Genomic DNA, 72,089 nt, shown 5'->3' with positions numbered 1-72,089 from the left:
GCCTTGATCGACTCCTACTCGAAGGCCCGTGATCCTTGATCGCTTCCGGTGGGCAACAACTATAAGCTCGTTAAAAGATTACAATTATGAGTACAAATAAAAGCTATAAATATTATACCGACAACAAGAAATGCTAATTCTGAAGCTTCGGGTCGTCGGGCAATTGTAGCAGCACTTCGGAGCGTCTTTTGGAGCAGCACGTTGATGAAAGATCACTTGGAATTCGTTGGTTTGAAGTGCTGGTCGAACCCCCCTTATAAAGGGTGTTCAAGGCGCCTTGAAGGCTGTTCAAGGCGCCTCCATGCTGCCTGATCTTCCGCGTGGATCAAAACTGACCTGGTCGAATTTCATCCATTCAAGGCGCCTTATATCCCTCTCAAGGCGCCTTCCAAGGCGCCTTCTGCCTTCTCCAAGGCGCCTCCAATGGTGCTTCGCAGCCAGCTCAGCCTTTGCACCCGAGGCGCCTCCAAGCTCCATGGAGGCGCCTCGGACACTGTTCATCCGAGGCTTTAGGTTGCTCCTTTGCTCCTGCAAGATGCGTTAGTCCCAAACACTATCCTGCAACACAAAGTTAGCACAATAAACATTATAAAAGAAGTATAGACAGTCTCCGGACTGTCCGAGTCTGACTTCGGATTTTCGACCGGAAACCCTAGGTCGACCCGACGCCTACTGTTCCCTCTACGGGGAACGTGTCCTCACCTACTCCACTCAGGAGATTTACCTGTTGCCAGTCGATCCTCCAGATCGACTGGACTTTTGCTCAGCACTCGATGCTTCCGGACTTTCTGATGGACATCCGCTTCCCGGTTAGTCCAGACTTTCACCTGGTTCGCGACATCTGGACTTTCCACCTAGGGTTTCCACCCCCTAGGACTTTTGCCTGAAGCCATCGACCTACCAAGACTTTCCGCATAGGGTTACCACCTCCTATGACCTAGGGTTACCACCCCCTAGGGTTTTCCCTTTGCCTAACCGCAGCTAGGACTTTTCTCCACCTAGGGTTACCACCCCCTAGGACATAGGGTTACCAACCCCTAGGGTTTTCACCTGCCTAACCGCAGTTAGGACTTTCCTGAAACACTCATTCAACATGTTAGATGACAGAGAATCTTAACTTTGAATCCCTTTGCCATTATCAAAACTTAGGTTCGATCGTCGGATGCTTCCTGCACCAACATTGGCAAGGGCAAAAATAATAGTGGAATAGGCAAGGAGATAAGGTTGCATTCAATAGTTGAAAGATAATCATCGCACCACTTAAGATGTTGAGAAATTGGGGAATAAGTTTGTGTAATGGAATATTGAAATATCGGCTAACATCAATAAAAAAGGATACAAGGGAAGACGAAAGTCTGATAGAACTTATTCCTTAAAGATGACAATGCTCTCTAGTGGAGGATGGTGAGGGCGGTCTTCTGGTGTGGGAATGACCCTATAGGAAGGGATACCATAGTTGAGATTGAGGTTATAAGCATTGTCGAGGGAGAAGTTGGAGGAACATTTCGCATACCACTCATCACTCTCCGCCATTCTTGAAAAAGAGAAAGACTGCTAGGATCAACAATGAGAAGGGAGCGGAAAGTAGGAGAGAAAACGATGAAGACGAAGATGAAAAGACTTAGGGTTTTTTTGTAGAATGTTTATAAGGATTCTTTGAAAAGATTTTCTAAATAAGACTGTCATATTATAATAATAAAAAAGGTGGGATTGGTCGTGAGTCGTCGATAAAGTGGTGGGCAAATAAAAAGTCATACACCTATGGCGATGCATCCACATGTGTCACCAATAAAAAGTTATCTACAGTAACTGATTTGATGGGCTCATAATTCAAAGCGATAGTGTTTTTATCGAGGCAAGTTATCGAACCAAATAAGGTGTTTTGTGTATTTCCTCAAGGTGAAAATATAACTACTCTTTACTAGTCTTAAGCTCGAGTGAGTTTTCAGAACTCGTCCAGGAAATACTAGGTAAACATGTTAATTTATAGAGAACGTGTTTAATTTCGATCAATCCCATATCCATTTACTTAAGTAAAGAATGAGCATTATAGTTAGTTCTTTTTTTTTAAGGCGTACGATCGAACGGGAGTAAGTTTAAACGAATCCCAAGTTCATTCGATCGTATGAATGGATGTCTTGAGCCAGATGTATCACACAGGTGATAGTTCATTTTGCCCAAGCAAGCAATCCGGAAAGACATCGTCTCATCACACCTTCTTTTTTTTTTTTGCCCGAGCGGGCGATGGAGGTTGCTGGTGAAGTTTTATAAAAATAAACAAATAAATAGTAACAACAAAATAAAAATATGGTCAATGAGTCTAATCAAATACTGGAACAGGAAATAAGAGTCTAGTAGATGTTATCAATCAACTTGAACGTGAAAAAGCAAGGTAGATTAAGAAAAGTGAGGGAGTAAGTCAGAAGAGGCAGCATGTAGTATCTTCTTGTGATCCAAAAAGCTGGTTGGAGGATTGGCGATTAGATATCCACCCTCTTTTAGTTGTGTCATTGCTCGGTTGGCTCCAAGAAAAAATGACTTAGAAAGGGAGTCAGCAATGGACGCATTGAACTCACGGGTGTTGAAAAGGGCGGTCTTCCTTGCTTCAAAACGCTCGTCCTCTCCAGCCCGATAAGTTGTCAACGTCGCTCGGGTGGTTGTTGCTTCCATTTGAGCGGTCAACAGATTAGCGAGTAAGGAATCTTGTATAGTCTTTTGGGTCAACAGCTCAACTTCCTTGGCAGCTAGTTCGGTTGCATGAGTAGATTTTAATTCAGACATTTAAGCGCATAGTTGTTTATTCTCAATAATCTGTTCATCCAGTTTCATTCTTATTTCTTCCCGGAGGTTCACTTCCGATTGAAATTGAACCTTGGGAGTTTCTGAGGAGGTCTTCCATTGAGTTGCTTTCTCACGCTCAACTTCAGCTAGTTCTTAAGTTTCTTTTAGTTGAGCAGATAGTTCTTTTATTCGCTAGGAATTTTGTGTAGAAATTGTTGCAGAGGCTTGTTGTTTTAGCAACTCATTTCCTTTGTCCAAGTCATGTAGCTGGGCAACAACTATGCAAATAACCCAACACTAAAAGATAAATACAGTTAGGAGCATTCGAAATAGGTTAAGAATAATTGATCAATCTATAATACCTTAGTTTTCTCATAAAAAAAATTCATCCGCTAATTCTGTGGGCATGAGTTCACTAAGTTGAGTCTTAGCCTCTTTCCAAGCCTCAGTTAATAATATTTGTAGAGTAGAAGGAAGGAGAGACGTGGAAGAAATCGAAGCTTGGGCAGAAGGTAAGGAAAAGATAATTGATTGTTGCAGAGAACATTCTGGATCAGCCAAGATAGCCCTTGGGTCAGGAGATATAGATAGAAGGGGATCTAAAGAGTAGTTCGGTAGGGAAATATCTTCTCGATTTTGTGCGGGAATGGGAGTTGAGAGAGTAGGATAAAGAGTAGATAAGGTTAGCTTAGGAGATGATTCTTGTATTCCTCTCGAGCAGGATCTACTTGAAGGGATATTGTTTGCCTTTTGGGAGAAGGTGCGAGAGTTAATTTGTGCTTCTTGCGTTGTCTCTTGGGAGAAGCTAGCTTCTCTGGAGAAGAGTGTAGGACCGTTAGATTCGATAGAGGGGGGGTGAATATCGATTCGAAAAGTCGAGTAAAAATACGCAGCGGAAAAGTAGATGAACACAGTTGTTTTTACTTCGTTCGGAGCCTGTGACGACTCCTACTCGAAGGCCCGTGGTCCTTGACCACTTTCGTTGGGCAATCACTAGCAATTCGAATATAATTACAAGATGAATACAGGAAATGCTAATGAAACAAAGTAATACCGACAAGGAAATTAACTAAAAACCGAATGAGCACTTTTGTCGGAGCTTTGTTGGCGTCGCAGCAGAGCAGCAGGACCAGCAGTAGAAGAGTTCTCAGATTGATGATTGATTGTCTGAAGCTCCTGCCTGGGGCTTCTTTTATATGTTGCTCCGGGCGCCTGGATTCCTTCCGGGTGCCTGGAATGTGACGTAGCTGCTCAAACCGTAATGCTCCACGTGGCGACGACTTGGCTGGATATAATTTGCCTTCCGGGCGCCCGGACCACCTTGTTCCAGAAAACTCCCTTTTCCTGCAAAACAAAAATAGTCCGAGGCAATATATAACCTGCAACATAGATTGTTAGCACATTTTATAATAGTATGAATTAGCACAAATAGTATGACTTAGATTCCGTCTTTCCGAGATCGGAATCTAGTCACGATCTCGACTTAGATATCCGAAATGGATCTAAGCCGGATCGACGCCTAATGTTCCCTTCCCGGGAACGCGTCCTCGCAGTCACTCCCCTCCAGTGACTTACCTCACTTACCTGCCAAACGTCCGGTCAGCCCGTCGACCCGTCTAGACTTCTCGCCAAGCGTCCGGTCAGCCCGTCGACCCGCTTGGACTTCTCGCCAAGCGTCCGGTCAGCCCGTCGACCCGCTTGGACTTCTCGCCAGCTATCCGGTCAACCCGTCGACCTAGCTGGACTTCGTGCCAGACATCCGGTCAGCCCGTCGACCTGTCTGGACTTCTCCTGCACACTCGATCAAAGTGTCAGATAACAACAAAACTAACTTAACCTATTTGTCATTCATCAAAACCTAGGTTAGACCGTTAGTGCTACCCGCACCAACAATCTCCCCCTTTTTGATGGAATGACAACCTGGTTAAGTTAGTGAAAGAATGCAAAAAACAGGTACATCGGTTTTAAAGTTAGTTTTAGTGTTTTCAATTTGGTTTATCTAACTTAACCGCTTAACCCTCCCCCTTTGGCATTCATCAAAAAAAATAAGTGTAAACAATCATAGTGTAGAGTTACTGTAAAACAGTTAATCTTTGAAAAATATCTGAGTTTGGTTCAAAATTCAAAGAAAAAAGTACAATTTTTTAAATCCAAGTAAAAAAAATCAAGTTGACTAGGGGGAGACAAGTTGAATTTTGAAAAGTATAAATTTAAAGTTAATCAAGTTTTAACTTTTCAAGTGTGTAAAAATTTTTATTTCAGGTTTTCAACTTTTCAAAAGGTAAATTTTCTTTTCAGGTTTAAGTAACATGTACTTTTCAAAAGGTAAATTTTCAACTTCAATTTTTCAAAACAAAGCAAAAATTAAACAAGTAAGATTAAATTTGCCAAAATAAATTTTTAAGGCTAATTTGATAAAAGCTAAATTTGGAAAGTTTAATTTTCAATAGTCAATTTTTTAAATCAGGTTTGAAAATTAGGTGGGATTAAACTTCCAAGTTTTTTTTTAAACACTTAGTTAAATTTAACTTTTTGTAAACTAATGTTCAAACATAAGTTAGTTTTATAAAGCATTTTTCAAACACACAAAATTTTTAATTAATTTCTCCCCCTGAACTTGATACTTAAATTTAAACAGCTGTCTAACCAATTAGGTACTAACTAACTATCAGAAGATAGTAGCTTTCACTTGGTTAGTCAGATTAAGGTGATTATAAACAGTCAATGTTTGACTTGACTGATGATCTTAATCTGATTACTGTCTGATTTGTATTTAACGTCCAGACTTATGCTGATGCACTGAAATAAGCATCTTAAGTCCAGACAGTTGGCCTATGCATCTCACCCCTTTCTATGTTTGTCAAACACAAGCAAGGTAAACCTAAGGTGTTGGTGAGATGCTCAAAAACTAGTCCTATGGGTACATGCTTTCTAAGGATTCAAAACTAGTCTAAGGCCAAAACTATTTTTGAAAATCTAAAAATGGAAAGTTTTGAAAACAAACAAGTTTAACTTATAATTTGATAAAACCATTTTTGAAAGTATTTTTGAAAAATCCTAGTCTATCAAGATAGAACATAATCAATGTAAGTCTGAAATATCACTAGATAGATCTAAAATATTTTACAGGTAGTGTAGTTACAGAAGTGAGTCATAACTAGATCTACTGAGACGATGAAGGGGGTGGTCCAGATCCCAAGGATCGGAGAAGGGCCATCAGCTCAGTGTGTCGGGTATCCCCGGCAGCTCGTAACTCGGCAACCTCTCGCCGAATGTCCCGATGAAAATCAGAGTTCTCCTGCTGGAGACTCGCCATAGCTCTCTCTAGTCCGGTCATACGGTCGGCTAGAGTGCTCGTGACGTGGTGCTCGAGCTCGGGGCGGTGGTGGAGCTGGTGCGGCTTCCTCTGGAAATAGTGCGAGCATAAACTCGTCCACCTGTGCGTCTGGATCGGGCTGGTGCTGTGCCCCCCTCCGCCAAGACATAGTCCCGTCATCTCTATCTATCTGGACACCAGCTAGGGAGAAGTTCCGAGCTGCTATGACATCGAACTCGGTCATATGGGCAATGTCTCCTCTAGTGACATCAATGTGCAACGAGGACATATAGGCTGTCAGAATGTGACAAAATGGCATATGGACTCGTCTATCAGTCACGAATCCAGCCGAGTAGATAATGGTGGAGAAGATATGTAGGCTGATGTCAATATCTAACCTATGACTCAGGGCATAGAGTAAGAACGAATGGAATGGGCGCATCACAGCGATGTCCCGAGTAGTCAGTGGTAAAATGCAAAGGACTAAAACCCTATAAAGAGCGTAGTCCTGGACCCGAAGTTCTACCGACCTAAACTGTGTCACAGTGGGATCTCGCTCTCCTCCAAAAAAATACGAATAAATCGTATCGAGAGTAATATGTGAGTAGGGATCTCCGAATGGTAGATCCCTGGGAGGATAGCACAAAAAGGAACAAGTAGATGGACGCAACCCTAAAAACTCTCGAATAGTCGTAGGGGAAAATGTGATATCAGTGTCCGCTGCCCTAGTGGTATAGGTGAGATCGTCTACTTTCACTAGGTTATTGCAAAATTTGGCACACAGACTTATGTTTATTGAACTGGTACATTCGACAAGGTTCTTTAAGTTATAGTGGTCTATAACCTCTAAAACGGAGGGACATGACCCTAGAAAGAACGATCTATCTATGCAGCTAGTCCTAATGGCCTTATAAATGGTTGACTCAAACTTAATCCTTAGTTCTTCTGTGGGAAACCTAGGGTCAGTGCTAGCATTAGAGGGTCCAGCACCAGTATTTGTTCGTTTCCTACTGTATATATATAAGAAATATTCTAAGAAAAACTTGAGAAGTCAAATTCTAAAAACTTTTAAAGAGGGGAAGAGGTTTTACCGAGGAGCCATCGACAAATATAGATCTGACGACCTCGGTTGAATAGCAGCAGCGTTCACCCCAAGAAAATTTTGATTTAAAGTACTTTCGCACTGAGGTTCGGAGTGAACCTTGGCAAAAGTGAGAATTGGTGGGGCAAAGGTTGGGGGCGCCTGCTGCCCCTTATTTATAGGGGACTCCGGGCGCCTGGATCCCTTCCGGACGCCCGGGGTTGATTTAGGGAGGGGCGCCCGGATCCCCTTCTAGGCGCCCCGGAGGGGAATACCAGGGGCGCCCGCCCCTGGTTTTTGACTTTTTTTTTTTTTTTTGGAGATTACGTTTGAAGTTAAGTTTTAAAATTTTGAAATAATTTTTAAGTTTAAAATTTTGAAATTAATTTTTAAGTTTAAAATTAAAATTTTGAAATTAATTTTTAAGTTTAAAATTAAAATTTTGAAATTAATTTTTTAAGTTTAAAATTAAAATTTTGAAAAAAATTTTGAAATTAATTTTTTTAGTTTAAAATTAAAATTGTGAAATTAATTTTTTTTAAGTTTAAAATTAAAATTTTGAAATTAATTTTTAAGTTTAAAATTAAAATTTTGAAATTAAATTTTTAATTTAATTTTTAAATTTTAAAATTAATTTTTAAGTAAAATTAAAATTGAAATTAAGTTTAAAATTGAAATTAAGTTTAAAATTAAAATTTTGAAATTAATTTTAAGTTTAAAATTAAAATTTTGAAATTAATTTTAAGTTTAAAATTAAAATTTTGAAAAAAATTAAAATTTTGAAATTAATTTTTTTTAAGTTTAAAATTAAAATTTTGAAATTAATTTTTAAGTTTAAAATTAAAATTTTGAAATTAATTTTTTTTAAGTTTAAAATTAAAATTTTGAAATTAATTTTTTAAGTTTAAAATTAAAATTTTAAAATTAAGTTTAAAATTAAAATTTTGAAATTAATTTTAAGTTTAAAATTAAAATTTTGAAATTAATTTTTTAAGTTTAAAATTAAAATTTTGAAATTAAGTTTAAAATTAAAATTTTGAAATTAATTTTTAAGTTTAAAATTAAAATTTTGAAATTAATTTTTTTAAGTTTAAAATTAAAATTTTAAACCTTATTCATCTCACCCGATCTATATTATCAATCAGGGAATCCTATGATTTTGTGAGATGAAATTAGATTTTTTTTACTTATGGAGTTTTGGTTTAACTTGTGTTAGATTCAGATTTAGCTTTGGTCTCCACAAATAGGCATTCTTCGGATAAATTTCTAAGCTTGGTGAGTCACATGGACGTCATTAGAAGTAACCAACCTTTCGAGATTTTCCGAATAGTCCTATCCACGGAGCTTAGTACTAAATCTTGGTCTAACTGATTATGATCCATTTAAGGGTAGCTTCGGTCAGTTTCACTTGGCCAAATGCACCAGATCGAAGCCATATCTTTCTAGACATGCGATGCCCAAGCTTCCCTAACGTACTATCATCCAAAAACTTCTCCAGTACCATGATTCAAGTTAAACTTGGTCTCTAATTCTAATTACCCTGCCGGGTTAGTTAGTTTTGGGTTACCCTGTCGGGTAAGTTAGTTTTGGAGGTGCCAGCTATTCTGGAGCCTCCCCCTGAATTATTGGCCTTTAATAAATTTTGATTTTAGGCTTGTGTCGATTCTTTTTATAGTTATGGTTAACTTGGTGATAATTTTGTTGATTTTTAAACTGTTTAGATTTTGAATTTGATTTAGGTTTGTATTTTGGATTTTGGTTTGGTTTATTCGATTTTATATAATGTATTTTTTCTTTAGGTATATAATATTGATTAAGTCCTACTTGCGTGGTCAGACACGCTTTTGGAACCCAAGCATGATTAGTTGATTGGTATTGAGTTATTAATGACTAAAAGTTTTATTTGAGTTTGACTTGTATCCGAGTCCGGTTTTATTATAACATGCTTTTTGATTGTTCAGGATTAAGTTAAGATTTTTTGATCTTGTTGTGAATTTTTCTAACATTTCTTTTAAATTGTTAATCTCATTTTTTAGTGATAAATTCTCCTCCTCAAGTGTTAGATCTTGAGTTGGATTTGAATTTTTGATTTGTTCTTTGAGGTTTTTATTTTCCTCAATAAGTGGCTTGTTTTCATTTTCTATTTTAATTAATTTACTATTTAAACAGGAAATAATTTTTAAAAAAAATTGTTTAAATTAAAATATACCTCATTCGGGCCTTCGGAAACGAGTACGGACTCGTGGCTTGTTTCGGGTTCAGACCCGTCTTCATCTTCCGACTCGTCTTCTGTTTCATCTTCGCGGGCCATCAGTGCGAGGTGGCTCTGATGTTTCTGCTCTTCTTCCTCCGATTCGTCCGAGGAGTCGTCCCACGTTACTTTGAGTGTCTTCTTTTTGGTTGGCTTTGGTTTGTCGAACTTCAGTTTTGGGCATTCGTTCTTGTAGTGTCCCTTTTTATTGCAGCCGTAGCAAGTCACGTTCTTTTGTTCTGAGGGAAAACTGATCTTTTGAAGGTCCTTTTTGCTGAAGCCCCTTTTTCTCCTAGTGAACATTTTTCTTACCAAGTTCACCAGGTGTTCTTCGTCTTCAGAATCTTGATCGGAATCTTCTTCAAATTCAGGCTTGCTTTTCTTTTCTTTGGTGGAACCTGCAAATAAAGCTATACCTTTCTCGGCTCCAGCATTAGTTTGTTCGTGTAATTCTAATTCACAGAAAAGCTCATCTAACTTTAACTTAGAAAGATTTTTAGAGATTTTGTAGGCATCCACTATTTATGCCCACAAACTATTACGTGGAAAAGCATTTAATGCGTACCTTATTAAGTCTCTATTTTCCATCTGGTGGCCTATCGCATGAAGCCCGTTGAGGATGTCCTTGATCCTCGCGTGGAGCTGATTCGCCGTTTCACCTTCCTGCATTTTTATATTAAAAATTTTATTTAAGAGCAAGTCTCGTTTGGTTACCTTAGTGTCGCTCGTTCCCTCGTGCAGCTCGATCAATTTGTCCCACAGCTCTTTAGCGTTTTTGTGTGGACCGACTCTGTTCAGTTCTTCTCTTGTCAATCCGCACTGTAGAGTGGTGATCGCTTTATTTTCTGTTGATGCCTTTTTCTTCAAGTCTGCTGCCCAGTCTTCAGGATCCAGTAGATTCCCGGAGCTGTCCACTGGAATTTTGTAGGGTCTCGTAATGCTCATCCACTGGTCGAAGTCTGTTTTGAGGTAGACCTCCATCCGCTTTTTCCAGTACGGAAAATCGTCCCCGTTGAAGAGTGGAGGTCGTACTGTGCTGAATCCTTCTGTCTGAGACATTTTAGTCCTGCACACAGACAAAAAGAAAAAAAATCCCAAGACTTGGTCTTGGATTAGTAGTGCGGGAAGAGAGAGATAAGTAGTAGAAAAAAATCTAGATTCGTGTTGCACCAATTTAGATTAATTAAAAAAATATATTAAAGTAATGATACACCAGTTTTAGAATTAAGCGTCGAACTGAAAACAAAAAAAGAAAAAAAACTTCACCCCTAGTCTGATTGGTGGTTGCACCAAATCAGAGCGGTACCTGCTCTGATACCACTTGTAGGACCGTTAGATTCGATAGAGGGGGGGTGAATATCGATTCGAAAAGTCGAGTAAAAATACGCAGCGGAAAAGTAAATGAACACAGTTGTTTTTACTTCGTTCGGAGCCTGTGACGACTCCTACTCGAAGGCTCGTGGTCCTTGACCACTTTCGTTGGGCAATCACTAGCAATTCGAATATAATTACAAGATGAATACAGGAAATGCTAATGAAACAAAGTAATACCGACAAGGAAATTAACTAAAAATCGAAGGAGCACTTTTGTCGGAGCTTTGTTGGCGTCGCAGCAGGACCAGCAGTAGAAGAGTTCTCAGATTGATGATTGATTGTGGGCTTCTTTTATATGTTGCTCCGGGCGCCTGGATTCCTTCCGGGTGCCTAGAATGTGACGTAGCTGCTCAAACCGTAATGCTCCACGTGGCGACGACTTGGCTGGATATAATTTGCCTTCCGGGCACCCGGATCCCTTCCGGGCGCCCGGACCTCCGGGCGCCTGGACCACCTTGTTCCAGAAAACTCCCTTTTCCTGCAAAACAAAGTTAGTCCGAGGCAATATATATAACCTGCAACATAGATTGTTAGCACATTTTATAATAGTATGAATTAGCACAAATAGTATGACTTAGATTCCGTCTTTCCGAGACCGGAATCTAGTCACGATCTCGACTTAGATATCCGAAATGGATCTAAGCCGGATCGACACCTAATGTTCCCTTCCCGGGAACGCGTCCTCGCAGTCACTCCCCTCCAGTGACTTACCTCACTTACCTGCCAGACGTCCGGTCAGCCCGTCGACCCGTCTGGACTTCTCGCCAAGCGTCCGGTCAGCCCGTCGACCGGCTTGGACTTCTCGCCAAGCGTCCGGTCAGCCCGTCGACCCGCTTAGACTTCTCGCCAGCTATCCGGTCAGCCCATCGACCTAGCTGGACTTCGTGCCAGACATCCGGTCAGCCCGTCGACCTGTCTGGACTTCTCCTGCACACTCGATCAAAGTGTCAGATAACAATAAAACTAACTTAACCTATTTGTCATTCATCAAAACCTAGGTTAGACCGTTAGTGTTACCCGCACCAACAAAGAGCTCATGGGAATTGAAGAAGGTTTCGAAGGTAATTCCCCAGGCACTTCAATTGCGCTCGCCTCGACCCCACGAGCTTCAGAAGCCTCCTTGGAAGGAGGGGGCACTAGTAAACCCCGCTCAACCAGTAATTCCTCTTCCTTAGCACATAGCTCTACCTTTTTCAGATCGATTGATTCATCGATCAAGGATAATAGAATAGAATCCATTGCATAAAACAAAAACACCTTAGTTAGAGATAGGGTGAGTATTGAAATTACCAAAACTTACTAAAAGGGCATGGTAATCTCTTTTGAATAGGGCTTCAACCAAAAAAATATAAAAAGTCCTCCTGTAACCATTTGTGAATTTTAAAACATTGATGGCTCAGTTTGGAGAGATAAGTAGTAAAGACAGGATACTTTTTCAATCTTGTAGGATCAGGAAGAGGAGGAAAGGAAGCTTGCCAAGCAGTAGGCCAAGTGATAAAATCAAGTATTTCTATGAAGAAGAAATGGGATTTCCAACCCTTATTCAAAGACGGTATGTCCTGCAGAAGGCTGCTTTCGGTCGAGACTAGAATAAGAAAACTCCAAATTCTATTTTTTTTTTTAGGATAGGCAAACAGATAAAGATTATGATGAATAGGAGGAATTCCAAACAGGCGAAACAACATGAACATCCACACATATAACGGAATGCATTCGGCGTAAATTATTGTAGTGGGATGCGAAAATACTGACTTACTTCTGATAAAAAAGGGTGGATGGGAAAACAAAAACCAACCACTAACTGATCAGAGAAGAAAGTCACATAATTATCAGGAGAAAGATGAGGGCGCTCATCCGAGGAAGGAATACAAATGCGGTAATTGTGAGGAATTTCATATCTAGAATAGAGATAAGCCCTATGAGAGGCATTGAACTTCGAAGAGGTAAGAGTATACCAGAGAGTGAAAAATTCCTGAGCCATGGTAGAATGAAAAGTAGACAGAAGATCAACGACTTACTGAGTGTAAGGTTAAGAGTAGAAGAAAGCCGAGGGGAAAAGAGATCGTTGGAAGGAGAGATTAAGAAGATGAAAGACAAAGTGCAGAGAATGCAAAGGTCTAGGGTTTTATGCGGAGGAATTTAGTTGCCACTGTTAGATTAAAATGGCTCGCATAAGGATGATCATTGATTTGCGAAGTCAAATGGGACATTATGCCATACGAGACAGCAGATGTCCGCAAGCATCGCAAAGAATGAGTATCGGGGCCACGTAGCATTCACCCATAAATGGGCATTTATGAGGGGCATGACAATTGAAATATTTTGTAGTTAAAAATGTCTTTTCGCGTGTCCTCAGTACTAGCTCTAGCAGGAAGCAAAACATTTTTTTAAAAGATTATCAAGTACCTAGAAACGCGATCAAAAACATAAACCTTGAAAATCATCAAGTATAGAAGGAGAACGAGCAAGACAAAAACTCGAGTCCAATCAGTCAACTACGACTCCTTCAACTAGACTTGAAGGGAAGGCTAGTGATACAAGTCATAATGAGCAGATTCAGAAAATGACATAGTAGTCAAAGTCAAAGTGATGTGGCAGTCAAAGACAAAATGGATGAGCATTCCATACCTAGTTCTGTTGATCGTCCAGCCTCAGAATTCTCGGATCTTGCCCATTCGACTCCACAGCAGAACGTCCAAATAAGGACAATCAGGTGTGAACTTGGTTGAATATAAAGATTTTAGGGTTTTGCTCTGAAAATGAAACGTTAGTGTGTTCGATCAGTTAATGGCCGACCGAATTAAAGTAAAGCAAGGTTGGGCAAAGGGTCAATCGGGCTTAACAACACTTAGTCTCACAAAAATATAAGATCGGTCAGATAGAGGTCGAATGAACATAAAGGTTCTCTGTGAACACTCAGTCGGACAAAGCCCGGCCGGGCCAGAGATACTTAACCTTATATAGATCTTTTAATATACGATCGATCGGATGAAGGTCGAACGAACATAAGGTTTTCTGTGAACACTTGGTCAGGCAAAGCCTGGGCGAGCCTAGAAATACTTAACCCTATACATATCTATTCATATACGATTGGTCGAATAAAGGCCAAACGAACATAAGATTCTCCATGAACACCCAGTCGGGCAAAGCTCGGGCGAACCTAGAAATACTTAACCTTATACATATCTGTTGATATACGATCGACCGGATGAAGGTCGAAAACATAAGGTTCTCTGTGAACACTCGGCCGGGTAAAGCCCGAGCGAGCCCAGAGATACTTAACTATAGATATATAGTTCTTAATATACGATCAGTCGAGTAAATCCCAGACGAATTTAGAGATACGTGGTCTTATAAAACTCTTAATATAAGATCGGTTAGACGAAGACCGATCAAACACAAGGCTTCCCTTGTACGCTCGGCCGGGTAAAGACCGAGCAAGCTTAAAGACATTTATCCTTAGAAGACTCTGCATATCCGCTTGGTCAGGCACAGGTTGATTGAGTTTTAGTTACTTAATGTCATCTTGTCTATCAAATAAAGCTCTAATATACATAATCTACAATGTAATTTCTTGAATGAAGCTTTGGCACACTATGGATAGTATATTAGAACAGATCCCTACAGTATTTAACATATGACAGGTCAGATTGATACAGTGACAAGCAGTACGGCCAGCCTTATGGACCAGCCAAGATAGTATAACAGAATACAATGATAAGCAATACGACCGACCTTCCAGACCGGCCGAGATATATTCAGCAGACAAACAACCAACAACATTTTAATAGCCTGGCATAGTTGTCGGGGAATATTCCTTTGGAAACTCATCCGGAGTCTATCTGATTTCTCATTGATGATTCATCTATAACGACATCTCCCTCTAACGACTTTAGAAAAGGTTTAAGTTATAAACGACAAAAAAGGTACATCTATGAGTACAAAAAAGATTCCTCGAAAGCTCTTCGAAGAACTATTTAATAAACTCTGACGCATGATGTCACCTCATGGTCACGAAGATCGTGAGAGGTGGTATAAAAAAGGAGGGTTTTCTCGGTTAGTGGGGTACATAATTTTCGCATCTGAAACCTTCATTCACGCATCTACTACTATTCTTCTTCCTCCATTTGTAAGGAAACTGTACTGACTTGAGCGTCGGAGGGCCTTGCCAGGGTTCTCTTTCCTGGTCTTTGGTCATTAACGCTTCGTTAGATCGTCTGGTGATGCGCAGGATCATTGAGGAGCTTCATCCTAGATCGAAGGATCAACCATTCATCAACAAACAATCCACCTAAGCCAACGCACTATCTCCTCAGCCTTCAGATAGGATCACTCATATTGCTCGAGTTATTTGTAGCATCTTGACAATATCTAGTATGCTTATGCTATAAATAAGAAAATAAATAAATGGCATATCAAATAATAATGTTGCAATAATTAATTTAAAATAAAATTTTGATCCTAACATCCTGCAAATATATTTTTATACTCATTGAATATGTCATATCTCAAACACATATTTGCATACAATATAGACTTGAAACACTTTATGCAAATGTAATGCAATCCTACTTATTCGGACATAAACTCAAGATTTTATAAATTAAATAAAGCAAAATAAAAATGAGCTATAAGAAAACACCCACTGATATACAGTATATATGGTACTCAACCTATCAAAATAACAAATGAAAGATGTTATTCAAGTTCATTAGAAGAATATGATTGGTTGTAGGGTTTAGGGTTTAGCACATGCTACAAGTAAATTTTCTATTTCATATACTTCAATTTCACACCTATTGCTTTATTCCCTAAGGGCATCTACATTAATAAGTATTATAATATCCATCATCTCATCAAAAAATATGAGCTCCATATATTATATATACATTATATTAATATATTCATTCTCTCACATTCATTTTAATATTAATACTCATTATTTGTGAGTCCGCTATTCACTTATTTATCTTTAGTCTTATTTTTTATTAAATAAATATAATTTTAATTTTATTTACACAATTTAAATGATTATTATTTGTGGATCCCATTAACTAGCAGTTTATTTTTTTTATTTTAATCTCATTAAAAATATACCATCAATTTTATTTTATTTATTAATTTTTAATTTTTAATTTTTAATTTTAAAATTATTAATATTTTTAATAAAAGAAACATGGGAGGGCCACCCACTTTGAACACATGGTGAGAGATTTTAAAATTTTTTTATAAAAAATCCTTTGAAGGCATGCCGTCGGCGAGAGAGAAAAAAAAAATTATAAAAAAATCCTTTGAACGCATTCATTGCCACATTATGCCACGTTGGATTTAATATCATCTCACTGTGGTTTTAATACCAATTGGGTGTTATAACATCAATAACCTCCACCAATGTGGAAGCCCTAAGCAACGTTAATAGCCCTTTACAAGGATCAAATATTTTGGTAGGCTGTTGCTTATCTTACTGCTTTTGCTCCTACTTGAGTGCTTTTGATCTGCGATTTGATCAATTTATGTCCACGTCGTGCCCTTTCCTCATGGAAATATCAAGTCTTAGAGTCCAAGGTTGTATTTTGAAAAGAAGGGTGTTCTAGTTGGATGAAGGACAAATTTTGATTATCTGTTTTTTTTAATGATTGCTTATTTGATTGTGTGTTGAGTCTGTTCATCTGTCTAATGGTGGCATAAAGTAGTGTGTTGATTATCTACTGCATGACATATCATAGTTGATGAACTGACCACAGAAATATTATTGAATTCTGAGTTTTAGAGGGAAAAAAGTTAGGTTTGTGATCTACGAGTTAAACTATGGAGACTGTTTGAGTGTTATTTGATTCTAGAATTGTTACTACAAAAGCTTTCTCTTGTAGATGAACTACTTTCATTTCTCTAACAGAGAGAAGTCACCATCATGGTCAAGGAAGTCAAATCCTCTAGGTCGAATAACACTAGATCTTCGGATAGTGACAGGAGAAGATGTGAATCCGACTCCAATTCTTTGCCCGGTAGTAATTGATTTGTGTTTTATTTTTGAAATTTCACTTCTTGTTTTGTTAATGCTTGTCTGTGCAGTGGAGGTGTGAATTTTGATGGCATGAACTTCTCGTCGGTAGGTCAATTTGCCTAAACATGAAGGGAATGTTAATCAATATTCTTTGTGGATTCTCATCTTTGTTTTAATATTTTTACAGAACTTGAATATGGGTACTGCTGATGATTGATTTGATGATGAGGATTTGTTGGTTGATACCTTATAAAGATGGAGGTTAGTACTTTTGCTTGGCATGCAAAGCGCAACGTTTTAGTTATTTTCCCTGTTACTTTGTTTATTATTATGCTAACATCTTTCTTTTTGCATGAAGCTAGTGGATGATTATTCTGAGCACAGCAAGTTCTCTAATACTTATTCAGCTGTTGTGATTTGAGGACATGCTATGTCAACTTTATAGTTTTTCCTTCTGACTTTGTTTACATTCTTGTTAAATGTTACTAGAAGCTTTGTGATTTTCTTTAAACCTCTTTGCTTCATGTCTTCCTTCTCGATTTTGTCTTTTGTTGAATGAATGCTTGTAGTAAATCTTGTATCTTATTAGATTGGAGATTAACAAATTGAGTAGACATCTTATTCTAAGCAGGTCTTATTTAAATTAAATGTCAAATACTAGTATTTACATTATGTTTGGATGTTTCCATTTGTGTCTACAAGCTAATCAGAATTAGGGGCAGATAACAAAGCCTACAGATTACTGATAGTGTGTGATTGATAAACATATATGAGTCATTATTGATGTCATCTTAAATAGCAAATATTTCCTTTTATATAAACAATTTCATTTCTGTTAAGAGAAGCATAGAGTTCCATTGAAGCAACCATATCTAGTTCTCATAGAGTTCCATTGAAGCAACCATATCTAGTTCTCCTGTTCTACAGTTACCCTTTTGCTCAAGTTCAAGTTGAAGTTAAATCATTTTACTCCTCTTCAAAAGCTATCATTTTAATTTTAGTACTCTGATAAAGTTATTATTCTCTTATTCTATTAAAATTAAATTATTAATATTGTATTTTTTTATATTCAATTTGCAATATCAATCAAGAATCAATATTACAATCAATCTCAATATGATGAAATAAGAAGTAAATAGAGAGAATTCATCTACTCCTATGTGGGCGTCTAAGGGTCAGGTACGTTGTGATACAAATTTTTAAATTGTATTTAGAGATTTATGGATACATTTTTTTTTTTTTTTTTGATGAAATTGGTCAAATTTACCTTTTGTGCATACATTTTTTTTATTACATTCGGTCAATATTTGTGGTATATTCATTCGATTTTGGTGACATAAAATATTTTACTCAATTAAAATTATATAACAGTAAAATATGATCAATTATTTCTATACTACAAATAAATGGTGAAGTATACAAAAAAAATAACGACAAATTTAAATAATGATACAGTTAAAGAAAATATTTACTTCGCCATAATAGAAAATTGTGAAATCGTATAAATAATTTATTTCGTCAATCAATATAATATGTGAAGTTATATATGATCAATTATACTTTTACGGAATCACTAAAATAAAATTAAAAAAAAAACTTCAAAATCGGTCTAATTTCTAACTAGTTATGCAATTCTAGACCGGCGAAAGATTTCGTTACTTTTATAACGAAGTAATAAACTGATCCTTTTACTCAGAGACGGATCTACTACAGGGCAATCCTGGGCTATAGCCCAGCCCTGCTCCTCCGTCTCCTATGAAGAGCTCTCCTAGATTCTTGACGCGGTCCTTGATTCCATCTCGGGGCGGCAGAATGGAAGACTGTAATAGTTGAAATGAAATTCGTTTCACCAACAGCCGGTAGGATCTCTCCAACTGGATACTCATGATGGTAGTTTCCAGGTAGATAAAATCCGTCGCCGGATCAAAGTAAGACCAGGCAAAATAAGGAACCGAAAGGCAGATCCAAAGAAAGATGTCATCTTGTTGCTAGATCCGGAAGCAAAACCCATTTCTGGTCTTCTTCTCTTCTTCTCTCGCAGATATAAGGAAAATGAGATGGTAAAGTTAGATTTGGAAAAATTTAGTATTTTTCTTTTCAAAACAGGACGAAGAATCAGATCTCGAAATCTCCAAAGAAAATGGGCGAAAAATTAAGGAACGGAGTTAGCAGAAATATAACTTAGGTGTGCTTGAGTGCATGGGCTTCGATCGGAGATGTGTCTCTACCGATGGAGGTAGCTGATAGGATTAGGAACTTGAGGAGATAGAGCATAGAAGAGTATTTTGATAAATTAATAAGTGATTTGATATTTGAAAAAAAAAAAACAGAGTGCATAATTTAAATAATTAAAAATATAATTCAAATAACTTAATTCAATGAAATTAGTAATATACAATGATAACATTTGAAATTAATATACACTATCTCAAAATATTAATGGATTGTACATATTAAAATTAATTTTAATAACTTTAACAATTAATTATATAACATAATTTAATTTTTTTTAGCTAGTCTAATTAATCTTAAATGATATAATGTATTGGATTACACAAATTTTAAATTTTTTAATAGAAAAAATAACATGACAGACAATAAATATATACATAATATATTATTATAAATAGATTAAATAATTATATCAATAATCAATAGAGGAATAAAAAATAATAAATTTATTTTAAAATTTAAAATGTTAATCGAAAAGAACTTTTAAAGGATAAAATAAAATGAAATTTATTAAAGAGAAAATCCTATAAAAGAAAATTCCTTTCTATGAACAATTTTTGATAAAATAATATCAAGTATAATGGAAATTTTTTAACTTATTTTTATCATCATTATCGAGCGAGTATTTTTAATAATGAAGTATGTAAAGATGAATATTTTGTAATAAAATAAAAAATCATTTTCTTACTAATTATTTCATCTTTTATATTAAACAAGATTTAACGAAGAAGATAGATATATATTATATTATATTATTTTATAGATAAATTTTATATTTCAAAATATAGCAAGCACTTCATTTAATAATGACTTTTTTATTGTATAAATGTATTATGTTCAAGCCCCTCCTAACTCTAATTTCGGGATCCGTCCCTGCTTTTACTTCACGTCCATCTACTTCAGTAATTATCTACTCGTCACTTCGTTGAATACCATGTCTATCAACCAAATTCTACTGGTCATTCAAGCCGACGACTCAAGTCTTAGTTATAGATCCTCAAAATGAAGTTTAAAAGAGTTAGATTTTTTTAGATATTTGATTTCTGCCTATCTATTCTTTATACCCTTTTTTGGATGAATTATGCCTATTTTCACATCTAGGATTTACATATACAGCATATATCACTGTCAAGAGAGAATTTTTCTTAGTATTTAGATATTTAGATTAGATTCAAAAGAATAGGAGATAAATTTAATTGTAGATTTGCAAAACAACATTAGGTTGCATCATATATATCAAAGATTATACAATAATGATGTATTTGATAAATCAAATACATGGTCTAATAACGAATCATTTCATTTTAACATAACATTGAAATTTGTTAATAATATTAGTTGAACAAGTCATTTAAAGGAGAAAGATTTGTGTCTAAGGTTTCATTCACGTATAATACATATCAAGTAAACCTTGTCGTTGTGACAATGATTAATTCATGAGTTTACGGCAGGAAGTCACCACAAACAGAGACTCAAGCAAGTGTTGGATTAAAGCGGTCTTAAAAAGCTATAAGAACATCCACAGTGGGAGCTCTGAAAAAGCGCCCACTGTGATGTGGCAACAGGGAAAAACCTCCCTGCCATAGTGGAGGGAGGTTTTCCCTTTACACAAAGAAGCGGCTCCGTGGTTACGGAGCCACTTCTTCGTGTTTTTTATTTTTATTTTATATATTATTTTTATTTTATATATTATTTTTATTTTAATAATTATAAAAAGATAAAAATAGAACAACAGTTAATGTTTTAGTCGTTGTATGTCGTTTAATATTTTATGTATTTTTTTTAATTATTAATGTTATTTTATGTTAGTAATTTATAAATTTAAATTTTATAAAAATTTAATGATATATAATGTAAAATATGAAGGAGAAATGAGAATTATTATATAATGAAAAATGTGAGATCAATGAAGGAATTGTTGAGAGATTTTTTGATAGTAGAAAGAGATATGAGGTTTTTAATTTTTGATGTGGAGTAGACGTGACAATGAAGGAGCTCTCAATAGGCGTTAACTGCTGTGGATGCCCTAAAGACAATGTAGATAAAATATATAAATATTCCCCCCATTTAATTCATTTACTATAAATTATAAAAGATGACCTCATACGTTTATTTTGATTGATTAAAAAATCATTAAAAAAATCCAACTCTAAACCCCAGCTCAAATCGAACTGGCATGAGCATCGTTTGATTTGAGTCAAGTTGTGCTCGGCTCAACACAAGTGTAATTGAGTCAATCTTAGACCATGTCGTGCTCGACGCCACAGAACTATTTGCACCTCTTATTTATTGTATTAGGTTATGGTATCTATTAAAGCACCCACAAGTAGATCTCCGACATGAACGTTGTCACTTTCTGAGACAATTTCATTGTCCCCGAGAAGAGCCCGAGCTAGACTTGCCCATTCTTTTCGCCTAAATATAGATAAAACACAAGAATTTAAAAAAATAAATAAAAAGTAAAAAATACGAACTTACTTTTTCAATAAAGTCTTGGTTAAAATGGTTGACCTTGGACTTGAAGAAACATAGGAAAGTTTCCCATTAGATTCTCCGCGAAGATGAGACAACACAAAATGCAGCAAATATACTGGTTTATGTTAGGCCTTCTGCCTTCAACTTCCCACATGGCATAATATGACCAGCCACAGAGAAATTCAAGATCGAAGGAACTATGACATGCATACGTACACACATTTGGACCGGCCCATACACTGATTGATCATTAATTGCGGCGATAGGTTCGAAATAATCAACATTTTAGACAAACTGATCCTTATAGGAAGGTAAAATATTGAAGAGCAGAAAAGGTAAAATGTACCTTGTCAAGTAGCTTACATGTCCTATGAGGACTCTTAGGAGAAATATCAGGATGGTTCCTATAAGTTGGCATTGACTCTAGCAAACTGAGGTTCCCAACACTCTTAACATATTTATCATGATTCAAATAACCTGGTAGGTGTCGGTGATCAGCTGAATCCTCTGCGAGTATTTCGGAGGAGCATTGTTTCTCAGTGGTATGACATTTACAACCTGTGACAAATTTCAAGTGCTTAGGTTTGTGCATGCAAGTCATCGCTCACGAACTATGCCTATGGCTAGCATAAATTAAAACATGTAAAAATTTTGCATAATTCAAACCGATGGAAATCAGTTCTATCAAATTTGCTATACACATAGCTTGGCTGGTTGGTGGTTCGTCTACTAGATGCTCCAAGAGTTTTGGATGAAGTGGTTGACCTTGAGCAAAAAGCATGCACATTTGAAGAACAGAAACAACATTGACAGCTAACACCAGGTTCCAAAGAGTGGATGTCGGTCATGATCAGATGAAATGCATAACGAAAAAACTCAAAAATAAAATAAAATAAAATTTGCAACAATAGTAGTACTACCAAGGATTTCATATGTGAAGTCGGTACTTAGATGCATGCCAACTAGCAGATACGATCGCACATAATGTTCAGATTTACCACAAAAAGGAGGAAGATGGAAGATACAGAGTATAGGATGCAGGCTTTTATTCTCAGTCACTTAATGTAAAAAGGAGAAGCCGATAAAAGGTGAATAATTCAATATGTGTCTCTAGAAAAATCAAAATTATTTTACAGAAAAATTGATGCACTGCTGAAACACTGGGATAGCCATCCCAATAAGAAATTTATTGCTAGAAATTCAGAACAGTTACAGAAAGCCAGATCACGATGAAATTTTAGGCAGGGCTCATTCTAAATAAAAAAAAAAATCAAGAAGGCAAAATATATCATGGCATGCATGACCTTACGCAGGGTACTGGTCTCAATTTTTTTGAAAAAAAAAATTAAAGCAATAAGATCAAATGTCAAAAAAATTAACATCTATGAAACTGGAATAACTTGCTCAAGCAGCAGAATGAACTAGTCTTTGCTATTTGGAAAAAATTAGAGAAGTAATTGAAAGTCGCAAGGCACTGATTACTCACCTTAACATCACCATATGTGCTTGCAGCAGTAAATCTCACAGTAATGGGGAAAAATACTGATGAATCTGCGGGAGGTACAACAAATTCCATGGATCCACTGCAAAGGGAAAGATTAAAATAAATAAATAAAAGATTAGGACACAAAGGCAGAATAATTTTTCAAAAATAAAAATGCATGAAGAATGTTTGTTGTACCTGCGATTAGAAGGATCAATAAGAAGAATAGACCAATCTAATGTTGAATTTCTTGAGTCATACCTAGAGATAATTAAACAAATGAATAAAAACTGCAACAAGAGTGTGTACATGTAGAATCAAAATTTTAAAAAAAAAAGATTAAAAACAACAACAATAACAAGAAAAGTGCAATCCATTTATTTGACAAACATGTTCCACCAAAGAATCACACTTATCAAGAATAACTGCAAAATTGTGCAACCTTATTGGATCAATTTTATTCACTCAATTTCTCATATTTTAGCTTGTCTGTTCCAGTAATCTGCATGAATATTAACATTATTTTGCCTAAGGGATTCTATTTATTGAACTCTTTCATGCGTAACAAAATGACTGCACATAAAATGCAGCTTCATCACAGCCCTTATGGAAACTTAAGAGTCAGGACTCAGAATCATCAAAGTTGGGCATATATCCACTCAAAATCATTTGATTAACTCAATGCAGGTGACCACTATCATCATACGTCCAATTACACTTTGTAATAATTAAAATGTTAAACAATTTATGACATTTGCAAAAACCTCCCAATTTATTATCAAAGAGTTTTCTTTGATCCTCATGACATTGTGACATGAAGTGAGACTGGGAAGCATCAACCAGCTTTTTTTGTCATTACTAAAATAAAACCAACTGAGAAATAGTTAAACAAACGTGACAAGAAGAACATTCTTAACAAAATCCATGTCAAAGGAAACAAGAAAAAAACTTCAGCACTTACTTCCATTCACCATCTATCTGTCTTACACTTGGTGGCTCCCTAAGTGCAGGAAGTGGTATGGAGATTATGACATGTTGCAGGTCAAACATCTCAGATGCTTCATACTCTATGTTCACATAAGTTTCACCACCAGAAACAGAAGGCCAGCAATTAACTGTGGATGCATAAGTTATTTTCAAAGAATGCTGTATATTCTCATGGATTAGTACAAGGATGTAATACCAACCAGTCAAAGGAAGAGAAGCTTCATCCATGCCCTGAATTCTCCACTTCATAAGCCCAACATCATTTTGACCAGTAGGGAATGGCCTGTTGGGATCTTTCAAACCTACAATATGCTTGCTGTTGAATAACTCTTTGTTGATATTAGGATGGGTTTTGAAGTTAAGGCCAGGAACATCTTGGTTTTCAATCTGGAAAAGGAATTCAACTCTAAATAATATATGCAAGGAAAATTGATTATGTGCTCAACTTTCAGGCATAGAGATTCCAGGAGATCAATATCTACTCTCTATCTCTGTCAGTTATGCCTTAAACAAGCAACACATATCCTAACAGAGTGACAATTTATCTTTTATATGAAGCATACATTGAAGATAACCAATCAGTTTTAATGTAGCATACATTGAAGTTTTAATTTCTCAGTCATTGTTCATGTCTAGAAAAAGACATTCATAAAAGATTCTACCAAAAGAAAATTAAATATTTAGGGAAAAAATAAAGTGCAAAACATGGTAACATGACTAAATTGTTAACCGACTAAAGCTTAAAGCTTTCGTGTTTTTGACATATATGGCCATCTTGAATTGCTTTTCTACCATTCAAATGGAAGTCACTCGCCAGGACAACATCTGAACCAGAAAAAGCATTGACTAGTAAGAGGAATAAGCTAACTGCTCTTGCTCTTCATAAATATAAATAAAATACCATGACAAAGTGAAGAATACAAGCAACATAAAATCAACATTACCAAGTTGAATTCTTCCCAATTAGTTTGGGTACCTCATACAAACTTTATGTTGATGCAATTGTACCCTAAGTGGTCGAATTCGATCTTGATTTTGACATTTGAGCAGAGGTTTAACTTAGATGTTGCATTTTATTTGATATGTATGTTAAGTCCTGCAAAACTTGGTTGATATACATATAAAAATGACTTGGCATGGCCAAGGTTGACGATGGCTCGAGGTCTGTTAGAAATCGGAGAAGGATTGCATGGGGCATCCAAGAGACCACAGAATGAGAGACATTGGAGCGTAGTTGAGCCATAGGAGACAAACTATATTGGGTGAAGTGTAAAGAATGGCACATGGAGTGAGTTGAGAGGTTGATGCATCTAAGGGACAAGTAACCTAATATGAGACAGCTTTGTGGTGAAGAAGTTGCAAGTATAACTCTCAAGTGAATTGACAATTGAGAGACTCATACTTGTGAGAGTGTAGTCTTCAACTTAAGTAAACTGTTGGCTATTAGGGTAGTCATAGTCGACAAACATTTCAACTAGAAATGGTTTTCAATCAACTGGTGGTTCAACCAAAAAAAAAAACTCAAGCTGATCAGCTAGCAAACACTATATTTTTGCTTGTCATTAAGTGGACTGGACAGTGGATTGATCTGAGGAATGGTCAACTAATGGTAAATTTCAGTTGACTGATGGCATGGCAGAAAAGCTAGAGATAATTGTTGATTTAAAAAGGCATTCTGACAATTGTCCAATGACTTGAGGGCTACACTAATCGAGTCAGACCGACTGATGGTAGACTAGAATCCAACAACTAAGATAGTCATTGGTATACTGAGAGCTATTGCGGTTAGAAAATTAGTCAACTAATAGTGAATCCACTGATCAGCAACGAAATAGCAAAATAGTAAGTCAAGTTGAAGCACATTAAAGGTTATAAAGTAGGACGAAGAGAAGCATTTGAAGACTTGCAAAATACTTATTATATAAATCTACAAGGTCTTGTCTTTTGTATTTTTTTTTTATCCTAATCCTTTAAGTTTTATTGTAAAGGTTCTTATTGTAAGAGGTTTTTCCACCTCTAAAAGTTATCCACAAAGGACAAAGATAGTGGACTTTCTAGAGTGACTCGCTAACGAGTCATACACCATGGAGTAAGAATAAGGATTCCACCAAGTTACATCTTGTTAGCGATTGGTATGTGTTGAAGTCTTATGTTTTTATTTTCTCTGCTAATTGCATTTGTGTGACCTTGTTAAGTCATTAGCAAAAGCAAAAAAGTTTGTATTTGTAGGTCAATCGCTATTCACCTCCTTTAGTCGATTCCTCACAATCCCAAATGGTCGTGGAGTAGGAATGAGAGTTCTAAACCACGTTATATCTTCTTATTAATGATTGGTATGCATTAATTTCTCATGTTTTTATTGCCACTGCTAATTGAATTTGTGTAACCTTGCTAAATCATTAGCAAGCCCAGAAAAATTTGCATTAGCAAGTCAATTGCTATTCACCACACTCTACTCAATTCTCGCTGCCCTAACATTTTATCTCTCTATTGAGCTCTGTGCAAAGTTATATCATCATCATTATCGGGTTATGTTTGCCCAGACTATTTAAGCTCACCTATGTGAATCTCGTCATTAAACCTATGCATCATTGTAGTATTCAAACTAATTAAATCATTTTTACTAATTTGACAAATTTATGTTTGCGTCTTTCTACACTTTACATCTTCCATGCTAATGTATTCAACTCTTCTAACTATTATATTCATTGGTGTTGGGGCAATTTGTACTAACGGTATAACTCATGTTTTGATAAATGACAAGTGAGTTAAGTTAGGTGTCTTTGTAATCTAAGTACTTTACCAAGTGTGCAGGAGTTGACAGGTCTGAAGGACCTGACACTAGGCTGAAATCCAGTTAGGTCCGCGGGACCGTATAGCTAGTGCGAAGTCCAGATAGGTCAACGGGCCGACCTGATATCTAGCGGAAAGTCCGGTGCAGGACCTGACAACCTGCAGAAGCCCAGTTGGATCTGCGGACCTGACAACTGACATGAAGACATAGTGGGTCATGAGGCTAGTCAACCGACAACAAGTTGGTAAGTAAAGATAAGTCACTAGAGGAGAGTGGCTCGGTGAGGACGCGTCTCGGTTGAGGGACAGTAAATGTCGGTCTAGTTTAGGTCCATTTTGGATCCCTAAAATGAGACCTTTGCTAAATCATGGTCTCAGGAAGACAGGATCTAATTACTACTCAGTATTATTATGCTAACACTTGTCTTGCAAGTTATTATTTGGTTTATTGGACTAACATGCTTTGCAGGGCAAGAAGAGCACAAAAAACCTCGGGTGAACAGTACCCAAGGCGCCTTCCAAGAGATGGAAGACGCCTTCAAGCATTAGAAGGCGCCTTCGGTGCTTTGAAAGCGCCTTCCGCAGGATAAAGTTCAGATTTCGTCAAAGATAAGGACCAAGCTGGTCGGGATCAGACTTGCCACATTAGAGGCGCCTTCAAGGCCTTTGAAGGCGTCTTCCATGCTCAATAAAAGGAGTCCTCGCCCAAGCCATGAAATCAATCACTCATACGAACTTCTGCGCTTCCGATTGGACTTCCGACCGCTCCGACTTCCTACTGCTACTTCAAAGAAGTCTATCTGCCACCAAGCTGCGCTTCCGAGTCATCCGATCATTTCCGGCAAACCGACAGCAACACACGAGGGCGCTCTAAAGTATTGGTAAATTTAAATAGTGTTGCATTCTTTATATTACTGTTTTAAAAAGGGAAGTGTAGGTGACACTGTCCCTATCTTTTATACTCGATCCCCTCTTCCGATGATTCCAGAAGAGATATTTAGTAGATTAACCATCGATAGATTCGCGGGACTTAGGTCTTAGAGTAGGAGTCGCCGAAGGCTCCGAACCAAGTAAAAAACCTTGTGTTCGTGCTTCTTTCGTTTCTGTCTACTTCTATTCCGCTGCGTACTTTGTTTTAAAAATGAAAAAGACAAGTTTTTAAAAACTACGTGATTCACACCCCCCCCCCCCTCTCACGTGCGGCTCGATCCAACAATTGGTAATCATTAAAAGATGTTCCTATTGTCTCAACTTATTTTACTTTGTGATATTCAAATCAGTTAAATAGTTTTTATTAAATTAACTATTGTTTTCTTTAGTCTCTCCCTCTATTCATTACACCTTCCATTGTAATTGATTCAACTTTTTTATGGAATCTATTTAATTGGCCTTGAACATATTGATACCATCTCTGCTTATTTCCCATCATTTTCTGTTGGAGCTACATAATTGCTCTTGAATAAAAGTACTTTTTGTTTTGTCTTTTTCTAGTAATTATGTGCATTAACTCATTATCTTCATCTATGCCTCATTCAGCTTTTGTAAGCATTATTTCCAAATAGCCCAACACTCTAATCCATAAAAAATGGCAGATATATGCAATAGCTATAAAATTTTCCTTTTCACTAGGGACCACATGCTGATCATACAATTCAAAAATCTCCTATCCATTTCAATCAATTATTCCTTATCTTAGTAATACATTTTCATTAATATCTATGTTCTTGTTTCATGGTGATGGAAGAGTGAATTATCAAGCAATCACATATGGGAAAAAGGGAGTATTCAACTCACATTTATAGATTCATCACAGAAAAGATAATGCAAAAATTGATTTAGTGGGATAGGTACACCCAGAATATGGAAGATGAAGTTCAGAAGCTGAGAAATTACCAAAGTTGACTGAAATTATTCCATCATACCCACCACATAATTAAATAACAAAGGTAGAAAGAATATCTTCTAAATACCTAGAAACACATGGCACTTACTAGGCATTAATCTCAGATGGGATGTGATAAACAGTACCTGAAGTTGAACAAATCCATCTTCCTGGTTAAGGATTTGCAGGGAAAGTGTTCCCTGGACATCGAAGTTATTAAGACCGCCATCTCTCCTGATGACAACATTTAATCTCTCTTCAATGGACAATGTGACAGGATCAGTTGGTGGAAGAGATGGCTTTGATTGAGCAACAGTTGGTTGCACATCCTCAAGAAAAACTTCTCCTTCAGCTTTTAAGGACTCCAAAAACTGATTTGTCTTTTGTGTTTTCCCTAACTTCATACCAAGTCCTTTGGAGGGAGCAGTAGCAGATGCAGATGGACGGCCTGAAAGAACAGAATCTTCAGTTACAATTAAACAGAAAAATCTGTCGATGCCATTCACATTGATTAGATACCTTCTAGTTAGATTATTAGATAGACTAACAATAAGCATGACCATTGAACTGTACAGATTATAGGTTTAACTAAAGCAGATGTGTTGATTAAACTAAAGAAGACGTGTTTGATGGCACTCATAACAACTGAAAGAATTAGTCAGCTCTTGCATGTCAGAAAGCATGTTTTTATAAATAAAAGAAAAACCGGAGTCTTCAATTTCCTTCCATTGCTGTATTATTTATAGAAATGCTATAAACATTACAGTGATACCATCCCCTTCCATGGATGGGCGTGTTTACTCCACAAGGCAGAAAGAGAAAAAAGGCGGAGGGAGGGGAGTAGGAGAGGACAGGGAAAAAAGGAGGCAGAAATGTTGTTTACCTTGACATGGGAAGAGAGGAATAGAAGAGAGATGGGGCATGAAATGACCAAATAGCATGAAGGTTGGTGAAGACAACAATAGCATAGTGTACAATAGAAGAGATCAACAAGGATGAGGTTGTCCTTGATGCAGGCCATCCCATCCCTATCTTCACCTCATCAATCAATGCTTTTATACAATCATCTGCAAGTGCAACCCATGAGGATGTTAGAGAAGTTTTCGAACTCTGATGGTGGTCAGGGTACAGGTGCAATAGAGAAGCTTTACAAAGGTCCTCTGTTAGTGTGGCCTCAATAGGGTAGTACAAAAGCGTCTAAGCTATAACTAGGGTATCGTGCAAGTGAGAAAGAAGGTTAACAAATGTCCTCGATAGGTGCAGCCTTGATGTGTGCACAAAAAGTGAGTATAATCTTGTTTGTTTACCTTTTGTTTTGTCCCCTTTTGATGCTTCCATTTAACTTTTGATGAATAAAGCTTTGCTCCAAAATAGTTCCACGAGTAAATAACCAAGAGGGAAGACCATACAATTTCTTCCCTCCTCTCCATCAAAGGGAAAGTGAACGGACCCTATATTTCTCCACTTAGTTTGTTACTTCTAAAACTGAGAATATAGCAATCGATACTCAATTTATAAAGCTACATCAATCAAACCAAATTAATTTAGTAGTTAAATTTAATTACAAAGCATATCATTGATTTAATTATTTAAGTAAATGCTATAAATTCAACTATTTAATATTAATTCTAAGTTAATTGACATATAATTAAATTAAACTATAATCCTTTAATCTATATTAATTATTAGCTAGATATCAAGGATATAATGTTACTGATTAAAAAAAAAAAGAGCCCGGTGCACGAAGCTCTCACCAATACAGTCTTCCTAGGGAGGACCATATTAGGTCTATTGTACACAGTCTTATCCTGCACTGTAAGAGGCTATTTCCGTAACTCAAGCTCATTATCACAAGGTCATATAGTAGAAATTTACCATTGTGTCTATCATTTTCTTATTGAAGCAATTCTATTTCTAAAAGAAAAGTAAAGATGCTACAGTTGAATACAGCTAAGATTAACACCAAAAAGTATGGATTCTAATGACACGACATAGACTATCATGCTGATAACCTGCCTCCTTTCAAGTGTAACCAACTTTTGCAAACAACACAATTTCCAATCATGGCTGAAAAGCTACAACTGAGGTACAGGATAAGGTCACACTAGCCACAAAAATACTTTAAAATGAACGAAACTAGTAAGAAGTTTTTGAAAGAACAAACAAGGAATACAATGAAGGAAAGATAAAAGATGAGTTTAGACACAAAAGCAGTAAACAGCAGTCACCAGAAAGAAAGAGAGAGCACGTAGTAGTCAAACAAAAGCAATTGGGATAAGCCATTATAAAATTTAAGTTGATTCATCATCAGCAATTGATATAGACAGATGAACATGAATATCTCGTGCTCATATGAGAGGGTGCAGAATTTGTCATATACCTTTAGGCTTACTAGAAAAGGATTCCACATCAGTGCTCAATCCAATTCCAGACCCACTGCCAAAACCACTTCCAGAACTGGAAATGCTCATGTCACTAAAAGTACTTTCAATTTTTCTAGGGCCAGAGAAAGACATATATCCTCCTTTATCACCTCTGTTCTTTTCAATCTGTGAAACGGTAAAGTTTTCATGATATTGCACTTTGGAATAGTTCAATAAATCTGAAGAGAATGAAGGTTACAAAGAAGGTCAATTGTAATTTAAAAAAACTGCGATGTCTTAATGTGTGAAAAGAAACTAACACAGTTGGGATTTTCACAAAACTCCAATTGCATTAGATACTCATCAAAAAATCCAATATAGGTGAAAATAATCAAGCAATTTGTCTCTTAAGTGAAGGATCTGATATGATATGATATAGCATCTCAACTTTCACATCGCTAAGCTTTTAACCATTAGCAAAGGCATAAACGGCATCCTTATCCTCAAAGCTATGCCCAAAAAAGTTGTAATCAACATCTTACGAAACAATGTTTCTGATTAAGATTCAGGTACTTCATGCAAGAGAATAATATTAAGGCCTTAGACCTCAAATTTTTCGAATCTATGACGACTATGTAAGTTAGAAATTGTACCTACGTATTGAAATGGTGAACAAGACATTTACACAGCCACCTTGTCCTAAAAATTTTGTTGTGACTTGTCAGAGAACAGGAATCTTGACACTAGGCCTAAAAGTAGAGCAAAAAGGAACTATTATCATATAACTAATAGCTGAAGTTAGTAAGCATTGGCACCAGAATCCTACTTGTTTCCTCATCCAATAATTTACTTGTTATGAATAGGTTTGAAACACTCTCACCAAAGTCTCATACAATGAGTCGTGAGCTAAAGGAGGACTTTATAAGAATAAATAGTTAGCTACTATTAACTTGGAATGGAGCATTTTGTACAAATTGGTAGCCCCTAACAAATTGACCAGTAAGTTAGATAGTATTTACTTAGGATGAAGCATTTTGTGCAAATTGGAAGCCCTTAACAAATTGATTGATCAGTTCTATTATCTTCATGTGTCATGACAATTGAAATCAAAGAAGACCTAATTTTAGCCTAGTGAGGAATTGACCTATGTGATGGAGATGTCTCTAAGCTATATGTTGGACTTCAGACAATGACAGGGATGTGAGGCCTTAAGTGAGGGAGATTATAACCCTAGTTTAGTCCCCCACCATGAGTAGTGAACTAATAAAGGAGGCCTATAAGCTTGGATGAGTGAGGAATTTATTAATTTGGAATAAATATATTAGGCTAGTGATTGGATTGACAAGTTAGTTGATCAATTCGCACATCTATATAACTTGTGGGATTTGGTATTAGAGCTATCCTACCCCGAGGCGTGATGAGGTGTGGGAAAGAGATATCTATGTGATGGCAGAATCACCACTAGGCTCTGCATTTTGCCAATGGGAGATGATTCTAAGTTTTAAATTAGATTTTAGGTCTTGACAAGAGATCACATTTTAAGTGGGGAAGATTGCAGTAACCTATGTTATATTATGAGGTTTAGTTAAGGAGGGTTTGTGGTGGTGGTGTATTTAATGTTGGATGACTTTATCTACGATGAATTGGGATGTTTAAAAGGTTGGTTTAGATATTCTTGAGTTTAGATTTGGGGTGGGTTAAATTGAAGTTAGGTTGACCAATAGAAGGTTGTACTAAGTGGAGGTTGACTAAAGTTTGCATTGGGTTAGAGGCAAACTCAATTTGGACTTGAATTGTTTGATCTTTAACTAAATTAATGTTGAACCACATTGAAAAGGTTAGTGTTGGTGCAGGTTGCATTGATAATCAGGTTTTAATATATGACAAATAGATTAAAGTTAGATGTGTTGTTTGTCTAAATTTTTACCAAGTGTGTAGGATTTGATGGGTCTAGCGAACCGGAACACCAGACTAAAGTCCATCTAGGTTGATAGCTGGCACGAAGTCCAGATTGGTTGAGATATGGCAGAAAGAAGTCCAGCTAGGTTGATAGCTGGCACGAAGTCCAGATAAGTTGAGATCTGACAAGAGGAAGTCTAGATTGGTTGAAATTTGGCAGGAAGTCTTGGTGGGTCAAAGGACTTGACATCAAGGAAGTCTGCAAATGATAAGTGAGGTAAGTCACGAAAGGAGAGAGATCCAGTGAGAACGAGTCCCGATGGGACTATAGGCCCGGTCCAGCTTAGAGTCATTTGAGAAATCTAAGTTGAGACCATGACTAGATTCTGGTCTTGGGAAAATAGGATCTAAGTCACAAATTGATCATATTCTTAATGTGCTAACTTTGTTTAACAGGATAAACATATTATGGTTGCCTAAACTAACTCTTTTTTTGCAAGAAAGAGAAGGCGAGAAAGAGTGCTCCGGGCGGCTGGAGGGGATCCGGGTGCTCGGACTCCGGTCGCCCAGAGTTGATCTGAGTGCCTGGACCAGGTTCAATGGTCGGGCAAGTGCCTAGCTAGGCACCCGAAGGCACCCGAAGTTGCAACAGGCGCCCGGATCAGCAAGGTTCATCCAGAAGTTGAGTTGGAGCACGAAGACAGGCCGACCCACGTTAAAGGTTCAAGCGCCCGGAGGTGGATAAACTTCGAGGATGAAGTTTCAACGAAAGCTCACCCCATCAACACAATCCAGGCACCCGAGAGGGGATCCAAGTGTCTGGACGGGGCTATAAAAGGAGGCTTCGACCAACAGCTTCAAAACATCAATTGCTACAACTTTCGTACTTGCGTGCTGCTCCGAAAAGATCTCCGGGATATCGAAAAACTGCTCCGACAAGCTACGCTCAAGTCTACAATTTTGTATTATTGGTATAATCTAAATTCCTGCATTGTACTTACTCTTCTAACGATTTCGTGATTATAGTGATTGTTTAACGAAAACACTCAGCAAGTACGGACAGTAAGAGTCGTCGAAAGCTCCGAACCAAGTAAAACTACTTGTGTTAGCGTTTGTGTCTTATCTGTTCTTTTCCGCTGCATTTATTTTAACTCGTGATTTTGAAAAAGCGACGAACATTATTCACCCCCCCCCCCCCTCCTCTAACGTCTTTACGATCCAACAAGTGGTATTAAATTACGCTCTGAATTGGTGCAACCACCAATCGAACAAAGGGGGTTCTTTTGTTTTCTTTCTTTTTAAATCTCATTCGATTTTACGATTTTCGACCTAGTTCAAATTGGTACAATCACCTCTTTTGGACAAGCTTTCGCGTTACAAAATACTATGAATTGGTGCAACACCAATCGAGTTCCTTTTTATACTTATCATCCTCCCACACTACTTACCCCAAGACCTAGTCTTGTAATCTCTCTTGATGTAAGTGAAATGGAGCACAAAGAGACGCTTGGGCAGAACGTCAACAAGCCACCTCCATCTGAGATATACAAGAAGGACGAATTCAATCTACGGAGGATGCAAATGGAAAGCTCTATCCTGATGAATGACTTCGATGGTGCCATGGTGCTAAAGCGATCTTCCCATAACACGGAAACAAACCAAAAGGTAATAAAGTTAAATTCAGATTTATTACCTAACAAAGTTACATATAGGATAGGAAAGGTCAAAGATGCCCATAAGTTTTAGACTTGCCTGACCAAGTTTCACGAGGAGCCATTGAAACTAGAGGAACAAAACAAAAATAAATCCAACGAAGAAGCCTACAGAATTAGGAGTTGCGAGTTCGATTAGTATGTTTTATTACGAAAATGCCTCTATGAATGAAACATTAGGAATTAATTTCGGCAATAAATTAGATAATATTTCGCATGACAAATTAGAGGGGAAAATTTTGAATAATTCTGATCATTCCAAACGTAATAAAAATTCAAAAATTCAGAAAATTCGAATTTAAATAAATTAATTAATGAAGATTTTAAAAATGACAAAGTCAATATAGATAAAATTAATAAAATTCTTAGTAATGTATTTGATAATATAAATAATATCAAGCTAAGGAATTTTATCCCAGACAAAGATAATTTAACAAATTCAAAATTAAAAAATAATAATGTAAATAAAACTAATCTAATAAATTCAACTAATAATATAAACTTAAAAAACAAAGGAAATATAAGGATAAAATAAAAAACTTTGATAAAATCAAAACCAAATCTAACAAATTTGAAATTAAATATTAAAGATAACATCTTAAACAAAGATAATCCAGTAAATTCAAAATTAATAATCAATAAAAAGTTAAACATTAAAGATAAACCTTTAAAGAAAGATAATTCAAACAATTTAACTAATTTGAAATTAAATATTAATAAAAACTTAAGTATTAAATATAATCTTTTAAGCAAAGATAATTCAATAAAGTCCAAATTAAAAGAAAATTTAAATTTTAAGTACACTTCTTTAAAGAAGGACAATTTAACCAACTTAATTAATTCAAAATTAAAAACTTAAGTTGAACTTAAAATACAATTAATTAAATATTAATTAAACCTTAACTAAAACTTAAACCGAAGTTCAATAATTCAGGGGAGACACCAAATTAGTTAGCACCTCCAAAACAATAGTTTACTCAGCTGGGTAATTAAGACTAGTTTAATTAGGGACAAAGTTTAACTTAACAAATAATACTGGAGAAGTTTTGGATGATAGTAGGTTAGAGAAGCTCTGTCTATTCATGTCTAGGAAGATTTACCTTACTAATCCTACCTTGTTAGACCAAAATTTTATACTAAATTCTTTAGGCAGGACTATTTGAAAAGCACATGGTTACTCTAATGATATTCAAGTAACTCACCACAGCCTAAACATTTATCAAAGAATGCTTGATCGTTGAACCCAAAACTAAACTTGAATCTAACACAAGTTAAACCAAATCTTGAAATTCAAACTTAACTCATCTCACAAAATTATAGGATTCTTTGATTGAAAATATAAATCGGGTGAGATGAATAAAGATTAATTAAATTAAAATTAACTTTAAAACTAAATTAAAACTTAAAACGAAAATAGAATTAAATGTAAAGTTAATTAACGTATTACATTAAAATTCTTTTAAAAAATTGTTTTAAAAATCTTTTAAAACACTTTAAAAATTATTTTAAAATTGTTTTAAAAATCTTTTTAAAACTATTTTAAATATTTTAAAAAATTATTTTTAAAAAATTAGTTTAAATTTTTTTAAAAAAACTATTAAAAATCTTTTAAATCTTTTAAAAATTAAAAATTAGTTTTAAAATATTATTTAAAACTTAGACACTTAACCAAAACTTAAAAATTTAGTTAAAACTTATACTAAAGCATTAATCTAACTTAACTAAATTCAACTCATCTTAATTTTTAACATAAACTCAACTTTAATTAATAATCTAATCTTAATTGATAATTTAAGATAACCTTAATTGAAAACTTAATTTAATTAACACCTTAATTTAATTTAACCTAATTAAAACTTTAACTTTACTCTAACTCACTTTAAATTAAATTTACTTTACTTCAAAATTTAACTAAAACTTAACTTAATCTTAATTTAATGAATTAAAATGTTTATCTTAATTTAACCTATCTTTAAACCTTGATAAAATTATAACTTATTCAAATTTGCAACCTAACTCTAAACTTAGTCAATTCTAATTTAACTTAACTTTAATTAATAATTTAACGTAAGTTATATCTAATCAAAAGATGAAGTAAATTAAAATTAAAGCTAATACTTTCATTAATTAATTAATTAATTAACTCAATCAATTAATCCGAAATTTAAGTTAATTAATCAAATAAGTATTAAATTATTGAATTGAGTTAAGTAAAAGTTTAATCAATAAACTTTTAATAATGATTAACTATTATTGAGCTAATCTTAGGTTAAGGGGGAGGAAGGGCCTTGAAAATATGTTACACAATTTAACATGCCCAAACCCTAATACAAATTAAAGGGGAGTGTTAATTTAAGGGGGAGAAAGGACCCAAATACTTTGAAAATATTTTCACTTTGTTCTGAAATATATTTTGAAAATATTTCCAAAATTAATTTGCTAAATTTATTTGAAACATTGATTTGAAAACCCCTTTTCAAAATTTGCTTTGAACAACTTACCTTCAAAATGTCCTTTCAAAATTTGCTTTGAGAAATCCATTTATATTTTTTCAAATGTCTGTTTTGAAAACTAAAAAAAAGGATATTTTGTAAAAAAAACTTCATTGGTAGTCTCCTTGAAAATGTTTTGCAAAAACATTTTGAAAAATATTTTGAAAATAACTTTATCACTTTGAAAATTATGTTGAAAATTACTTTGAAAATCATCTTTAAATATGTATTTACTTGACAATACATTTTGTTCTGTTTAAAAATTACTTTTGAAAAATGTTTCGAAATTTGTCTTAAAAAATTGGCTTGCAAAATTCTTGTAAAGTTTAACTTTGCAAAATGTTTTATTTATTTACTTGAAAATATTACTTGCAAAAATTCTTTCAAAAGATAGCATTTTCTATTTGAAATCGTTGTTTTCAAAAACGAGTTTTCAAAATTTAAAAACTTGAAATCATTATTTAAAAACTTGTTTAAAAAACTTGGTTTGCAAAATCTATTTATTGTGCTAAAACTTTATTTAAATTGTTCAAAAATTTCCAACAATTGGTTGAAATATTTGCAAATTTGAAATCAATACAATTTTTTAATATTTTTGAAAGTTAAGTTGTCAACTTTGATGAACAATTGGAAGTTTTTTAACAGTTCTTCGAAAACTAGCTTTAAATTGGTTAATAGAACAACTACTTGACTGATGTGTCTTATTATTGAACATCTAGGTTGTTCTAACTGCTATTATTTGTGCTTAATGCATTGCATTATTTTTTGATGTATGCCAAAGGAGGAGGTTAGTAGGTTAGGTTAGAAAATCAACTCATTTTATTCAAATTTAGAAAAGTAAATTTAAAGTGCATTACATGTTTAATGCTTATTTGCATATTTTTTTTTCTAACTTTAACTCAGGTTGTCATTAAAGATTGTTGGTGCAAGTTGTACTGAGAATCAGGTTTTGATGTATGACAAATAGGTTGAAGTTAGATGTGTTGTTTGTCTAACATTTTTACCAAGTGTGCAGGACTTGATGGGTCTAGAGAACCGGAAGTCAAGCTAGATTGATAGCTAGCACAAAGTCCAGATTGGATGCTGACAGAAGGAAGTCCAACTAGGTTGATAGCTGACACGAAATCCAAATCGGTTGAAATCTGGCAGGAGGAAGTCCAGATTGGTTTAAATCTGGCAAGAAGTCCTGATGGGTCAAGGGACCTACATCAAGGAAGTCTACAAATGGTAAGTGAGGTAAGTTACGGGAGGAGAGAGAATCAGTGAGGATGAGTTTCGGTGGGACTATAGGCGCGGTCTAGCTTAGAGCCATGTGAGAAGTCTAAGCTGAAACCATGACTAGATCCTGTTCATGGGAAGATAGGATCTAAGTCATAAAAATTGATCATATTCTTAATGTGCTAACTTTGTTTAGCAAGATAAACATATTATGGTTGTTTGAATTAACTCTTTTTTTTTTGCATAAAAAAGAAAGGTGAGAAAGAGTGATCCGGGCACCCGGAGAGGATCCGAGCGGCCGAAATCTCAGCGGCCGAAGTTCGAGCGCCCGGAGTTGATCCGGGCGCCCAAACCCGTTTCAATTTGGATCGGCCGGGCACCCGGGCAATCCGGGTGCCCGGAGTTGCTCCAGGCTCCCGGACCTGCAAAGTTCGTCCAAAAGTTGAGTTGGAGCATGACGACTGGCCGACCCACGTCAACGGTCCAGACGCCCGGAGGGGATCCGGGAGCCCGGAGAGGTAGATAAACTTCAAGGATGAAGTTTCGACGAGAGATCGCCACATCATCATAATCTAGGTGCCTAGGAGGGGATTCAGGCGCCCGGACAGGGCTATAAAAGGAGGCTTCGACTCGCAACTTCAAAACATCAATTGCTACAACTTTTGTACTCGCGCGCTGCTCCGAAAAGGCCTCCAGGATACCGAAAAGCTACTGCGTCAAGCTACACTCAAGTCTGCAATTTTGTATTGTCGGTATAATCTAAATTCCTGCATTGTACTTACTCTTGTAACAATTCCGTGATTATAGTGATTGCCCAACGAAAGCACTCAGCTGCGGGCTTTGGAGTAGGAGTCGTCGAAGGCTCCGAACCAAATAAAACTATTTGTGTTAGCGTTTGTGTCTTTTCTGTTCTTTTCCGCTGCGTTTATCTTAACTCGCGATTTTGAAAAAACGACGAACGTTATTCACCCCCCTCCCCTAGCGTCTTTACAATCCAACAGTTAGGTTCAGACGATGTCATTGACTTAGACCAACAAACAATCATTTCTTAAAACCCTCTTCCTTCTTTCCTTTTTCCCCTACTACATGAGTGCCTCTTCTTCTCTCTCATATGATTCCTTCTCCCTCCTCCCCTTCTACTCTGTATAAAAGAACTTGCATCATTGCCATCATCATCCACTCTATTCATTGGCCGCTCCCCAACCCACCACTGCCAGAAGAGGAAAAACCCCTCTCCTCTTCCCTCATGTGAGCAGTAACTCCTCACGTCCCCTCTCCCTTTCCATGTGTCAGTACCCTCCGGCCTCTTCTTCCTTGAGTGAACAATAGTTTCACTCTTTTCTTCCTCTTCCTCGAGTAGCAGCCCAGCCCTTTATTGAGTGGGTGCATACCCTTTCTCCCTTCAACAACAAATGTTGTCTACTTGCCTCTCTTCTTCCCCTACTTGTCAATTGTGGTTATAGAGAAGCGGCGGCATCCCATCTGGGTCATAACCATTTCTCCTATCACAAACTTTTGTAGATTGTTTCATAGCCTATCTGTCAATATAGGTTGTATGTTTTTATTTATTTAAGTTTTTCTTGAGTTGCTTTGGCTGGTGTGCTAACCTTTTTTTTTAATCCAAGTATCTAGCTCTTTGAACCGACTAATCCTAGAGGTGACCGACCCGGCCATAGAAGTTTCCTACCAGCCATCACCCAAAAGTGCAAGTGGCAAGCGGCCCAACAGCCCAGCGTCCCAAGTTTTACATCCCACAAGAAGAAAATGTCCTGCGATGCGCCGTGGAATAAAACTATGGGTGTTTGAGAGATTGCATGGGCGCTCTGCCGCTGCACCGTAGCCCAAGGGCAGGATGGTGTGCTAACTTTGATTGTTCATGAGGTTGATATTTTAAGCAATTCACTATAATCAATTAAGTTGGTGTTCGGTTGGAACTGAGTTAATCAGCCAAGGTAGACTCTTACCCTCATATTTTCTTTGTTGTAATGGTCGTCAAGTTTGCAATTTAGACCTAGGATTGTATGATCATGTGATTCAAATTGGTCCAAGCGATCCAAATCTCAAGTAGGATCTTGACAATGTAATGAGGCTATGTTTGTGAGAATGATTTTCATTTCTTGACAACGTATGTTTTTTCACTAGCATTATTTTGGATCATGTAAGTTAAGGAAATTACCAATTGGCAAATTATCCTAAGAGAGGATGACCCTTAATCTAGTCTCATATGATAAATTGCAGACTATTAAAAAGGGAGTATATAAGCTTCAATAAATAATCTAACTTAGACTTAAGTATTTTAGGCTAATGATTAAGTCTATCAAGTTGATCTATCAGTTCATCCAAGTGAACCGTGGCAAGAAAATGCTAGTATCATTTACTGAAGTTAGCAATCCTTGACTTTTAGCTTGTAGTTGCTTTCTCTAAAGCTGGAATATGGAAATTCCTCAAAAAAAAGAGAAGTTTATTTTGGTCAAAATTCACAAAGCAGTGCCTTTTACAGTTTATATGACAAGAAAATAGGAAGGAATACAAGGGAAACCACAAAGCAACCTAAATCCAGATCTACCCCAGGCTGTCTTAAACTCAAGATGATTTAAAGATACAGGTAGACAGTAGACAAAACAACAACCGAGAACAAATTGTGAGCCTGAAATATCCAGAGCCAGCTATGAGGATTATGCCCTATCAATGAACTACATAAGCATTAAATCGCTGATAATTTGCACCTAAATGTGACAACCTATCCTTGCAACAATTACAAGAAAAATTGCTAACTCTAAAGCGACCTCCCACCTCCATCTAGGTTTAGTAATGCCATTATCAAAATAATCATCAAAATCTGAAAACCATCAAAAAAAATTCCCACTCTGTCCGTGGGAGAAAAAAAAATTACTGATTTTTCAATGTATTTTACACATTGAAATGAGTATTAGCATGATAAAAAGTGTACCTAAAGCTGTTTTAGATCATTTTATTTTATTCCTCGTCTTTTTCACCAAGAGTAAGTCAATCTACTTAGGTTCATCAATACAAGGCTGACCCAATATGCATTGATTTCCAAGTGACAAACAACCTAACACCACTAAGAAAATTTAGCAATAGTGACCCTTGGACAGAAAGCTAAAGAACAATAAGTCCATGATTTACAAAGAAAAAGAAAAAAAAGTATAACCAAATTTTCATTGTCTGTGGATGTCGAAGAAACTGTAGTGCAGACAGCTGTTTCATAGATCAACTCTAGCAGTAACGACAGCATCCAACTAAAACAGAATTTTCATTGATAAACAGGACGATATTTGGGAAAACACTTTTATACAATATTAGGAGAGGTGAAAATTGCAGAGATGCATGATGATAATTGCATTAGGCTCTGGATGGCAAAGTATTTAATGCACAGTATCATGGCACATGCATGATAAAACAAAATTAAATGCCTTTCCAAAACAGTGTATGAAAGTCATGATAGGTCAATTACTTGATGAGTAAAAATCTAAAAAATGTATGAAATTAGCTCTTGAAAAAAATAGTCAGCGGAGTTGGCATTAGATAAAAGTAAATCATAAAAAGAACTACTCATCTAGAAAATATTTACAAAACCATGGTCAGTTCAAATTTTAAAAAAACTGAATGCAATATGCTAATGATTCCGAAGTTCCTCACACAGTTCTTCTATCAAACAAAACTTAAATTACAGTGTTGCTTCCTACAAGGCTGAAAACATATTGAATTTAGACAGAACTGTCTCACAACATATATAGACACCATAGAACAAACCACATGGGTAACCACATTCACAAGGATAATCACTCGTGAGCACAAAAAAGCGCAAAGGCTATTATTACAAAAGACAAGTATTCAAAGGTATGTCAACCAATCATGTTTATTGTCAATGAAATACCGTTAATAAAAAAAGTAATTATTCTGAAGTGTGTAAGGATGGCATGTTCTTACATTCATTAAGCTACTAGATAATCATTTTTTCAATGTAACTCATATACAAGAAAATTAGTTGATTTGATAAAGAAGAAAAGATTCAACATGTACCTTGCTTTTGTCGATCTCACTTGCTTTCCGTTTCATGATATCCTTAGTCTCATTGATTTTGCTTTGCATGACCAACTTATGCAATTTTTCTTCATGGCTCTCCATTTCGCAGTATTGTTTAACTTGTGAAACAGTCAAATTTTCTTTGTTACCTAGTGAAATGGCTTCATCAAAAGCAAAAATCAACTCAAAAGCCATCTTACAAACACCCTCTTCATCCAACGAGGGTGAATATTCAGGAACCTATACTCCAATTAAGGAAACATACTTCACAATACTTTAGGCATGGAAAAAATTTGAAACAATCTAGTTCCACTACAAGTCAAGAAAAAGAGTGTCAAGTAATACAGACTAAAAAGGATACAAGTTTTGACAAGAGTCTTAGTGTGTCCAAATCTTCAAGAATATTACTTTGTTTATTTGTAACCAGTAGAAGATAAAGTGCTTCTATTGGTTGGTACACATACCGGACATTCTCAGTCTCCACAAACGTGTGCTGCTTTCCAGTTCCCACCAACTTAGGGAAAGCAGCAAGTAGTCCCTCTATCCTTATTCGAGACATGTCCACAAACTGCCTAGAAACTAACACTGCAACCAAGAAAGAAAAGAAAAATGGTTAGATAATGTTCTTCTTTGAATCAGGTCATAGTGAAACAAGTCTGAAACATACTAGAACACCAAAGGAAAATGGAAATAATGGAAGAAAATAGGGCCAGTGCATGAAGGTGCAACCAATGAATGGTTGAAAGGACATTTATTACATTTCAACATATTATAAGTCAAAATTTCAAGTGGGTGTCTATTTCTGTTCCTTAACAGAACAAAAATTGAAGATGGAAATGGAGGAATGCAGATATACATCCAAGGGAAAATCTCAATAAGTTATGCTAATAGAAATTAAAGAACCACAATTTCATTGCTAATTTCCACCCAATTTTGACTTGTAATAAACTCAAACAGCCGAGAAAGTTAGAATTAGAAGAAAATTGATAACTGAAATTAAAACTGGACAAGAGTTGAGGAGTTTAGCATGTCTTGACATCTTCAAAGTGATATTTCAGAAAGTTACAATAACATTTCGTTACAAGACTAGTCAGAGTTATCTCATTAAATAAGTTGAAAGTAAACTCTACTCTTATTGAGCTAATTAAGCCCACAAGTGAAGCAATTCCTATCCTTGAATCTACACATGCTTTGAAATCTTATATTGTATTGGGGCATGATCAAAACAAATAGCTCCTATAAATTACTGAAATTCGATATTGATCAGCATGCATTATTTCTAATGCATAGTGTTGATCGTGTTGATAAATATCATTTCATGTTGAAACTAATTCAATTGAAGACATTTTTGTAAGAACATAAACTAAGGGAAAAGGGAATTAAAGAAATAAAGAACATCAAAATTCATCTCGGCATGCTTCAATGCATGATAAAGCAGTTCTAGTTTTAGCATAGCACAATGTTGAAACTATACGAAGATTCAAAGGTCTTTGACAGGAACAATATTGTTTTGATGTCATGTTGACATTCTAATGTATGGTGTCAATAGGTTGCGGAGCTATATATTTAAGTTCGGATTTTGTGTTTCATTTGTAATTGTAAAGTCATAACATTATCTTATATGGACACAAGTTTATATATATATATATATATATAAAAGTGCTGCAAACTTCGTCCGCCACAGTGATCGAGGCGCCTAGATTGAATCCAGGCACCTCGATTCATAAAAAAAATAAAAAAAAGGCAGCCCAGTGCACGAAGCTCCCGCCATGCGGGGTATCGGGAAAGGATCTATTGTACGTAGCCTTACCTGCTTTTTGCAAAAGGTTGTTTCCAAGATTCGAATCCGTAACCTTTTGGTCACATGGCAATAATTTTACCATTGCACCAAGGCACCTCGATTCATACAATACCTTTTTTTAATTTATTTTTTTTAAGTTCCTAGGTCAAACCAATTAGATTTTATCTTTAAGGTTTAGGTGTTGGGTTATAGTGTTCAAGCTAAAAAAAATTTTAAACTAAAAAAAAATTAGATGCTTACGGGATATATATTTAAGGTGCCTAATATCATTTTTTTTATTTTTTTTAGCTCCAGGGTTAAGCCAATTAAATTTTACCTTTAGGGTTTAGAGGTTGGGTTATATTGTTCAAGCTAAAAAAAAGTTTAAACTAAAAAAATTTAGGTGCTCACGGGGTATAATATATGTATTTTGGATGTTTAGGGTTTACAATTTAAGAATTTTTTTATTTTTAAAAAATCAAAAAAAAAAAATCGAGGCGCATGGATTAATTCCAAGCGCCTCGACCAAGGAGTCGCAGACGCAGCATAACACAACTGTATATATCGGAGGCACCTCCTCACGTGAGAGGCACCACACGCGTCGCCCACACAAGATGTGCAAGCTAACATTTTCGTGTGTGTGTGTGTAGTCCGACTCTGCTACACTGTGTGCTTGTGCGAGGTCCAAGCGCCTAGATTCATTTACTGTTTTTTTTTTGTTTTTTAATCAACATTTCCTAAAAATGAACACTATACCGTGAGCATCTAAAATTTTTAATCTTGAACACTATAACTTAAAAGAGAAGTTTGAACCCTAGAGGAAAAATCTTATTAGCTTAAACTCATTATAACTCAACCCCTAAATCCTAAAATCTTGAACCCTAAATACATATAATATATGCCGTGAATATCCAAAAATTTTTATTTTGAACACTATAATCCAAGAGAGAAGTCTGATGTCTTGAGGGAAAATCTTATTGACTCAAACCTATTATAACCCAACTCCTAAATTCTAAAATTTTGATCCCTAAATACATATAATATACCCAAAACAAAACAAAAAAAAATTTTTAAAAAAACACATTTTGAGTCAATTCAGGCACCTAGATTGACTCCAGGCGCCTGGATTCAACCCAGGGCGCTCGCAGCGTCGCGCGACATAGAGTTCGCAGCAGAGCAATTCCGTATGTATGTATATGTGTGTGTGTGTATATATAGACCTCTGTTGTAACATATCAAGGGATGTCAAATGTCAGCATGGCACAATGCTCATTGACATTTTAGCGATATAGGACTCATTATCTGTGCCAAATAATATCAAGTTTCAGTAATTTTATTATAATGATATATTTCAACCGTGTTGTCGACATGGTATGAGATTTTAAATCATGAACTATATCTTTTGAGAAAATATTGAAAGCACCATAATGGAATGATAATTGAACTCTTATATAAGTCTTTTCTTCTTTTTTTCTTCATTTCTTTACTCCCTCCTTCATTGCACCACTTACACCACTCATCAACATTCCAGCACAATACTAAAATTGTATCCTTCTGGCCAAAGACAAAAATATTGGTATGGTTTAAGATTTTAAACCTTGAATCTACATACATTTAAGATATTGGATGTTGGTCTCAATGATCCATCCAACCAGTTTCATACATAAACAAGGATTATAATAAAAAGTACTGCTCAATTTCTGCATTAGTTTGATCCAAGAAAATGATATCATATTGTATCAATACTTTATACAATGCGGTAATAGTCTAACCACATAGATCAATATTTTGGATGAGTTCACACTTTTAAGAATCCTATAGACATGATATCTTGACTCTCTCACCAATCACACTCGACTCTTTTATAATAAAAAAGAGAGTTATTTCACCATAATTTGCTTCTATATATTTAGAAAATTAAACTTTCATCATTACAACATTATAGTAACTTTGATGTTTGCGAACCTCACCCAGCTTGCCATATGTAGTCTTAGACTAGACTGTAAAGGTTCCAAAACTGAAGTGACTTCATATTTAAAATGAAAGGCCATACTAAATTAAGTTTGTAATGGTTGCTAATGAAATTATGTTGCTTTTTGCTTTGGAGCTTAGTAATGTGACCTCTTCAATTTCCTAGAGTACTGAAATATTTAATTTTTTACATTGTGATGGTATAACTTAGTGCAAGTTTCATCCATGTTCTTAATTACAATTTGGAAATATGGAATTACATCCCTGTTTTTAATTCCAATTGATAGCGTAGCGGGCACTCAGGATCGCTAGAGGGGGAGGGGAGGAATAGCATACCTACAATAAAATATATTCTTTCACTTGCTATTTGCTTAGCAAAGATGAATATTAGAAATAATATAAAACATGCACGCAGAAGGGACACGCTATTTTACTTGGTTCACTCCAAAATCTATGCACGGTGTCATTCATTAGCTTTCTCCTCTTCGGTAATTTGTTCGAGGCGGAGAAACCTCTTATACACAAAATGAGTACACATATAAAGAGCAAAGGTTTAATAGTATGGAAATCAAACACATCTCTTCAGTGCAGTGTGTGGTGTTTTGCCTTCAAGCCTCATGCCACCCTTTATAGACTCTAGTCGCCAATGGTTGACTGATGACGTGGCACTACTTCGGTCATCCAGAAGCTCTTTCGGTCCCTAGACCTTGCTTTGTTAGCACCTTGACCTCATCCACAAATAGGTTGCCCTCATCCGATTTAGCAAACTTGGCTCCCTTCCGATCGCCGAACCATCTCCGATCACTCGAAAACTCGATCAATCCGGATCTTTAACTGTCTGACTCGGTCCTGTGCTTCAAGTGTGCTTGGAGTCTCCTAGAGGTCCTTCCATCTGAATTGCTAGGATCTCATAGTGTACAATACATAGGGCCGCCAAGATCAAATTCGGTTGCCCGAGTTTCAAGTCACCCGAAACCCTGACTCAAATTGACTACGCCCAAGTCCGCCTAAGTTAAGTCTCTACCCTCATCCCGAGTGTAATTCACTCAACTCATTAGCTTATCTTACACAACTTCCACTCAGCTTCTTGTCCCTCGAATGAACCGAATCCTTCCGGCTCACTCCCCATGCGTTCTTCTCACTCTACTAGTAGACTCTTCCACCAAGCTCCTCATACATCGGATGCACTGAGCTCGTCGGTTCTCTTACCCTGTCATCCTTCTTGTTTATTTGCATCTTTTGCTCCAAGTCTAGCTATCTCTGATACTCCTTGTCATTTTCGATCTCTCGAGTGTCGCATACCACCCTTCATCGTACTCCACAAATTCTAAGTTATCAGTTATATGTTATATGTGTGTTCTTCTAAATCCCTACATACTCGAACACACATATTAGAAACACAGCAAGGTTGAACGTAAACTTATTTTACCAAACATCAAAATTATGGTACACACTACTTGGGATTCTAGCTATCTCCCCCTCAACCATTCAGGGTACTAATAACCACGATTTAAAATCTCAAGCCATATCAAAGTTTCGATCTATGACCGGAGCGTTAAGGTTTCAGTATCGTATTGTACCGTGCCGATATGGTTTCGGTATTTTTTAAATATAAAATATATTAACCAAAAATAAAATATGTAACATAGATATTTTAAAATTAATATATAAAAAATAAAAAATATAGAGGTAAATAAATAATTTATTAATTTTTAAAATTAAAATAAATAAAATATATATTGTTAATTAAATAATTTTATTAGGGTTTAATTAACTCTTTTTAGATTATTCATATCATAGTTAGGAGTTGATTAAGATAATCAATCTAAATTTTAATTAAAACCACCTAGCTCGCTCACGCGTTTCGAAGGAGTAGGCGTAGCGTGACTCCTCCGCTGTATTTTTAAAATATAAAATATAATAATTAAAAAAATATTTTAAAAAAAAAAAGAAAAAATATGGAGATAAATAAATTAAAAAATTATTATATATTTTTAGAATTAATATATATATATATAATTAGTTACTTTTATAAGGGTTTAATTAAGCATCTTTAGATTATCCCTATCATAGTTAGGAGTTGATTGAGATAATCAACGTAAGTTCTCAGTTTAAATTTAAAAAAAAAACACTCACCCCGCCCCTCTCCTTGCGCGACCCAGCGCCACCCTTTCAGTACGGCCGTGAAGGTCTGGCATGGTCACAAGAGTCGTGCAACCCCTCTAGGCGATCGCGGGGATCACTTAGGCACGAGAGCGTGGGTCACGCGACCCCTATGGTGTGGTTATGGGGTTTACACGAGCATTCCACGGCGATAACAGGGTCGCGCGACGCCTATGCGGGTGTCGTGGGGCCTAGTGTCAAGTTGTGCTGATGTCGATGAATGAAATGTTTCTCCCATTTCGACCGGCTCGGCACGATATTTTAATCCATGCTAATAACAATTTCCTAACTAGTATAGTGCAAGTTTATAGGTAATCAATTTAGGTATAATTACAAGAATCTAATTCTATAATGATCTTGCTTATCAGTTCTCTAAATTTTGTATTATAATTATAAAACTCATACCCAGCTATATATCACTTATGTCAAGCTTTGCATTACTTGCATCAAGTTGTGTATCGACTTGCAATAGTTGTGTACTCTATTATAAAACCCTAGTTTAGACTCATATGGTGAGCTTTATAAGCTTAAATAAGTGAGTTATTAGTAATTTGAGCTATTATAGGTCAATGTTTAAGTCTGACTAGTTGATGAGTTGATTCTCTTGTTTATTCAAGTCGTATGTGGATGATTGCAATTGGAATTGAAATGAGCCTAAACCTGTTAAATTTAACTAAGTAATTTTTAAGTGAGAATAATGGTATTATCTTGGAGTATTTGCTAAAAAAAACTTGCATAACGAAGTCCACGGGATATCTTCCGATAGTGCGCCAAGGGGTGTGAAGTTTATATATATAGCTACAGTAGCAATTTTGAATGTCAAGTACATGAACAAAAGATAAGGGTCACAAAAATGAGGATGATGAGATGGATGTGCAGACATATGAGGACAAAGAAAATAAGGAATGAGAATATTAGAGAGAAAGTTGGAGTTGTGCCTATTAAGGTAAAATTCTAAGAGTCGCATTTAAGATAGTACGGATATGTACTTAAGCAACCAATAAATATCTCAATTAGGCAGTGTAAGACCATGACAAATATGCACATTAATTAAGGAATAGGGGAGAGCAAAGAAGACTTGGTTAGTAATGACTTGGTTAGCAATGATAAATCAGGATCAAATTTATTTATATATAGATGAGGATATAGTAGGGGAGCCCAATGGTATAGGAGGATTCATATAGTTGATCCACTTAGTAGGATATATATATATATATATATATATAAAGCATTTTTTTTAAGGTGAAGCAAATCAATGATGTCTAGTAGGCGTGTGGAAAGTTGTGGAGGCAAATATAGCTTGAGGAGCAGAGTTTGTCAACGATGTAAAAGAAATGGCCAAAGTTAGAGGATGGTCAAAGGCGGTCAAAGAAGGAAATATAGAATCAGATCTAGGCTTCGGCTTTGATACCAATTAATGTAGCACAGCGAACAAACAAAACATGATCCTCACCCAGAGGCGTAAACTCTCACACAAAGAAGAAAAGTGGGAATTCTATTAATCAAGAAGAGGACTCTATACTCCTTGTATAACCTTGACTCTACGGAAATAAATATTCTAAATAAGGAAATATAATAATTTTAATCGGGATTATATTAATTCCCAATGTATTACCAAAACAATAATATTAATTATGAAATGAAAAATGAATCTTTAATTTATTGCAGCCACCTTATTCTTAAATGTTCTTTAATTGTTTCAGTTTATTGTTGAAGTGTCGATCTAAAAGTATCTTCAATTTATTTTTTTCAATTATTATCTTTTACAAAAAAAAAAAAAAAGGCAATCCGGTGCACAATGTGGAGTCCCCGGAAAAAGGGTCTATTGTAGGCACCCTACTTTATAAGAAGCTATTTCTGAACCTGTGACCTCCAAATCACATAGTAGTCGCTTTAACGTTGCGTCAAAACTTCCCTTCTTAATTATTGTCTTTTTATGTTAATTTATTTCCTTCTCTACATTACCCCCTACTTTTTCCTTCCCTCCAACAAAATCAAAGCTAGAGAAATATTTCTCAATCTTTCTCATATCTTTTCTTACAGAATTTGTTCCCACTCTTCTTTTTCCCTAGTTGTCTCCTTCCCTCATAGGATAGAGAACCTTAAGTTCCAAAATTTTAAACCCAATCTAGGAGATAAATGTGGTATTAACTAATTTGCTAACAAGGAATCATACCATGAGAACGCAGTACTAAATATGAAATGTAGTATACATTTGGGTACTAAATAAAAGATTTCATATTACTAAAACTAAATAGAGTTGAAAATGTACGTAAAACTACCTTAAAACTTTGGTTTAGGAAAAGAAACTTCAGTCGCCATAAAAGAAATTTTGAGAAGCATAAGTTACTAACAACCATTTGGCCAAGCTCTATGATCTAAACCAACCAGTACTTTTGAGATTCATTATTAGAATAATAGAAGAATTGGAATTGCCAAACTAACAAAACTTACCTTTTCCTGTCTTAGTCATGATGGAAGCAGCAAGGACAACCTGACCCATAACATATCAAAAGTTAAGGGCTTTCATCTTTAGGATAAGTTAACTACTTTCATCTACAGGATATAATATTATATCAAAATTAAGTTTGCAACATCATAGACAACTCTGCATCTAAACTTGAACAAAATCATGCTACTTCTAATCCTGGTATCCTTGTCATTTAAACTGATCATTGTTTGTGTATGTTCTCTTAAAAATTTCTGGATGCAGTCATGTATTCATTGTTTATAACATGATGAATAAATAGTGGGGTAACATCGATGTAGCTGAACCCAAATAGTTAAGATTCATGACTTATTGTTGTTGTACACACTGATGAGGTTATGACAAAGATGTCCTACAAAGTAATAAAAGAAAATTCTATAGAAAAAAGAAGCCTTTTCAGATTCAATCATAAAAATAGTTCAAATACACAAGAAATCACTTAAACACACACACAATATCATGCACTTTTCTAGTAATACTCTAAAAAGTGCAATTGGAATCTATATTATTTTTATTAGGAATGGTATGATAAACGACAAGCATATTATTAATCAATAAAAGTTGATTGTTAGTGCCCTATACTCATGCACATAGGACGTTAACATAATACCTAATGACATCATATCCTATGCAAGATTAAACTATATATCATAACAGCACAATGGCGGACAAAAAGAGGTGCTGGCAGGGAAGCTGTGCCACTTAATCTTTGGGTGCAGTGGATAATCATCAATGATTTTTGAATAGGCAGTCACTGGATATTCCCTAAAGTAATTATTGCTAAATCAGTGGTTCCTAATTTTGCAGAGACTACCTAAATCAGGAATTTTTGTGCATTGATTAATTTATCAACCATTAACGCAAGTGCCTCTCCTAAAATCTCCACAGCTGATTCCATTTTTTAATTAGTTATTAAAATCAAACTAATCAGTTAAATTTAAATCTGGAGGCAAATTCGATAGGAAATTCCTAAACCAAATTTTCTTCCAACTGAATAACTCATCCTAACTCCACAGTTTACTCTCTCTTGGATATGGAGCTTAGTTCGGTACACTTTGATCTTTAAAATCAAAAACTGGAAAACCATCAAAAAGGAAATTGAAAAGCTGAAGCAATCATTTTTTTAAATAAAATCTAGTTTTAAAATGGAGATACTTTACGTTACCAAATTTATCTAATATTTTTACTTCCTCTGGACCTCCTCAAATCGATGATTTAATGACAAAGTAATCGAGCATATCATGAACTTTCAGATTAGTTGATTTTATCACCCCTCCCCTCTTGAAAGAAAATCTTGCACCTGCCACATTAACATGCATAATTATTTATCTAACTTGCATCCTGTCTTAACCCAATGCTAGGGCAAAGTTTGCCTATGCTTGTTCCCCCTCAAACTACAGAATATAGATATTGATCTATGTTCAGCTTGTTTTTAAATAGAAAAAAAAATTAAAAAGAAAAAAGAAAAAAAAATGATAAGACAATGAAAATGATAGAAATATAAACATTGATGATGCAATGCCCAAGATTGAAATATTTTTCTTTCTTAATCGTCCTTCAAACTAAAGATATTGTAGGAATTTGAAATTTGCAAATATGAAGTGTTGTGGAAATTGTTGCAACTCAAAGAAAAGGAGATAATTAGTGCTTTTGTATCTAAAATTGTGACAAGGATTAATCTTGAAAGAGAAATTGAGTAAAATCTCACATTATTCTTAGAGATTAGGAAACAACAAAGATGAGAGTGCATGAGTGAGGAGAAAAAGGGTAGTAGAAAAAAGACAAGGATCAATAATTTTAGTGTTTGCAACTGGCAAAGAGTGATAAATTCTTGTAGATAAAATTGCGATGATGCTCTCAAAATTTACACTGGAAGCAGAGAAATGTAAAAGGGCTCGTATTTTCGATTATTTTACTTTAAGAAAGGAAGGTAATAACACGGGCTCCAAGAGAAGAGAGAGTTAGAATTTAGAAGATACAAGTGATAATTAATCTCATCTTAAATTCTTAAATCGTACTCACAATATATCAAAAGAATAATGGAAGATAAAAAAATTTGAAAAATAAAATAAAATAAAGAATCTAGTGGTAGGTCAATTGGAGACAAAAAGGAGAAATGCAGAGAGGAAGACTTTAATGAACATTGTGATATGCCATTTATATAAAACTACCACCTCCTTTTTAGAATCTCATAAAAGGCATAATTGGATCCCTTGTCTTTAGAAATTTTATTCTGATGAGCCTTCTAACAGACATAATTGTCTTCCTAATCTTTCTCAATGCTACCGCATTTTTAAATTATTCACATATCGTTTTTCCAATTTTTTTTCAATCTTAAATCTTTCTTGTAATCTACTCTTATATATATTTATATAACATCTAATATTCACATTTTTTAGATGTAGACCCTACTAAGCCCATGATCTAGTCTAGCTAAGTTGCATCCCAATTGCTTGAGAGATTGAGATTGTTGGTATGGAGAAATAAATGCCACTTCAAGTTATTTTGTCGATGCTTCAGTTCTAGATCTTGTGATTTAATTTCTACGACTACAACATTGGGAGGACTAGGAAGTACAATATTTGTGTGATGAAGTTGGTGAAGCAAGTAGTCAAATGCAAAGTGATAGTGGAGTTCAAAGAAGATAGTGCATTTGAAGCAAAGTGAATGCCACATTACGCAAAGAAGTGGAAGAAGGGGAAGGATATAATGGCAAAGAGCTCATAGAAATTGGTGTTTTTAGTGTGCCTCATGTCAACAAAGTCACCATTGTTGGGGGAGAGGTTATTTATGTCAAGCAAGATAGCGTATTTGACCTTGTCTTCATTGAATTAAAACAAAAATAGAAAAGTAGCAGCACAGTAAGGATTTAAGATGAGTCAAGATCATCGTCTTGGCTAAAGGGAAGGATGAGGAGAATGATAAAAAGGCAGTGAAAGAATCATTGATATGATTTGCGAATGCACTGAAGATAGTCATGGGTGATGAGAGTTAGTCAAAAAAGAGGGTACCATAAAGGACTTTGCTAGCATTGGTTCTTTGACTAGAGAAGATGGAGGAGCAAGAGGAACAGGGTGGAGGGATGGAATGTTGATGAATACGGAGGAGATCAACCCTTATAGACGAAATCAAAGGAGGATGGAGAATAGTAGCGTGGAAAAGTGAAGAAGATCAAAGCAATGAAGTAGGCAATATTGAGGGGGGAGGAAAGGGTAGTAAACTAGGTGGCAATTAACACTATGTGAGGTCATCCTCAGTGAGAGTGGATCTATAGAGTTGATAAGGGGGCATGGAGGTGGTATTAGGAAAGGGTAGGGAGACAAGGAGATGGGGAGGTTGCTGCATCAAATTCGTGACCTCCTCCCAAGGGAAATCATAGGGGAAAAAAACTTTGGCCTTATGCAAGAATTTGCCTAGTTACCAAGTTGAGGGAAAAGATTGAATTAATTTTCACTAAAAGATAATTATTACACCCATATATATCAATCAGATTTAACATATTACCAGATAATATAATCTCTCACCTCAAACTCAATCCAAGTACAATAAATAAATATTAACTATATCAGCATGCACTATTATATTTTCATGCACAAATCTGAAATCTTCCATTCACATAAGAATTCAATTTAGCTAATGGATAGGAGTAATTCATATGTATTTTAACATTTCTGAGGATTATCTGAATATAAATATTCATATAAATAATACCAGGTACATTGGTTTTGATATCTGTTGCATCAATTAAAATGATTATTTCCATTTAACTTTGCTTTTTATATTCTCTCTTTTTCTGTGCATTACATTGCTCGGTCTCTTTCATTCTATCTTTCACTTGTCTTTGTCTTTTTCCAGTCTCCCTCACCTCTTCTTCTCTATTTTTTTCCCTCCATCATCTTTCCTTCATTTGTATCTTTCTTACATTTCCTTTGTTTTTATATTTTCTTCTTCTCTTCGCTCTTTCTCATCTTCTCTAGTCTCTCTTCTTCTACATCCTCATTTCCCAACCTTTTATTCTAGCTTCTCCTCCATTTGTCTTATTTTTGTCCTCTCCATGTATCCCTATTTATCTTATCTAGTTTCACCTCTGCCCATATCCTCCTTTACCCTCCTTAGCCTCTTTTTTATTTTGCTTCTTCATCTTCCATTTAAATTTTCTCCTGTTCTTTATCTTTCCCCTTCTACCACTTTTCTCTTCTTTGCTAGTTTCTCATAATTGAGGCTCCTCCTTTCCCTCCTCTTTTTTCTTTGTGGAATGGTACCAGCATCTACATACATATGGTATGGTAGTTGGCAATAATAAAACCCAGTAGTTAATCATATCCAGTACAAACTGGTTGATTTCTTGATCTGCAGATGAATAAATGTTGTTTGTCATCAACGAAATGCAAATGTTTAAATAATTAGATGTGAAATTCACAATGATGTTGTTATGATCGCATGTAAAAGTTTGGGCTTCAGTCAGTAGTAGACAATCATTGCAAGGATACGTTGATTATATTGCAAATTATACTAAAAAAAAGTCTGTATAAACAAGATAAATGAGCATGAAACTCAACTTGCAGGGACATAACGAACTTGAATCAGAAATAATAGGAATCAACACCAGTTTCAATCTCATACCATTGTGAAAGAAATTGAATCCCGAGCAGTTACAGAGCCAAGTACAATGGAGGAAGATCTTCGTCCAAAAAGGCAACCAGATCTCTCAAAAGGCCTAAGCAGCTCAATGATGGGAAAAGGAAACGTTATCAATCCTTAAAAGAAAAATAAAGCCAAAGATATATATACAACAGAAACAAAACTCAGAAAGGAAAAAATCTAATCTTTCTGCAACTCATAGACATCAGGCAAGCAATCTAATAGACCAAATAAGCGGCAGAAGAAGGCCAATGCCAGGATCAGTAATAGGAAAGTGCTAATTTCCATTTCGGCATATCGAAATTCAAAACCTTAGCAGATCTATCAAGGTATGAGAGGCGAATCACACATTTACCCAGCTAAACGACTGAGAACGACAAACGGCTATACATTTAAATGGCATAAACGAGATCTAATAACATCGTGAACAAGAACCTGCGAGATAAATGAAAATAGAGAAGCAACGAGAGAACGGAGAACTCGCCTAAGATCCGAAGGGTGTGAGTTAGAGCAGAGATCCGTCCAACTCGAGCGCCAAGAGCGAAAGGGCCAGTGCGGCAGGAGAAGACACGAGGAGAGAAACGGCAGGTGAAATACTAAAAATAAATGCACGGTGTTGATTTGCAAAAAGAAAAAAAAAATCAATAAAAAGAAAATTATTGATATCTTGAATTAAAATATATATATATATATATATATAATTGATAATGAATACACTAAATAATATAAAATATTATTTATATATGTATATATTAAATAATATTTTATGTAGGTTAATATTTTCATTTGGCATATAATATAATTACAATGAGGAGTGAGAGTTATATATTGAATCTTCTATGAATGTTATATTTATTTGGGAGAGTAGAAAGTAAAATTAAGAAAAAATTTCATAATAAAAAAGTTTTTGTTATTTATTTTATTAAAATTTTAAGAAAAAAGAGAAACATAATCTATTAACGGACAGTTTAGAATCAAAATTGATCATCATACAATTAAACGAAAAATAATAAATAAAAAAATGATATATATATCTTTTTTATTTACAAAATTATATCATATATTAAAAAATAATAACATATATATCTTTTTTCAACTTATAAAATTATTAAATATTCTAAAGGAAATGATGCATATATTTATCCTTTCATCCAAAAAAAAAAAAAAAGACGAGTCGATAAGAGCTCTTACTTCTTCTCCAGTACTTAGGCATAAGCTATTATATTAATAGATGCTCTTTGGCACTAAGTACATCTATGTCATACCTTTATCACTGATAGGAGAGGAGACCAACAGTGCTTCAAAGCTAGGATTTATCCGGTAGAATTTCACTAAGTCTATTGACAGATCTAATCTCATCTCATGTACTGTTAAAGCTCATAGTTACTTGGACCCAGCTTCCAAAGAAAAGAAGAGACCAAGACTGACTACCGTTGAGGTCTCATACTCAGCAAAATGTCATATCAAGTGATTCTATCCGAACGCTCAGTCGACAGACGCTGGGAATATGACATGTTTTGCTATCTCCGACTAGTGGTGTAGCTCTCCGACGAACCTGCAAAGAAGCCGAGTTGGGAGGGGTTTCCCGACGACGGCCCTCCGACACTCAAATCAGGCAACGAGAGAGGCAGCGTAATGAGGCTACAGTATAGATGTGTGCATACCTTCGTCGACGTCTGGGGGTCTTTATATAAGACCCCGGGGGACGCGGGCACGCTTCTCGATACGTGCACGTTTCCTCAAACATACATTAACGAGCCTGTGTCAGAAAAGTACCTCTGGCGTCATTCCGCAATCGTCCGAGCATATCCCGGATGTGACGGTGGAAGCTTCCACCGTATGATTCTGTGTACGGCTCGGCTGCCAACTCTGCTGCTTGTCGGCAGCAGGTGTCTCGAGGATGATGTTATTTCCTGTCTCCTTTGTCCTCTTGCGTTCCCTGTCTGTTCCAGGGCCGAGCGGATCGGCCGCTCGGCAGGCATATCACTTTTGCATCGGCCATACGCTCGGATGAGACTGCTGCTGCTTGTGTTGCCTTGTGTATCGGCCGAACGGACATCCCGCTCGACCCTTGAAGCCTTTTTACCTCGAGCATCGGAAACCCGACCCCTAGTCGGGTTGTCTTTGATTCGGTCCGGGGATTCTCGGCCGATCGACCTGTGGTGACTGGTCGGTCGGCCTGCTTCGTCCGGTCGGCGGGTTTCCTGGTTAAATCCCTTGGCCTTTGACCTCCACGTGCCGCTGACCCTCCGCCGACGAGGATCTCCCGTCCTTATCACCGGATCACACATCCGAGAAACCCCTCCCGGCTCAGCTTCTTTGCAGGTTCGTCGGAGAGCTACACCACTAGTCGGAGACAGCGGAGCGTGCCACGTCCCCAGCGTCCGTCGACTCAGCGCTCGAAGCACTCGTCCAAGCGCGAGCCGCAAAAATCGTGGAGCAGCAACAGAAAGCTCAGGCTGAGCAGGCAGCGCAGCAGGCGACATCAGCCTCGAGGGGCCGAGCGCCGCCCGAAGACAGGCAGGAGCAGCTCTCAATATGGGGGCAAAACAAGGGGCCGGTCGGCACTCAGATGGGGGCGCCGCCTGCCCCGATACCTTTTCATCGGGCTCTGTTCCAGACGCCCCTCGGAGGTAGCGCAAGCTAACCAAGCGGACCAACCGGCAGTTCTCATATGTCATTCTTCACGATCCACTGCCGAGGTATTATGTGCCCCCTGCGATCGGGGAGTACAACGAGACAACCGACCCAGACGACCACCTGGGTAAATTCGACAGCACCGCCACTCTACATCAGTACACAGATGGTGTAAAATGCCGAGTGTTTCTCACCACGCTTTCGGGATCGGCGCATCGGTAGTTCCGAAGACTGCCGGACGACTCCATCACAAGTTTCAAGGAATTTCAAACGGCGTTCCTCCATCATTTTGCAAGCAGCAGGCGCCACCAGAAGACAAGCATCAGCCTGTTTACCATCAAGCAAGGAGCGAGGGAGCCGCTCCGATCGTACATTCAGCGCTTCAACCAGGTGGCCATGGACATTCCAACGGTCACCTCGGAAACCATGGTGAACGCGTTCACGCAAGGGCTCATGGACGGTGACTTCTTCCGATCGCTCATCCGGAAGCCGCCTCGGGACTACGACCACATGCTGCATAAAGCCAACGAATACATCAATGTGGAGAAAGCCCAGGCGGCGAGAAGAAAAGAAGTCCAGAGCGACCAACCAGTAGCGGAAGCAACTCATCACCACCACCACTGAGGACCAGCCGCCCGTCCTCACCAACATTCGCACGTCCAAGTCCGGCTGATCGGTCCAAGCCCAAAGGTATGGACCCCAATGTTTTCACTCATTTCACCGGCCTCACAATACCCGAGACCGCCGGAGCCTACCCCCATCGCTCATCCGCACCAGGAGTTACGCCGATCACCTTCACCATCGCAACGTCGACAACGAAGCCCCGTGCAAAGGATAGAAAGGCGATCCCCCAAGCAGCATCACCGACCACCGAGCGTCAAATGAACGACCTCGACCTTCCGCTCGGGAGGAGGAAAATAAGGCAACTCATCTCGAGAGATCAACCTCATCGGGGTCCGGCCGATTCCAACAGCCGTAAAGGCACACGCAAGGTAGTTGACGATCCATGCGGTAGGCGAGCGGACCCGAGATTAGTTTCGGACCCAGGGACCTCCAAGGAGTTGAAGTCCCTCACGATGACGCCCTGATCATTCGAGCAGTAATAGCCAATTATACTATTCACCGCATTTTCATTGACACAGGCAGCTCGGTCAACATAATATTCAAGAAGGCTTTCGATCAACTACAAATTGACCGAGCTTAACTATTGCCAATGACGACCCCCCTCTACGGATTCACGGGGAACGAAGTTTTGCCGGTCGGCCAAGTCCGACTAGCTATCTCGTTGGGCGAGGAGCCGCTCAGAAGGACAAGGACCACCACCTTCATCGTGGTGGATGCTCCTTCTGCATACAACATCATCCTGGGACGACCGGCTCTCAACGAGTTTTGGGCGGTCGTCTCTACCTTCTACCAGAAGATCAAATTCCCGGTGGAGGATCAAGTAGGGGAGGTGCGGGGAGACCAGCTAGCCGCACGAAGATGCTACGTGGAGATGGTCTGAACCGAAGCCAAGTCCGCTCGGAAAGTGTCGCGGGTCGAGGTACATGCTATTACTGAAAAGCCACCTTCTTTACTTTATGAAGAAAAGGAGGAGGTGCAGATTGACCCTTTCCAACCGGAGGCCACCACCTTCATAGCATCCGATCTGGAGGAGAAGCAGAAAGAGAAGTTGATCAAGTGCTTGCAACGAAACTGCGACGTCTTCGCCTGGTCGACCCATGAGCTGTCGGGGGTCTCGTCGAGCGTAGCGCAACATGAACTTCATGTCTGGTCGGACGCTCGTCCGGTGAAGCAAAGGAAGAGGGATTTCAGCGCGAAGCAAAATGCAATAATCCGGGTGGAGGTCGAAAAGCTTCTAGAGGTCGGCCATATAAGGGAAGTACAATTCCCGAGTTGGCTCGCCAATGTGGTTCTGGTCTCCAAGCCAGGCAACAAGTGGAGAGTCTGCATCGACTTTCGGGACTTGAACAAGGCATGCCCGAAGGACTTCTACCCCCTGCCCCGGATCGATCAATTGGTGGACTCCACGGCCGGGTACGAGCTAATATGCATGCTGGATGCATACCAAGGCTACCACCAAGTGCCGCTCGCCCGAGAAGACCAGGAGAAGGTTAGCTTCGTCATGGCGGATGGCACATAATGCTACAATGTAATGCCGTTCGGATTGAAGAACGCGGGAGCCACCTACCAGCGTCTGATGAACAAGGTCTTCAGGGAGCAGATCGGACGCAACTTGGAAGTGTACGTGGATGACATACTGATCAAGTCCTTCCGAGCGGCCGATCTCTACGCGGACATGGAGGAGACCTTCCAAACATTGAGAAGGTATGACGTCAAACTCAACCCTCAGAAGTGCATGTTCGGAGAAAAAGGAGGGCGCTTCCTGGGTTATATTGTGACCGAGCGGGGCATAGAGGCGAACCCCAGTAAGATAAAGGCATTGCAGGACATGCCGCCTCCTAGAAATCTCCGAGAGGTACAGCGTCTCACCGGTCGGATAACGGCGCTGTCAAGGTTTATCTCGAAGACCGCCTACCGGAGCTTGCTATTTTTCAAGATTCTCTGAAAAGCCACCAAGTTTCAATGGGACGAGGAGTGCGATCGGGCATTCGAGGCGACTCACCTTATTATTTCGAAACCCTTAATGCCTACCAATTGAGCTCATATTACCTATCTTCAAGAGCATGCTGTGGACTCGGCACTAGTAAGTGAGCGGAGGAACAAAGTAAGTTTTTTTGAGCCATATGAATCGTCTTTGCACTAAGCGGAGAGACAGCATAGTTGCCTCAGGTCGCGCCTTATTTTTGACACCATTATTGTGATGACGAATCCGCTAGCAAGAGTACTCAACTCAAGCATCCGGACTCATCAAGTGACGTTAAGCGAATTGACATCCATACCAATGAACCGCGCAGATTTTCGGTTTGGCAAGGAAAGGGCAAAGCCCTACAGATATATGTGGACGGATCGTCCACGACTCGAAGGAATTGGGATCCCGCCTCATGCCTCAAGGAGAGTGGATGCATTTATCCGATCTTGGAACAAATGATCAGATAAGCCCTTATAGCCGGACTGCAGGCCGCATGACATGTTGGAGCCAGCCGGGTGGTGATCCACTCGGATTCCCAGCTAGCCACTCAACAACTCATGGGCGCCTTTGAGATAAGCAATGCAAGACTCAGGTTGTACGCGGAGGCCTTTGAAAAACTCAAGACCAGCTTCGCCGAGGTGGTGGTCCAGAAGATATCCCGAACGGAGAACCAGGCGGCAGATGAATTAGCCAAGCTCGCGAGCTCGATATCGCCGGTCGTCATCCAGCAACCAATCGAGCAAGTATCCTTGGTAGCACACATAGACCGGATAGAAGACCTCACATTCCTGAGCGATTGGAGAACAGCCATCATGGAGTTTCTGCGCTCGGGGGCCACACCATCCGATCGGGACGAAGCTCAGCTATTGAGGAGAAGAGTCGGCCGGGTCACGCTCATCGGAGATCAACTTTACAAAAAGGCGTTCTCCTGACCTCTGCTGAAGTGTGTCAGCTCGGAAGACGCCGAGTACATTCTCCAGGAGGTGCACCAAGGATCTTGCCGGATACTTCTGGCCAACACTACACGAGGACGCTGCCCGAACCGTCGCAACGTGTCTTCCCTGTCAGAAGTATCACAACTTCTCACATAAGCCGACGGAAGAAATGAAAGCGTCCACAGTGTCTTGCCCGTTCGACCAGTGGGGCATGGACATTGTAGGACCCTTCCCTATGGCGACCGGACAACGGAAATTTCTATTGGTGGCAGTAGATTACTTCTCCAAGTGGGTGGAGGCTGAGCCGTTGGCCAAGATAACCGAGCACATGGTCAAGAAATTCATATGGCAAAACATCATCTGTCGGTTCGACATTCCACGTCGGCTCGTGTCGGACAACCGACGACAGTTTGTCGGAAATCAGCTCGAAGAATGGTGCAAGGGCTATGGGATTGAGCAGCATTTCACGTCGGTGGCGTATCCCCAAAGTAATGGTCAAGCCGAAGTAGCCAACCGGGAGATACTCCGAATTCTTCGGGTTCGGCTCGACCACATGGGAGGAAGCTGGGTGGACGAGCTACCGGGAGTCTTATGGGCCCTACGCACGACCCCCAAGGAGGGAACGGGAGTAACACCGTTTCACTTGGTGTATGGGGGCGAGGCGGTCGTCCCAGTTGAAGTCGGCGTAGAGTCCGTCTGGATCTAGAACTACGACGAGGCGAATTCCGAGCAGAGGCAGTTGGAATTGGATTTGATTGACGAGGAGCGAGCCAAAGCGTCCGTTCGGCTGATGGCCTATAGGCAAAGAATGAAGCAGAACTACAACCGCCGTGTGATTCCTCGAGCATTCCAGGTGGGCGATTTGGTCTGGAAGAAAGTGAAGTCGGTCGGGGACGTAGGCAAGCTGGAGGCGCCCTGGGCTAGAGATGAGGAACGATGTTACTCCCGCAAGTCTCCCTTCAAAGTCGTTGAGAAGCTTCGATCGGGCGCCTACTACTTGGAAGATGAGGATGGACGACGACTAGAGAGACCCTGGAGCGCAAACCACCTCCAGCCCTATCGGGCCGGATGAAAGGTGCGCCGATGTATTGTATTTCATGAATATTCCGTGCGAATGTATCATTTGGTTGCAGGAATCAAAGCTATAAAAACAAATCAAATGCATGAGCATTGCGCACCGAGCGGGTAGCTGCAAGATTGCGTGGTAAAGACCCCGCGCCGTTCGACCGGGAGTATATTATCCGAGCTAAATGCTCGATGATTTAAGAGAACTCCGGCCAAACTCGATGGATCCGTAGGGAGTATATTATCGAGCCAAATCTCGATGAGAAGACCCCGCGCCATTCGTAGAGTATATTATCCGAGCCAAATCCGATGACGACACGTGCCCCCAGGCCGACTTTTACCGCTGGAGTATATTATCCGAGCCAAAATCGATGACGAGACGCCTACCGCTCGATCGGGAGTATATTATCGAAATCCTCGATGACGACCCCGCGCCGCTCGATGATCGAACCGCGCTATCTGGCTAGTATATTATCCGAGCCAACCGATAGACCACCACGCTCTTCGGAGAGTATTATCCAGCAAATGCTCGACGAAGACTGCTGGTTGTAGCTCGGCAGGCGACCCTCATGTCGCTCGCCGCTCGCCGGATATTATCCGAGCCAAATGATCGATGCGACACCGGTGTTCGCCGACATTATGCCAGAGCCAAACGACGACCCCGCTGCCGCCGGAGTATGACGGTAGGAGTTATCCGAGCCAAGCCCATCATCGAATGAAGACCGTCGAGGGCGACGTTAAACCTAGAGTCGGACCGCCACTATAAACCATCCGGCTTGAAGACCGCGATCGGCGACGTTAAACCTAGAGTCGGACCGCTATATAAACCATCCGGAAGACCGCCGACGACGCGTTAAACTCTAGAGTCGGACCGCGATAATAAACCATCCGCTTGAAGACGGCCTATCGACGTAAACTCTAGAGTTGAACCGCGACTATAAACCTCGGCTCGGTCGGGAGACCATCGAGGCCCGACGTTAACCCTAGAGTCGAATCAAGATTATAAACCCTCTCGACGGGAGACCGCCGAGTTCGACGTTAAGTAAACCTTAGAGTCGAACCGCGACTATAAACCCCGGTCGAATATCGCCGAGCCCGACGCTAAACTCGAGTCGAATCGGCGATTATAACCCCCTGGCTTAAAGACCGCCGAAAGCAGCGAAGGCAAATCCTAGAGTCGGACCGCGAACATAACTCGGCTTGAAGACCGCCGAAAGGACAAGAACTCTAGAGCCGGATCGGGCGACTATAACTCCTGTGATGAGCTGCATTGCTGGCCGAACAGCTCAACGACGCATTAGCGTGAGAGTCCATGAAAGAATGGAAATTGCTGACCGACTCAAGCAGAAAGGAAAAAAAACATCAAAACTTCGTGGAACTAATCGCGGGTGGATGGTCATTTACGACCATCAAGAGGCAAAGAAAACACTTAGAGCTAAAAGCTCATAGGAAATCCTGTGCAAGATGGATGGTCGTTTCGAATGTATCGGGTAAAGCTAAAGAGGTTAATAAATTCCCTCATGGATAAAGGGTCAAGTAACGCCCAAGATAATAAAAAGAACACTAAATAAGAGGATAACACAGCAAGAGTGGGCATTCATTTAATATTAGCGCGGGCGTTAGAGATACATGACATATCGCCGATCTGGAATCATTCCCGAAAACACATTCACTCAAAATACCAAAGATACTGAATGGTCAGAAGAAGTCACGATGTCTCATGGAATTTCCGCCGTCGGAGGAGACCTTGGCCTTCAACTGGACGCAGCAAAGATGGTTAGCTCAGTTAAGTTCCCCACCATCCGGCTAAATCTTCTCAAGAACCTGGCTCGAAATGGATTTAGTTTTGCCTCAACACGATGAACCGCTCGGCTCACCTCTTGATATTCCTCGAAGGTACTTTAAGCCAAAGACCGCAAAGTCTTCGCTCATCCTTATGTTTGACCGCCGCCGAAAGCAGCTCGCCGCCGGCCCGTACCCGCCCATCGCCTCACCTGCTTCCGCCCGGCTCGACGCTTTTTCTTCTCCAGACCGGCCGATAGCCGCTTTCTTCCGGACGGCTGTCGTGCTTTATTTTTCGGGTTCAGTTGACTTGACCCGCTGTCGAGTTCGCCGAGTATGGGCTCGTCACGCCTCTTTCGGCCACCCTCCAACAAGTCTTGGGTCTTTGAGTTTCAGAACCCACAGATGAGGGACCCCCGAGGAGCGCCGACCGAGCTCTTCAACCTTCTTGAGTCTGCCATTCACCCGCGGCCGGACGATTGAGACAGCGATCTCTACCCACCTCTGACATAAACAAGATTATTAATAGCCGACGAGAAAGTGCGCAGAAGACTTCAAAGAAAACATTACCCCAAAGGGCACCGTCAGATACGACCGCCGCCGACAAGCCGGAATCATCACACATCGTGCTCGAGCCGCCGCCCACATCTCGGTAGGGACCCTTCATGCGATCATATGCTCGTGCGTTAGCCAATTCCGACTGGGCAAGAGTTCTGGAAGGTGTGGTGGCGCTTAACGATTCTCGGCCCGCGACGTGAGATAAGCGGAGGTGCAGTGTGTTTAAGAACTTGACAAAATAGCCGAAGGCCGACCCGCGGGCAAAGCGGATCAACGCACACCCTCAATAGGGAAGGCAAGTTCAATGAGAGGAGTCCGATCAAGATAATGTCTCCACCATCGAGTTTTCCCACGAGAATCAACCCCGCCTCGGACACACTAACAAAGTAGTAGCCGATCGCAACGGTGTATCCGCCGCCTTTTGTCTAAGTGGCTCAGCCCGACCGAGCCTCCTCTGAATGGCTAGCCGCTGGCTGAAGTGCTGCCTCCACCGCGAAGCCGGCACCCTCTCACGCACGCGCTGTCGCCTCACCTCGTGGAGAGCCGAGGATGGATGCCCACCTTCTCATCTCTGGCACACCGAGCCGGCCTTCCTCTTCAAAATCCTCCTTGTGATGCGACCCATTTGTGAATTCAAAAAAAAAGAAAATCGCTTAGCACTGTCAATGTGCAAGGGAAATTCTTCGCCGATCAGGGAGGTGACTCGACTCGTGCCGATAATGGGTAAAGACGCCTTCAAGCGTGTTTGTTGATACGTCGAGCTTCGACCTGCAAGCACGCTCACGCTCCCGAGATAGTCCTATCCGGTTTTTGAATCTTTTAACTCAGAGAAGTAGGTGGTTCGCACGTTTCGGAAGGAAGCGCTGGGAAACACAAATAAAAGTAGTACTCCTTCCAAAGGTTTATCGAGGAGGGAGTTTATCAAAAGATCGAGTGAGCCGAGCTTCGAATAGATAGTGTCCACGGATGCTTGGGATAATAAAAGTAGTAAAAACTCTGAGAGGGATGAGGTGTATCTTGAATAGTACAACCACCCACACACAAAGTAGTATCAAGTAGGAACGAGCGAAGACCAAAGAAGGAAACATCGGTGAAGAAGGGGTGAAGAGGAAAGGGCCAGATCGAATTGGTGAAAAATAGACAGCTCCGATCGGTGATTTGTGAGGCCGAGTGATTGGTGAGGGTAGAATAAGTTCGATGTCAGACGGAATATCAAGACCATCGAGCAGAGCCTTTGCGTCACGCCGGTCGAAGCGAGACTCCATGGTAGTATACCAAGGACCTAAAGCGGGATCTACGGGGTGAGATGAACTGGCCATTATCCGATTGGGCAAAAAACAAAAGCTAAGAGAATAGAAAATTACACGAGGCAGGGAGAAGATGGGAGAAACAATGACCAGAAGACAGGAACTCGACAAAGAAGACGAGGAAATAGAAAGGAGAAGAGGAGGAACCTTACGAAGAAGCTGGGAATCGAAGGAAGGCGGCGGAGAATCGCCGGAAAACGGAGAAGCAGGGGTCACTGGAACACCGAAGCACCGAAGAGAGGCAGAGGAACGCGAAGGCAGAAATGCGACAGAGGAAGGAGGCGACGACTTTATAAGGTCGGGCCCGATCGGCCTCGACCGTCCGATGCAGGTCACAGGAACTGAGGCCCCCATCGTGCCGTTCATTTCAAACTGCTGATGTCCCATCGGACACACCGCCGAGCCGTACGATGACGCCAGCAGAGGCGCCACGTGGCATCATGTCATAAGGGCGCATTTAATGAGCGTCATTACGGCGCGCAGCGCACGTGCTCGGTCTTAATGGAGAAGATTTGCACGAATCCCGAAGAAATTCGAAGGGCGTCAGCGAAGACCGTCGACGCGGCAGCAAAGCCAACGCTCGGAATGGGCCGAGCGGCCTCTTGAGGAACATTCCAGAGTGGCAAGACGATGTCATTCAAGCCGATTGGCAGTCTAGTCAGTCGGACTTAGCGCCTCCTTCTACTAGACTTGAAGGAGAGGCATGTGTGATCCGGTGATAAGGACGGGGGATCCTCGTCGACGGAGCGTCAGCGACACGTGGAGGTCAAAGGCCAAGGGATTCAACCAGGAAACCCGCCGACCGGACGAAGCAGGCCGACCGACCGGTCACCACAGGTCGACCGGCCAAGAATCCCCGTACCGAATCAAAGACAACCCAACTAGGGGTCAAGTTTCCAACGCTCGATGTAAAAAGGCTTCAAGGGTCGAGTGGGCTATCCGTTCGGTCGGTACACAAGGCAACACAAGCAGGAGCAGTCTCATCCGAGCGTATGCCCGATGCAAAAGTGATATGCCTGCCGAGCGGCCGATCCGCTCGGCCCTGGAACAGACAGGGAACACAAGAGGACAAAGGAGACAGGAGATAACATCATCCTCGAGACACCTGCCGCCGACAAACAGCAGAGTTGGCGGCCGAACCGTACACAGAATCATACGGTGGAAGCTTCCACCGTCACATCCGAGATATGCTCGGACGATTGCGGAATGGCACCAGAGGTACTTTTCTGACACGGGCTCGTTAAGGTATGTTGGGGAAGCGTGCACGTATCGGGAAGCATGCTCGCATCCCCTGGGGTCCTATATAAAGACTCCCAGACGTCGACGAAGGTATGCACACATCTATACTGTAGCCTCATTACGCTGCCTCTCTCGTTGCCTGACTTGAGCGTCGGAGGGTCGTCGCCGGGAAACCCCTCCCGGCTCGGCTTCTTTGCAGGTTCGTCGGAGAGCTACACCACTAGTCGGAGACAGCGGAGCGTGCCACGTCCCCAGCGTCCGTCGACTCAGCGCTCGGACAGGATCATCAAGATTGATCGACTATGCTGCCTTGGCCTTTCACTGAATATTACATCGATCCCTCTCCCAACTTAAAATGATTTTCGTTTCAAGAAAGAAAGATGCGATCTTATATTCTTATAATAAGATAAGAACAAGAATATCTTAATCAATTCTTTTGCCCCTTATTTTTCAAGAATGAAAGATCCTTTTTGAATTTGAATTTGTTCATTTGAAAATTGGGCTCTTCTATCTTCTATCTTCCATTTTTCTTTTTTTTTTTAATATCTACTTTTTTTGCTTTATTCTTTATTTTATTTCGATTTTCTTTACCTCTCTTTTCTTTTTATTCCCTTCCAGTTCCATCATTCTTTAAGTTTCCATAGGTTTGTTGATCCTGTAGAATCTGACTCATTTTCCCATTGAGCGAAGGGTATGAAATAAATTAGATTATTTTTTCAATAAAAGAAAAAGTACTATGTGAAATTTTCGATTTTTTTTCTCTTCCTATTTCCCTACCCCAAAAAATTATACTACATGGGTACCTTTCTCAATCAATGTAAACAAATATTCAAAGAAAGAGATTGTTGAACCCCGTGGTTGTTTTGATGTGATCAACCAAGTTAGTTAGGTCCTGTTTGTTGTTGATCACTGTGTCTAAGTATGCAGGAGCTTAGGAGCGCAGGAAGTCGAGAGGAAGACGCAGCTAGCGAGAAGGACGGCACGAGAAGAGAGCCGACGGGCTCGGTGCATCCGAAGGACGAGAGAGCTGCGAGAAGAGTATACCAGTGAGCAAGAAGAACGTGCGTGACGTTCGAGGGACGTAAAGCCGGGGCGGAAGCCTGCTCAAGGAGAAGGTCGGGAATTAGGTTCGGGTGAACCCTATTTCGGTTGGCCGAAATCACCTAAGCGATCGGAGCTTCGGAAGAAGAAAAGAAGACGAAGTGAGCTGTCCTCACTGCTTGATGCGCCTCCAACAAGTGTTGAAGGTGCCTTCAACAATGGAGTCACCTCCAACACTGTTTGAGGCACCTCTAAGCTGGTCAACTCGATCGTTTGAGCGCGGATAGAGTTTTATCTGCTTGACTTGGCTGGAGGCGCCTTGGACCTTCGAGATAGGATTTCCAGGAGCTATTTAAAGGCCCCTGGAGGTAGGAAATAATCATTCATTCAAGCATTCAATTCTTAGCAACTTGTGAACTCGTTTAGTGTGTAAAAAGGCTTCTCCGCCTACAGTGAAGGAGACATTCTAGTAGAGTTGTTCAACCGCCTTGGATTAACAACCGTCTTGGTTGTAATCAAGTTAATTTCTTGTCTCTTATTTTTATTCTGCCTTTACTTTAATAATTGTTATTTATTTTGAGTTGAAAATCCGAGGAGGGTATACTTTTATTTTTTTCAGGCAATTCACCCCCCTCTTGTCGACCCCGTTGCACCAACAAGTGGTATCAGAGCCCGACCACCTCAGAAGGACTAACCGCCAACTGAAGAACAAATTAAAGATCAAGACGATGGTCGGAGCTAACTGTTGGTGCAGTTAGCACTAACGATTTAACCCAGGTTTTGATGAATGACAAATAGGTTAAGTTAGGGTTGTCGTTATCTAATGTTTTGATCGAGTATGCAGGCTAAGTCCAGACAGGTCAACGGGCTAACTAGATGTCTGGCACGAAGTCCAAGCGGGTCGACGGGCTGACCGGATGCTTGGCGAGAAGTCCAACTAGGTCGACGGGCTGACCAGATAGCTGGCACGAAGTCCAAGCGGGTCGACGGGCTGACCGGACGCTTGGCACGAAGTCCAGCTAGGTTGACGGGCTGACCGGATAGCTGGCACAAAGTCCAGACGGGTCGAAGGGCTGACCAAACGTCTGGCAGGTAAGTAAAGGTAAGTCACTGGAGGAGAGTGACTATGAGGACGCATCCCAGTTAAGGGACAGTAGGCGTCGGTCCAGTTTAGGTCCATTTTGGATCCCTAAATTGAGACCCTGACTAGGTTCTGGTCTCGGGAAGACATGACCTAACTCATAAATCTATATAAAATGTATATATATATATTTTTCTAACTCTATTTTGTAGATACAAATGTAGAGCTTCAAATTCTGCACGCGTAGCAACTGACAGAGCTTGATTCCGAGTTCGGAGTCAAAAGTTATGACCTTCGGAAGATGACTGTGTCAAACAAGTAGTTGGAGACGACTCGGATCAGCCAGATTCAAACTCTCCTCATCTGATCCGAATTTTTGGGATCTGATAAGCTCTGGAGACCCCTCCAAAGGGCTATAAAAGGAGGGGGTGAGCAAGCTTCAAGGACACAACTCTCAGAACGAAGAATCTGCTTCCTTGTGCTCCTGCTGTGTTGCGATCTCCGACAAGCTTTTCCTTTCTGTTCTAAGTCTTTTTATTGACGGTAATTTTTCCTTATTAGCAATATTGTACTTAACTTGTAATCTATATTTCGAATTGCTTGTGAATTTCCCAACGAAAGTACTCACGGAGTACGGGCCTTCGAGTAGGAGTCGTCACAGGCTCCGAACGAAGTAAATCCACTGTGTTCAATTTTCTTATTCCGTTGCGTTTATACTCGTTGTTTTTCTAATCGATATTCACCCCCCCCTCTATCGACGTTTCATGATACAACACTAACATTCATCCCCCGAAGTTCGACGGAGACTTCGCTACATGGAAGCGAAAAATGAAGGTATTTTTTTAAAATTGAATTTGATATACTTTTAATAATGAAGTATGGATATGCAACACCAAAAGACAAAGAAGAGTGCAACTGGACGAAGAAGGAGCAGGTCGATTGCGTGGCCAACAGAAAGGCGGAATTTCACTTGTTCAGTGTTCTGCCACCCCAGGAGGTAAGTCGGATCGGAACTACGACTCCGCCAAAGACCTCTGGGATAAATTCCTGGAGCTCCACGAGGGCACCTCAGAAGCGAAGCTAGCAAGGCGTGACATCCTCCGGACACAACTAACATATCTCCGGATGAACAACGACGAGAAGATTGTGCAACTCCAAGCGAGGATCAAGGATCTGATAACACAACTGACAAATCTCGGTGAAACGGTAACAAACCGAGATTCCATCTGGTATGCACTAAACGCCTTCCCAAGGACTCCAGAGTGGGCGTCCTTAGTAGATGCTTACTACATCTCTAAGGACTTTGAGGTAAGTAGTTTAGAAAGTTTATTCTCTACCTTCGAACTTCACGAGTCTCGAATTGCAGAGCCTAAAGAAATAGTGAAGTCAAACCTCGACATCGCCCTACAAGCCAAGTTAGACGATCCCGACTCCGAAGTTTCGATCGACGAAACTGAAGCAGCACTACTGGTAAGACGTATCAATAAATTTCTTAAAACTAATAAATTTAAATCGCAGTTGAGGAAACATCAACACAATAGAAGGACGACCCGATGCTACAACTACAACGAGGAAGGGCACATCAAGGATGACTGCCCCAAGTTGAAGAAAAGGCACAAGGTGAAGCCTCAAAGACCGACGTCCTCTACACGCAAGAGTCTGAAGGCCACTTGGGATGATTCTTCATCCTCCGAATCTGAAGTCGAAGCCTTCTCAGGACTAGCGTTGATGCTGAACCACCAGTTAGATGAAGAGTCAAGTTCAGAAATGAGCATAGATGAAGGGGGAGGAACATCAGAAGAGGAAAGCTATGATGAAGGGGGAGCATCACAAAGTAAGGTAAGTAAGGTACGTGCTCTAAACCCTAAACAACCGTTTTAATTTATTAAAGCTCTTTCTAAAGACTTAGCTGAATCAGAAAAGGAAATTGCTAACTTAAATAAAATGTTAGATAGTTTGAAATCTGAAAAATGATAAATTGAAACTTCAAATTGAAAGTCTAAAATCTGATGCATGTTTAAACACTAATATTTTTCAAAAATCAAAAATTAAAGTTTATGAAAAATTAAACTGATATATAAGAAAACATCAGGGACAACTTAGACGAATTCCAAGAAACTATACACCCCCTAAGTTCTTAAACAATCCTGTAGGAAGGAACCTATACTGAGTTCCAAAATATTTGCTAGTTTAAATTGTTTTTAAATTAGGGCTTACAGCGAGAAAATTAAACATCACAATTTCTTTATGAGGTTTTGTCTAAGGAAGTGATTGTTGCTCCAATAATCAAGAAGGTTTAGTGCCTCACCACGACCTGGAAACCAAAATATTGAAATAAAATGTTTAATTAACTTTATGGTAAAGCATTAAAATTGAAATTAAATACTGCTTTAGAAAGTTTTCTTTAACATCTTTTTC

The 72,089-nt window shown here is 38.6% G+C and overlaps 1 protein-coding gene across 2 annotated transcripts; it reads right to left on the bottom strand.

Annotated features, from left to right (window-relative positions):
* Positions 1-21,735: 21,735 nt before the first annotated feature.
* Positions 21,736-56,045, bottom strand: LOC121974993 (coatomer subunit delta-1-like). 2 transcript variants are annotated; one of them, XM_042526321.1, is made up of 12 exons: positions 55,918-56,045; positions 55,416-55,509; positions 50,759-50,798; positions 42,752-42,975; positions 42,388-42,630; positions 31,040-31,208; positions 28,806-29,107; positions 24,185-24,371; positions 23,959-24,112; positions 23,196-23,258; positions 23,001-23,097; positions 21,736-22,072 (listed from the first exon to the last, which is right to left on the bottom strand). In XM_042526321.1, exons 2-12 carry the CDS (start codon positions 55,416-55,418, stop codon positions 21,983-21,985), a joined length of 1,572 nt encoding a protein of 523 aa, XP_042382255.1. In that variant the 5' UTR covers positions 55,419-55,509; positions 55,918-56,045; the 3' UTR covers positions 21,736-21,982. The 2 variants fall into 2 exon arrangements, with proteins under 2 accessions (XP_042382255.1, XP_042382256.1); XM_042526322.1 differs by lacking the exons at positions 55,416-55,509; positions 55,918-56,045 and adding an exon at positions 51,958-52,042.
* Between the last annotated feature and the right edge of the window lie 16,044 nt (positions 56,046-72,089).

This window comes from Zingiber officinale, chromosome 4B (genome assembly GCF_018446385.1).
Source record: "Zingiber officinale cultivar Zhangliang chromosome 4B, Zo_v1.1, whole genome shotgun sequence".
Taxonomy (NCBI): domain Eukaryota; kingdom Viridiplantae; phylum Streptophyta; class Magnoliopsida; order Zingiberales; family Zingiberaceae; genus Zingiber; species Zingiber officinale.
Note: the sequence above shows the minus strand (reverse complement) of the source record. Positions and strands in the feature narration are given on the sequence as shown.

What these genes read in the sequence shown, in the direction of transcription:
- LOC121974993 (XM_042526321.1), bottom strand. An exon ending in TAAGACTCTTGTCAAAACTT is followed by an intron (nt 42,631 to 42,751) that starts GTATCCTTTTTA and finishes ATTGGAGTATAG; the next exon opens with GTTCCTGAATATTCACCCTC. An exon ending in CTTTTCTAGTAAGCCTAAAG is followed by an intron (nt 29,108 to 31,039) that starts GTATATGACAAA and finishes CTGTTCTTTCAG; the next exon opens with GCCGTCCATCTGCATCTGCT.